The sequence below is a fragment of the Schistocerca cancellata genome, chromosome 5, assembly GCF_023864275.1.
Source record: "Schistocerca cancellata isolate TAMUIC-IGC-003103 chromosome 5, iqSchCanc2.1, whole genome shotgun sequence".
Taxonomy (NCBI): domain Eukaryota; kingdom Metazoa; phylum Arthropoda; class Insecta; order Orthoptera; family Acrididae; genus Schistocerca; species Schistocerca cancellata.
Window position 1 is genome coordinate 832,982,231 of NC_064630.1, and position 72,089 is coordinate 833,054,319.

Sequence of the window (72,089 nt, forward strand, 5' to 3'; positions counted from 1 at the left end):
AAATGCAAGTGGAGATGTTAAATAAAACCAGTGATTGTTTATTATACAGCAACCCCACGAGCCTTCAAGAAGTGTCAAGTCCACAAAATGTGATGTGGAGGTCCAACAGCAAGGCTTGGGTGACATGTCATCTTTTTTTTGATTGGATCAGTGAAGTGTTTGGTCCTTCGTGAATGAATGTTTGCCAGAGATGAATTTGCCACTCCATGTCTTGCTTGTTATGGATAGGGCTCTTTTCCAAAATCAAGAGAACTCTCACTTCTGTTTCGAACAATCTTTGGCCGGGATGCGTCGTCGAATGTGACTCTGAGGCATTTGAATGAGTACCTGTGCAGCGTGTAGTCAACGACATTGTGCCTGTGGTCAAGAGCGTGGCACTAGAAGTGGCCAACAACGGTATCGACGAGCTTGTGGCAGAGCATAGCCAAGAAATGACCACCGAAGAGCTTGTCCACTTGCAGTGTGTTTCACAGCAGGAAGGGGAGTTCTTCAGAGGAGGAGGAGGAAGAGACGGTAACAGCAAAGCAGAAATATTCTGGCACAATAAGCGAAAACCTGAAGGCATGGGAAAAGGTTGCATCGTACATTGAAAATCATCGCCCCAGTAGTGGCAGTGCTACAAATTTACTTTGACGATAATGTTGTGCCGCATTTTCGCCAAGTGTTGCAGCGTCGGCAGAAACAATGACTAATAATGTGCATTACTGTATGTGTAATTTTCTTCGACTAAATGGCAAAATAAGATAAAACTTTCAGTACTTCTGCATGAAACGCATTATTTACATAAATTTATATGGGATAAACTGTTTCGCTCTGCGACTAAGATTCTGGAACGAATTGTGCTCGCTGTGCGAGGTTCCTTTGTATTTGACGTTAGATGTAGAATACATTAATATCTGAATTCTCTGTTCATGAACAGCGCCTGTTCCTCTTTCCTATATCCACAAAAGAACCACACAGCGTGTAAGGAAGTTCTAACAAAAATGACAGTAGCCTGCTAAATTACGTGATAGCTATAGATAAAGCGATGCTGCGATATAATGTTCCTCTGTAATGTGCGTGTTTACATGTCCTTATTATCAATTTTAGGCGTACAGTTGTACAGAACGTAAATCAGTAGCTCACAACGTACAGCAATTCGTTATGGTAGGAAACATTAAATTACTGTTACTTAGTAGAGAAACTTCGTTTGTATTAGCGTTAAGTAGTAGGTTTCAGTGCTCTCAATATTATTCAGAACCACAGAAAAACACGTTTGATTAACGAAGCATTGTGAGACACTGTTGTAGTTAATGAAAATTTCAGTTTCTTTCTATTCCGAGTTCTTTCCATTTCTCTAGTCCATGCTATTGAGCCCTTCTTACATACTGTTTAGTTAGGAGAAAGCTAAAACTCAACTCGCCGTCTGCTTAAATTCCTTAGCTTGTTGTGGGCTTTAGTGATCGTGCAGCCGGCCGTGGTGGCCGTGCGCTTCTAGGCGCTTCAGTCCGGAACCGGATGACTGCTGCGGTCGCAGGTTCGTTTCCTGCCTCGGGCGTGGATGTGTGTGATGTGCTAAGGTTAGTTAGGTTTAGGTAGTTCTAGGTTCTAGGGGACTGATGACCTCAGATGTTAAGTCCCATAGTGCTCAGAGCCATTTTTTGATCCTGTACTGTAAGCCCATCGGTTCCTATAAAGTAGAATTTGTATATGTCTTTACATTCTGAACTCTTATTGTTAGCTAAAGGTTTTGTTTTGTGCCTGCATATGTCAGCGTACAATACCCAGTGTTTACGTTTATTAGTGTCATTTAGACTCGGTAGATTTAAGGTAGCAGTTTTTATAGTTTTATTAGGTCACTTTCACGTGTACGTAAACGCTTGTTTAAATTACAAATACGAGGGATAATCAGTAGGTGCAGCGTTACTGTTTAACTCCTTTATAATAGTCATTAGATAGTCCCTAGCAGTTTCCTGTAGGTCACTGTCTTATACTTTAGTATTCACTAAATAGCCCCTAGCAGGAATATAAGCACCAGATCTCGCTTTTTTATTTTCATTATTGAGTGTCCTTTCTGCCAAGTAGAGTGTAGCTGTTAACCTTGTGTGACAGTAGGTTTCCTTAAGCTTTTTTTTATAGTAAATCAGTTACTAGCGAATGCAGGAAGAATTGGCCACAGTCCAAACGCAGCTGGAGGCTTTGTTGGTCACAGTCAAGAAGCTCCAGAGTGCCACTGTGAGGTGCAGTGGGGATGGGGTGCCTGGGGCAGCCTCTGCTGTACTAGATGTGCAGGGGGGGGGGGGGGAAGTCACAGCTCTCTGTCACTGAGCCGACCTCAGGCGCGACTAAGCCGGCCGGTCCACTCTCATCTCAGCGTGGGTGGCAGACTGTGTCGAGGTCTCGAGCCTCAAGGCAAAGGCTGCGTGGTGGACGCAGGCTCCTTTAAAATCCCATGCACTTTGCTAATAGATTCAGTCTGATGCTGGGGGGGGGGGGGGGGGGGGGAAGGCTGAGCCGGATCAGAATGCACCTTCTGCCAGGATAGTGGCCGCTCCTTCAGCAAGGTCTGGACACGCACTCGGGGGTAGGGGTTTGTTAGTTATTGGGAGCTCCAATGTTGGGCGGGTCATGGAGCCCCTCAGGAACATAGCGGCTAGGGCGGTGAAGAAGTCCAACGTTCACCCGGTGTGCTTGCCGGGGGGCCTTGTTCGCGATGTGGAAGAGGTTCTTCCAGGGGCTATCGAGCGTGTGGGGTGCAGCCAGCTGCAGATCGTTGCGCATGTCGACACCAACGATGCCTGTCGTCGGGGTCCCGAGGAAATCCTTGGGTCCTTTCAACGGCTGGCTAAATTGGTGAAGGCGGCCTCCATCTTTCGAGGAGTGGAAGCCAAGCTGACGATCTGCAGCGTCGTATCCAGGGTGGAGCGGGGTCCTCTGGTTTGGAGTCGAGTGGAGAATCTAAACCAGAGGCTACGTCGACTCTGTGACGAAAATGGTTGTAGATTCCTCAACCTACGCTATGGGGTGGGAGGTTGTAGGACGCCACTCGATAGATCAGGGGTGCCCTACACACAGGAAGCAGCTACATTGGCAGCACAGTAATTGTGGCGGGCACATGGGGTTTTTTTTAGATTAGGTTCCTCCCCATGGGAAACAAACCGCTGGCCTGAAAAATTACCAGTTCATGACATTGATGTGGGTGTGCCAACTGTAAAAATTGTTAGTTCGCCTAAACAGGTCATTCCAAAGGATTTAAATATGCTTATTCTCATGTTAGTAAATTGTCGAAGTGTCTGTAGTTAATCTCCGAAATAAACAGTAGCAATGATAATATTGTATTAGGTACCGAAAGCTGGTTGAAACCAGACATAAAAAGCAGTGAAATTTTGAACTCGGATTGGGCAATGTTCAGGAAGGATAGGACTGATGCTATGGGAGGTGGTGTGTTCATTGCAGTTAAAAGCTGTCTAAACTCAGTTGAGATCGATACTGGGTCGGACTGTGAAACAGTCTGGATAAAGCTGTCAATCAGACAAGGATTGACAATTGTTTTAGGATGTTTTTATAGACCACCAGCATCCGCAACAATCGTTGCAGAACGTTTCAGGGAAAGTCTTGAGTATATAGGAAGTAAATATCCAAATTATCCATTAGTTACAGGTGGAGATTTTAATCTAGCATCCATTGACTGGGAAAATTACACGTTTATCACAGAGAACAGATGCAAAGATTCGTGTGAAGTTATTCTAGGAGCGCTCTCAACATAAAAACTTGAGCAGTTGGTTAGAAAATCAACTCGAGATGGGATCATATTAGATATCTTGGCGACAAACAGACCTGATCTTTTTGAGGAAGTTAATCTAGAAGAAGGTATTAGCGACCACAATGTCGTTGTGCCTTCTATGTCAGTGGAAGTTGGAAAAAAAACCAGCATAGAGTTTTCTTGTTTGGGAAAGCAGATAAAATTGTCATTAATGAATATCTTCATAGTCAGCTCCAACCATTCACGGTGCGACACAAAGATATTGAGCATCTTTGGTCGGAATTTAAAGGTATTGTCCACCACGTGCTAGAGAAGTATGTGCTTAGCAAAACTATAGGGGAGGGAAAGGATCCACCTTGGTACAACAAACATATTAGGAAGTTGCTCAGAAAGCAGAGAATTTTGCACAGGCGTTTTAAACGTAGTCACTGCCCCGTTGACAAACAGAAATTATGCGAAATGAAAGCTACTGTCAGAAGGACCATGAGAGATTCTTTTAATGAATTTGAAAGCAATATTTTATCTGCAGATTCTAAAAATAGCCTCAAAAACTTTTGGTCATACGTAAAATCTATGAACGCTACAAATAATTCAATACTTTCTCTTGCTGACAGTACGGGTAATGTAACTGATGTTGATAAACAGAATGCCGAAATTGTAAACCTAGCTTTTAAAAAATCTCATTTACGATAGAGGACTGCAGCACCATTCTCCCTTTCAATTATCGAACAAACGAAAGAATGGCCGACATAGTGTTTAGTGTATCTGGGATTGTAAAACAGTTAAGATCCTTAGACACCAGAAAGGCATCTGGCCCAGACGGTATACCTGTAAGATTTTATGTCGACTATGCTACAAATATAGCACCATTCTTATCCGTCATCTATCAGAGATCATTGGAACGGCGGAAAGTTCCACGGGACTGGAAGAACGCCCAGGTCATAGCAATCTATAAAAAGGGTAGAAAATCGGATCCACATAATTACCGGCCAGTTTCACTGACATCGATTTGTTGTAGGACCATGGAACATATTTTGTATTCAGACATAATGACCTTTCTAGATTCTGAGAAGCTCATCTTCAGAAACCAGCACGGACACAGCTGGCCCTCTTTCTGCATGATATACAATAGGCTCTAGATACCGGCTCCCAGGTTGATGCCATATTTCTCGACTTTCGAAAGGCGTTCGACTCAGTTCCGCACTGTAGCTTGCTACAAAAAGTGCGCGCTTACGGCCAATCCGATGCCATATGCGGTTGGATAGAAAGTTTTCTAACAGACAGGAAGCAGTATGTCGTCCTGAACGGGGTGACTTCAACAGAAACAATCTTAACTTCAGGTGTGCCCCAGGGCAGCTTAATAGGTCCTCTGCTTTTTACGATTGACGTAAACGATCTGGTTGATGGTATTGACAGCGGCCTTGCGCTTTTTGCCGATGATGCTGTAGTCTACAGGAAAGAAGTATCACACGAAAGTTGTGAATAAATCAATGAGCATTTGCAGAAAATAAATGTGTGGTGTAATGACTGGCAGTTATCTCTCAGTATTAGTAAGTGTAACCTACCGCCGCGCGGGATTAGCCGAGCGGTCTAGGGCGCTGCAGTCATGGACTGAGCGGCTGGTCCTGGTGGAGGTTCGAGCCTTCCCTCGGGCATGGGTGTGTGTGTTTGTCCTTAGGATAATTTAGGTTAAGTAGTGTGTACGCTTAGGGACTGATGACCTTAACAGTTAAGTCCCATAAGATTTCACACGCATTTGAACATTTTTGTAACCTACTGCGTATATTAAGGAGAAAATCCCCATTAATGTACGAGTACAAAATAAATGCCCAGTCTTTGGGAGCGGTAACGTCCGTAAAGTATCTGGGTGTGACTATTCGTAATGATCTCAAATGGAATGATCAGATTACACAAGTAACGGGTAAGGCAAACTCTAGATTGCGGTTTATTGCAAGAATCCTGAAGCGATGCAGTCCTTCAACAAAGGAAATACAATACGTTAGGTCGTCCAGTCTTACAGTATTGTTAGTCTGTATGGGACCCTTACCAGTTGGCTCTGATTCAAGAGATATAGAAGGTCCAAAGAAGAGCGGCAAGATTCGTGACTGGTATATTTAGCCATCGCGCGAGTGTTACAAATCTCATAGAAAGTTTGAAGTGGGATACAACTGCAGATAGACGGCGCGCTAAACAGAAGGGGCTGCTCATTAAATTCCGAAATCCGATCTTCACCGAGGATGTAGAACATATATTCAAATAACGCAATGGCTCTGAGCACTATGGGACTTAACATCTATGGTCATCAGTCCCCTAGAACTTAGAACTACTTAAACCTAACTAACCTAAGGACAGCACACAACACCCAGCCATCACGAGGCAGAGAAAATCCCTGACCCCGCCGGGAATCGAACCCGGGATCCCGGGCGTAAATAGCGCAATAATCCCGATTCAAAGATAAGGGGAATAAGAGCCCGTATTGAGGGGTTGAGACAGTCGTTTTTCCCTCGCACGATCCGCGAGTGGAACAATTGGGGGGGGGAGGGGGATATGACTTTGGGCGAATTGTGTCCTCCACCACACACCGCTTGGTGGCTAGCGGAGTATATGTGTAGATGTAGATTTCTTTTCCCGCAAATACAGGATTATATGTTTCGTAAACCTGTTGTCATTTATTCTACAGAGATTTCCAAAGAAGATTAACTTTAACTTTGGCAGCACTTTTTTTTTAATTATCTTGTGAATGTTGCAGTTCTACTATTTTCTGTATATTATGCCAGATATTACTTCTCATTTCCTAACAAACTATGGTAAGTATTCCACACATTAATTTTCTAGTCTTTCAGGTGTCTCTGTTCAACCCAGCTTTATCATTAAGCACTTATGTGCATATAAACATTCTTGAACTTCCTGGCAGCTTAAAACCGTGTGCCGGCCCGAGCCTTAAACTCGAGACCTTTGCCTTTGGCCGACAAGTGCTCTACCATCTGAGCTACCCAAGCACGACTCAGACCCCGTCCTCACAGTTTTACTTCTGTCAATATGTCACTACCTTGTCTCCTACCTTCCACACTTTCACTGAAGCTCTCCTGCGAATATTGCTGGTGATAGAGCACTTGCCCGCGAAAGGCGAAGGTCGCGAGTTCGAGTCTCCATCCGGCACACGGTTTTAATCCGCTAGGAAGTTTCATATCAGCGCACACTCCGCTGCATAGCGAAAAAATCTCATTCTGATAAACATTCTTATTTTAACATCTTGCTATAGTATCTTAGTTTTGTATTTTTAGATCTTCATTTCTAGTAGTAGTTGGTTTTGTTAAACCATACGCTCTTTCCATTGTATTAACTGTTACACGCATTGAATATTGTTCAAGTCCATTCTGCTGTATGATTTATTCATGATATTTAAATTTGTCTTCCATTTGAAATTCTGAGACGACTTCTAATCACTATTCTTTTCAGGGGACCCACCCTCGGGGATAATGCGTCATGAAAATTCAAACTCAGCACACATATGGCTTCTGTCTAGGAAAAATACTATGCGGTAAGACATCCCTAAAATGTCAATTTGTGCGATGGTGCATGATGGTGGAAAGGGAGGGGGAATAATAAGTTAATGTTGTCTGGATATACGAATGGTAATGTAAGAGACGTAACAGAAAAATTGGACTGCGGTGCTCATGAGATGGGGTGACACGCAGTCGAAAGGGAACGGTTTTACACAGACGTCTTTCAGTAGCTTCCATATAGAATGTCGCATTATAATCAATACGTAACCGTGAACTGCCAAGTAACCAGCAAGCAGTTAAATAAATTTAATGAAAAATGACGAAAGTGCTCTTCGGTAATGCAGTGTTAACAACAAGAGTAACCATAAAACTACAATTGATTCCAAAATGTCAAAAATATTGAATAATTTCAGCGTTCATACTTAAGTTGTGATGTGACTACATCATCAGCAACTGAAAGTTTTAAATCACTGCAGAACAAGCGCAAACATGTCATGTGTTCCTGTAAGAGCAGGCAACCAAAGGTTTCTCAGCAACAGGATATAAGTATAGGATTTTATGCAGTACATAGAGACCTTAATTTTACACAAAAATATGTTTCATGCACACAGAGTACGCCAACAGCAGAACGGGCTGTTTTTAGCCCGGCAGGTCCAGCACCTGACACCTGCTGGCTCCCACAGCGGCTGCACGAAAGACAAACCAGTACAGCCAACACTCTGTAAAGGGAAGCGGGGCTACGTTAACACTCGCGTGGCAACGATAGGACGGGTTACCAAGGTGGCATTCCTGCTGCATCATTTGATAAGCTGAACACTTGAGCTTTTCGAATTGGCCTAGTACAGTATGAATCCAACGAAACGTTTGTAGAAAGTCGACATCTTGACTTTGTCCTGTGTGCATACTGTTCCATTCCCCTGTGTTTCTAGCACTTCATTGAAATTCCACAAATGCACTTCGCTGGCGAATAACAGAAAAACGTACGGCAGCACAGCAATATAACGGTACGTACCGCACGTATTAACGTTTACTGTTTTAAATATATGTTAGGTTTTCTTTTTCACGATACATCATTTACGATACTGTGAATCTGCTGTTTCGGGGTGTCTTTTTGTCAGCAACCTGTGACTTTCGATTCATCAGCAGTCTAACACCGACTGTGCAAAAACGCAGAGCTTTAATGATAAATGACGCTGTTGTGTGGCAGAACAGACTAATATACGTGTTTTAAAATAATTTCATTCGGTTTTAGCCTCTCGAGTTGGGGAACTTCTCACGAGCAACGGGAGGAATATGGAGATCACGATGCTAGTCTCGCGAATAAGTGCGTAAAATATCTGCTTATATTCAAATGATTGTTGTACAGGACTAATACAGAATATAAAACATTTTCGCTATTTTATACTACAAGACGGAAACCTAACATAGATTTGCAGAATAAATACTATTTCAGACAACACACAACAACTTTGCTGAACAGACCCTATTTCAGTAAATTATCTTCCAATTTTATCTCGACAGCAGCACGTCCTCCCGGCCACGTCGTACTGCAGATAATGGCCAGGGGCAAGTGGAGTGGAGTGGACCAAAGATCACAGTCTGAAGAGGACACGTCAATGTCGACATTGGCAGCAGGCGGTATATATAGCGGCGCGCTGTATGTTCTTCATCTGATAGGGTGGATCGTGAGGCGCAGATTTCCAGATTTGCAGCCCGGCAGTAAATATAAAGTTAGAAGGCGCCATGGCCGGTTTTTCATCTTCAGGAGCGTACACGCAAGTCAGCGCCGCGTCGCCACCTCTGTTCCTACGGTACAGGCCCCGTTACCGCCAAACTTGCACAGCAGAGCAGATAACTTGCAAATTGCTCCCAGAAGTTATCTGAAGGCGATGATAGCTGCGGCAGCTTAGCCCAGCTGCAGAACTTGGTGCTGCACTAACCGACCTCACTTTAATATAAACTTTGTCAATTTACATACGCTTAACACCGAAGAATTTCGCTATAGTCAAGTTCAACGACGCACACATTCACGAAGACCAGTTATAATTTTGTGTCGCGTAAACATTGCTCTCTTATTTGCAGAGCTACTGATGTTTCGATTGGTATCACATAATCTCCCTCTCTCGTACACATGTACTCGTGTCATTACATAGTTTTTGTCCTCATGCTTTTTGAACCCTTCTTTCACGAACTTCGCGTTGTTCTCTCCAATATTTTACCCTGTGATTGCACTTACTGTCGATTTAAATGTACTGTATTCAAAAGCACTCAATTAATTTTGCGGCATTTTTAATAAAGTGTTTCGTGCTGTATCTGTGTGCAAAAATTTTTGGCAGGCGTTCGCAGCGTCAAATTCTGTTACCACTTGCGAATCTTCCGAACTTGTGAGAGTCTACGCTTTACTTCGAAAAAGCACTGAGTTACAAGCTTACAACTCAAAGAAATGTTTATTCATGGTGAAAGCCGGCCGCTGTGACCGAGCGGTTCTAGGTGCTTAGTCCGGAACCGCGCTGCTGCTACGGTCGCAGGTTCGAATCCTGCCTCGGGCATGGATGTGTGTGATGTCCTTGGGTTAGTTAGGTTTAAGTAGTTCCAAGTCGAGGGGACTGATGATTTCAGATGTTAAGTCCCATAGTGCTCAGAGCCCTTTGAACCATTTTCTTGATGAAAATTTTAAGTCCGCCGCTCGTGGTCTCGCGGCAGCGTTCTCGCTTCCCGAGCACGGGGTCCCGGGTTCGATTCCCGGCGGGGTCAGGGATTTTCACCTGCCTCGAGATGACTGGGTGTTTGTGTTGTCCTCATCATTTCATCATCATCCAGGAAAGTGGCAAATTTGGACTGCGCAAAGATTGGGTAATTGTACGGGCGCTGATAACCGCGCAGTTGAGCGCCCCACAAACCAAACATCATCATCATCATCATCGAAAATTTTAAAGGAGCATGAAACGCCCCCTAAAGCCGCTGGGCAGAACAGGTAATTAGGATTGTGGAAAAGTCCAAATAAGGTTGGGGTCAGTTTCGCCTTCTAATTGTAATTTATTGTAATTTACTAACACATTTACAACCGAAGCGGCACATAGCCGAAACTTTACCAAATGCAACTCTTGAACATCTGAAGGCCTCCAAAAAAGAAATCTTAAAAATTAACAAGATAAAAATGCAGCTAAAATAGCAAATAAAATAATTAAATAAACATATATCACAGCTAGGTGGAAAGCCTCAAGGCAAAGTAGATAGAACAATCATTTGCAAGGTGGAATATAAATGGCTGAAGGCCACAATCAAATTTCAAAATTTTAAAATATATTACCATAATCTTTTAAAGGCAGAAGGCCGCAATGTTTAAGGTTGAAAGATAAATTTAAGAATAAAGTTGCAAGGCTGAAAGACCACAATTAATTTTCCAAAGTTTTTAAGAAATACAACCATAAGCCCTAAATTTTAAATTGCTGAAAACAGATAATTAAACACCGGTGGGACAGACAATAAAGATAGCGCCAGTCAGAAGCCTCCAGGGAGGTCGGCCTGCCCCCATTCGCTTAGGTGAGACAGGTGGTGAGCCCAACTACACTTGATCCATCGGAACCCAACCAGGGGACAGCCAAGGACCGACCGACACAACGACTTGCTTGCCATCAGTCAGTATATGAGAACTCAAACACAAACACAAAACGTTACGAACGTGATAAACCACAATGATGTATGTATTAGCTGTCAAAATTACACTCCATGTTGGACAGCGACAACAGGTGAGGATAGGACGCTGCCTGAAATTACGTTAGTGGCCAGGGCGGGTAACCAGAATACTGACCGTCACAAGGCAGAAAATTCCGCTGGTGCACTCGAATTGTAGCCAACCAATATATTTAATTCCACCGGATGGCGGCTAAATTTCAGGCATAGAAACACTCGCTGTTGCTCACAGGAAAACCTCCGCAACAGCGAACCACCGAAACGAACCACCACAACATGAATAGAAGTGGCCTGGGTAGATGAAACTACTACTCAACTTTGACGTCCCGAATGGGCGAACCACGAAGCTCGTAGCGATCGGCCAGCTGCACACACGCCCCGACACTGCGCAGGTACCACCAGCGGGCCGTCTGCAGCCGGTAGCTGAGTGGTCAGCGAGACAGAATGTCAATCCTAAGAGCCCGGGTTCGATTCCCGGCTGGGTCGGAGATTTTCCCCATCGACGCTCGTCGCCGAAGTGGCGTCAGATCGAGAGACTTGCACCAGGGGAACGGTCTACCCGACGGGAGGCCCTTGGCACGCAACATTATTATTATACCAGCGGACCCAACCGATTGCACCGCGCGGAAATAACTTCCCTGGTCCGCAGCAACCGGCCGACTCCTCTCAGAAAGCCGACAACATCTAAAATAGTCGTCAGTGGAAATAATGGCAACGATACCCAACAGTAACTAAGCACACAAGAAGCAAATCAGGAGTCCACATACACACCCATACACACACACACACACACACACACACACACACACACACACATAGCCGACTCATGAACGATCGGCGAGCCAAAGCGCGTCGTCCGGTAGGAAGACCGACCGACGATCCACCGAGACCGTGGCCCGGCCCAAGTGATGCGTGGCGGCAGTGGTCGGGCGAGCCATGTCGGCGCACACCTCACTGCTGCTCCAACCGACTGCACTAGTCCAGCATTGCAGCTCCCCCACTGGCAGGTCCAGGCTGCGCTCCAGACGCGTTCCAACTGAATGGCAGACCCCAACTCGCAACCCGAAGTCGCGACCCGACTTGCCTACGACAGATTGGTATTTTAAAGCCAGTTAACAGGCAGGCTGTCAGCAGCACACTACGCTGCTCTTCAGCCATAGAATATACAAGCAGCAAAAACAGGAGAAGAGACATAAGTTACAGAACGGTGGGCAATAAAACAGGAGACACATAGAGACAAACACGGAGCCGTTCACACTCGTCGATAATCCACACTGCTAACTGATGAGACGACGCACAAACACTGAAGATGACGATGGCACTGGTGAACGATGGAGTGTGACGGTGAACACTGAGCACTAAACACGACGGCACACACGAAACACTGATGGCGGTGATCTCCGGCGCGCGAATGTTCACTATGCGTGTGCGAGTCCGGGGACCTGCCAAGAGAGGAGGAGGAGGAGGGGGAGTGGGAGAGCGAGAGGGGAGAGCAGAGATGCCACAGGCAGGGGAGAGAGGGGGGTGAGAGGAAGGGGAGGGGAAGCCCGGGGGAAGGGGGGTGGAGGGAGGGGACAGGGGAAAAGGAAAGAGAAGGGAAGGGAAGAGAAGGGAGGGAGGGTGCCAAAAGGAAACGACACGGGAGGTGGGGGGTGGGTCAGGGTCAAAGTTGATAGGAGGGGTAGATGGAGGGGAGGAGGACATCATCAGGGAGGGGGAGCTGGCGGAAGCCACCTTGGGAGAGGGTAAGGAGGGTGGACAGATGGAGACCGGGTGGGACGTGCGAATACAGGCACGGCAGCGGGCGGGGGTGGGAGAGGATCAGGGAGATGAGCGGGTGAGGAGGATCGAGTTTGCGGGAGGTGTACAGGATCCGTATCCTTTCAAGGAAAAGGAGGAGGTGGGGGAAGGGGATGAGATCATACAGGATCCGCGTGCGGGAGGGGAGACGGATGCGATAGGCAAGGCGGAGAGCATGGCGTTCAAGGATTTGGAGGGATTTGTAAAAGGTAGGGGGGGCGGAGATCCAGGCTGGATGGGCATATCAAAGGATAGGGCGGATGAGGGACTTATAGGTGTGGAGGATGGTGAAGGGGTCCAGACCCCACGTACGGCCGGAGAGGAGCTCGAGGAGACTGAGTCGGGCGCGTGCCTTGGCTTGGATTGTCTGGAAGTGGGGAGTCCAGGAGAGGCGACGGTCGAGGGTGACGCCAAGGTACTTAAGGGTGGGAGTGAGGGCGATAGGACGGCCATAGATGGTGAGATAGAAATCAAGGAGGCGGAAGGAAGGGGTGGTTTTGCCTACAATGATCGCCTGGGTTTTGGAGGGATTGACCTTGAGCAACCACTGGTTGCACCAAGCGGTGAACCGGTCAAGATGGGATTGGAGAAGGTGTTGGGAGCGCTGCAGGGTGGGATCAAGGGCAAGGAAGGCGGTGTCATCGGCAAACTGGAGAAGGTGGACGGGGGGTGACGGCGGCGGCATGTCCGTCGTATACAAAAGGTACAGAAGGGGGGAGAGGACGGAGCCTTGGGGCACACCGGCAGAGGGGAAAAAGGTGTAGGAATCTGTGTTATGGATGGTGACATAGGAAGGACGTCGGGAGAGAAAGGAGCCGATCAGACGGACGTAGTGAATGGGAAGGGCGAAGGTTTGGAGCTTAAAGAGGAGACCAGAATGCCATACGTGGTCATATGCACGTTCGAGGTCCAGGGAGAGGAAGATTGCGGAGCGACGGGAATTAAGCTGTTCAGAAAGGAGATGAGTGAGGTGAAGGAGAAGGTCGTCAGAAGAGAAGGACGGCCGAAACCACACTGGGTAACGGGAAGGAGGCGGTGCTGGCGGAGATGCTGGTGGATGCGTCGGGTGAGGATAGATTCCAGGACCTTGCTGAAGACCGAGGTAAGGCTGATGGGACGGTAGGAGGAGACGGCGGACGGCGGTTTGCCAGGTGTAAGGAACATGAGGATACGGGAGGTTTTCCACAGGTCGGGGTAGTAACCGGTGGACAGGACTACATTGTAGAGCCTGGCCAGGGTGGAGAGGAAAGAGGCAGGAGCTTCACGAAGGTGACGGTAGGTGACACGATCGTGACCAGGAGCGGTGTTGCGTTTTGTGCGGAGTGTATCAATGAGATCCCGTGTAGTGATAGGGGCATTGTGTTCCGTGTGTGCAATGTTGTCCAAGTACTGGAAACCAGGAGCGAGGGGAGGGACAGAGGTGTCAGTGCGATCGCGGATATCCGGGAAGACCTACGACAGACAACGACCGGGAAGTAATAACAGTCGAGCAAAGATACTACGAGAGTGGATATATCGATACACGCTGCTAGCGCCGCTCATGGTGAGGCAAAGCAGCAACTCAGTGACAGTAGTAATTTAAATTAACGTAGTGAGGCAGAAGTACGTTAAAAATAGGGTGTAAAATACATGATGGCGGGAACATGAGCCACGCGCGGCCCAAGTGATGTGTGGTGGCAGTGGTCGGGCGAGCCATTTCGACACAGACCTCACTGCTGCTCCAACCCGACTGCACCAGTGCCGCATTGCAATTCCTCGACTGGCATGTGCTCTCTTTAAATAGTATCTGAATTAAATTCTTAAAAAAAGTGGATGAAAAAGTGTGGACGAACGGATGTAGACATAGGTGGCGATTCCTGTCGAGTGTACTATTCGCTGATGGCTATGAAAACATATGAGTACATATGAAGCAAATCATAGAAACATACAGTAAGGCTGGACAATCAATAATTTTTGTAAAACACAATATTTTTGAACATTTCTCATGGAGTACAGCGGTTTTCTTTTATTACTTAAAATTTAACATGAACAGACACAACCGCAAGAAACTTCTTTCTATTTTTTTTTAATATGAGATTATCGGATCGGTCTGTTTTAGACCATCTTCAGACCTGACGCCATGATGGCAGATGGTGGCTGTGAATGGAGGTGGCGCTGGACTCCACAAACGCTTACAGTAGTTAGCAGTTAGCATTTGTGAAGTCCAGCGCCACCTCCATTCACAGCCACCATCTGCCATCATGGTGTCACGTCTGAAGATGGTCTAAAACAGACCGAAACCGATCATCTCATATAAACAAAAAGAAGTTTCTTGCATGTGTGACTGTCCATGTCCAGTTTTAAACTATAAATGGAAATTCTATCGAGACACGTTCAAAATTACAAATACTTGGGAGTTGCTGTCTCAGATCAGGGGTCCAGAAAACAAGAAATAACTCAGAAGACAACACAAGCTCAACAAACGATCAATAAACTGAATTCTATCTTTTGGTCGGATGAAATGAAGAACAAAAGGTTACATGAGTCAATAATACAAAGCATTTGTTTATACGGAAGCGAAATCCTGGGAAATGACAAAAGAAGACAGAAGAAGACTTAAAGCCGTGCAAGGGAATTCTTTTTGGGGAGACGTTGTACAGTTCGTAGGTGAGGCAAGATCCGAAACAAAGAAATGAGGAAAACTCCCCGCACATACCACCGGCGTTTAAAGTTTTATGGGTATGTGACGAGATTAGGGGTGAACGATGGCAATCTCAGTATGTGAGTAAAGGAGGAGACTCCTGTGCAGAAAGAAAAAAAAAAGGAAATGGAAGAGGCTACTTAAAGAAGAAATTTGAAAGAATGTTTATACGAGGATCCCAAGACTTGGGTACCAGATTGCGTGAAACAGACTAAAGAGCTGTAAACTATTCGTAAAATAAAAAATAAATACTGAAACAAGGTACAGGCACAGTTGACGGGATTCATTGGAAGAAACGAAACGATAGCGTCTGACGAAACGTCAGCAGAGTTCTTCGCTGTGAATCTCACAGTCCTTCAAATTACATCTGACGTGATATCTGCTGTTAGACGTAGTATGCTATTTTCGAGCCGAATTTTCTTGTCGTCAGTGACAGGCGACACTTCGTGGTGGCCACGAGCAGTGTGTGACTGGTGATAACATTGCGGCTCCCGCTATCTCCAGCTGAGGTCATTATAAAAGCAGGCGACGCACATGAGCCGTCGCACACACCGTGTCTCAGATGCACCGAGTTGTCCTCTGACGCCCTCGGTACGTATTTTCCAAGTGTCGTTATTATACGTTTCTCAATAGGGATAACATATGTAAAATAATTACGGTACTCGCTGTAAGTACTCAACAGTGCCCGTGCAGTACTTTAATATGGACGCCCTGTGGCTGGAAGATTAACACGATCAAGCGTTCGACCCCACCTCACCGATTCACGTCGCTAACATGTAACAACTGTCACTTCATTTCTTTGCTGCAGTAACTACATTCTGCCAAATTTCAGTGCGCGCATAGTATTCGCAAACGTTTTCGTTTCTCACCATTTCCATTGTTCTACGTCCACATTTGTCGTACTCGAAGCGTTTCAGTTCGTTGATCCTCTACCTTGCAATCACCTTACACCGTGCAGAGATATTCGGGCATCGACCGCTGTTTGCCCTTCGTTCTGTGCTTCGTTACTTTCGCGTCAAACGGCCCACAAACGTAACCGTAATTGTGCGTTCAAGTGTTTGAAGCTAAAAGTGTTCCAAACTGCCGAATCGTCGTTAGACCGTACCACGAGGGGTGCACAGTTGATCAGTAGATAGCGCTGTTCACATATGACAGTAGTAATTGTTCTTTCAGAAATTGTCTTTTTTTATTATGAAAACAACGATACCTCAGAAATTCGCCGAGCAGTCTGTTTTTCAGTGAGGGTTTAACGAAACGGCGTCGTTAAACAGGATTATTTATTTATTTAGCGTATGGCTCATAACATCACAGTAAAAATTACAGAAACAACACGATTAAAAAAAATCACATATGTATAAACAGAGCAATAAATAACAGTTTGTATATAAGGACACCGCCAATTGTAAAGTTACACTCACAGAAGACCAGTCACAAGCAGACGTCCAGCTTAGATAGTAAATAGTCGATTGCCTCTTGGGTCGCCATTAGGAAATCTTGTGGGTCACCCTCGTATGCCCTTAGTGGGCATTCCTGCACGATGTGTTTGACCGTCTGTCTCTCAGCGCCACAGTCGCAAGCGGCCGAAGGAAGTTTACCCCATCTGTGTAAGGAGTCGGCACATCTCCCACAGTTGGTTCTGATGCGATTAAGAGTTGACCAAACTTTGCGAGGGCAATCAAATCCTTTTGGTTTACTAAAGATGCATGGCATACTGTGGCAGTTTACTACTGTTCTGCTCTCCCATTCCTCTTTCCATCGGTCATTTATTTTGAAGTTGGTTTGGTGCAGAGCCTGTGCGGTCTTTAGTGGAGGATTCCTAGACCGGAGTCGGTTTCCTTGGATGTCGTGAGTATCTTCATGGATTTGTAATTGAGGGTTGCTCATGATTTTTTGAAATTCTCTAACCAGAGCGTGTTCACGGCGCAGGTTAGGAGGGGCTATGTTACTGAGAACGGGCAGCCACACTGTAGGAGTTGGCCTGATTGTGCCTGATATAATACGCATTGTTGCATTAAGTTGGCTATCTACCATGTGTGTGTGTTTGCTGTTGAGCCACACTGGGGCACAGTATTCTGCCACTGGATACACCAAGCCAAGTGCGGATGTTCTTAAGGTAGATGCTGTGGAGCCCCAAGTGGTGCCACAGAGCTTCTGCAATATGTTGTTGCGTGTTTTAAGTTTCGCTGCAGTTTTCGTCAGGTGTTCTTTGAATGTTAGTGTCCTATCTAGGGTAACCCCAAGGTACTTTGGGTGTTTGTTGTGATTTAGTAATTTCCCATCTAGATAGACTTGTAGTTCTCTGTTGGCCATTTTGTTGTTCAAATGGAAGGCAGATACTTCCGTCTTTGTAGCACTAGGTTGTAGCCTCCATTTTTTAAAGTACTCGCTGAGAATCCCTAGGTCACTCGTAAGGATATCTTCGGCAGTTTCTATATTTCTGTGGGCTGTTGCTAGAGCCCAGTCATCAGCATAACCAAATTTGCGCGATCTGGTTGCAGGCATGTCAGCGATGTAAAGGCTGAAAAGAAGGGGTGCAAGGACAGAGCCTTGTGGGAGTCCATTATTGAGTTTCATCTGTTTACTTCTCTCATTCCCCATTATTACTTGGAAGGTTCTATTTGACAACATATCATCAATGAGGTTGGTTATCTTCTTGCAGGGGACGGCACAGATTAATTTGTACATGAGCCCCTGTTTCCAAACTGTATCATAGGCTGCTGTTAGGTCTACGAATGCTGCAGCTACTTTATTTTTCTTCTGGAACCCCGCCTCTATATATGTTGTCAGTGATAGGACTTGATCTGTACAGCAGCGGTATGGACGGAATCCTGCTTGTTCGATAGGGATTTTTTTGAGTATAGTCTGGCCTATTCTGTTGAGGAGCAGTCTTTCTAGTAATTTATATACCATACTGAGAAGGGCAATGGGGCGGTAACTCTCTGGTCTATCGCCTGGTTTACCAGGTTTCAGGACTGCGATGATCTTTGCTCGTTTAAGTGAGGGAGGAATGTTACCCACTTGGAGAATGTCCGTAAAGAACTTAGCCAGCCATTGTTTTGTGTAGGCTCCAACATGTATGAGGAACTCAGGGTGGATACCATCGAAACCCGGAGCTTTGCCTGATTTAACCTTCTTCAGGGCATTGGTAACCTCCTCGATGCGAATATCTGATGAATATTCTGAGTCTATTGCACGGGTCCTTTTTAATGTTTTTAAGTCTTTCTTCACTTTTGTTGTGTGCTTTCTATTTCGTGGGGCTCTAGACGCAGAAACTATGCGGGATGCAACCTTGTTGGGAGATATTTCGTCCTTTCTACGTTCAGGTGGGTTTGCGCCTCCAAGTTTACGTAGTAGGGACCAGGCTTGTCGGCTTGACTTTGAGAAGTCTAGATTTTCAACAGTATTCTCCCATTTTTGCCGTCTAATAAAGTCGATGTTATGTAATAGTTCATCCGCTATTTCCCGGTCCCCATTCTTGAGGAACTCCGCGTACAGGTCATCGCATATCCCTGTCCAGCCGGGAATGTATTTTTTGCGGTACCCTCTTGGGATCGCTGTTTTCGCAGAGCTAATGACCGCTCCCACGAACCTCTCATAGCTCTTGCTGGTTGGAGGGATCCAGCTCAAGGTATAATCAAGTTGTACAGAGAATTTTGTCCAGTCAGCTTTTGTAAAATTCCACCTTGGTCGAGGGTAAGACCTTATTATCGGAAATTTGATGTGAAGAGTTGCGTTTCACGATTTTATTACAGTTTTCGTAATGCGTCTCACATAATAACAACTGGCAGAATAGCTACGTTCGACTTTGGTAAACAATTTTCAAATACTATTTACCGTTCGTAAACAGAGTTTAATCCGACTTAATATCGGCTGTCTGACGGAAGATACTGTTTCCTGGTCTGACCGTTTTGTTACGAGCGCAAGTGCTTTGCACAACACGATTCAAATGATTCAAGAGGGTGTGACGCACCGAGGAAGAGAGGCGTCCTTGACTTATGGAAGAGTTTATTCGATTTGTCGTGAAGCTATGACAAATACGTTCCCTCTGAGCTCCCACAATTTCACCAAATTTTAAAAGCAATCATGTGCCAACTGGTGCACGAAAACAATTCGACCATGGAAATGTAAAATCCGTACTCAGCATCGTTACAGCAGACAAAACTTCTATATAATCATACAAGACGGAATCTAAGGAGCAGTCAACTAAGTGGGTGCTCAGAGATGAAAGTGCTTCGTTACCAATGCTCTTTCAACAAAGTAATCCCTCGTTATTTTTGATAAGATCGACATGTTACAAACATTGCCTCAGCATTTCTAAGAAACATTAATAATGAACGCTATACAACAATTTGATTGCTACGTTGATGATATAAGGAAAACATACCGAAAACTTCTCATAATTTTCAGTCATGACAGTCCCACCGCAGAACACGTAAAACAATTGATTATTTTTCAGAGAAAAACACGGAATTAATGTTTCAGTGCCCGTAAATATACTATTTTATCGACTACCGAATTCTTTTTGTTCCCTTGTTTTCACAACCTTAGAGAGCTGTTGAATACTGAAATCATGATTTCGGGGCATCAGCATAACAGTGCGAAAAATATTTCAAAATGATTGGAACGCATGAAAAACTGAATAAATCTTAAAGCCGAATATTTTGAGAAACAATAAAAGGCTTTCCAACTAAACTAGCACGATAGCAGAAATTTACACCCGATGTTTGTGAATAAAATGCGTTGAGTGGTGAAAATGGCATATGAGATAATGAATACAAAATAACGCAAATAAGTTTGTCGACGTGTGCTGGTAAAACGCGATTTGACATCAAGTATCTATCACGTTTCTGGGAGCTGCGACGTTCCTGGAGGTGACTGAGAGGGCTGTTCCTTATGAAAGCAGCAACTAGAAACGTACGGCTGGGTTACTTCATCACGAAATTGCTGCCGTCGAGACGTGACAATTATTTTATAGTCTCCTCACAATACTGACTGTAAACGGCTTGACGTATTCCTACGCACGTCTTTCTCTTCGAGAATGTCCATTGTTTGACAGTCCTAGTTAACAACATTTCAATGAAAGACTCACGTGAAGAGACATCTAAGCCCACGACTTCTCTCGGGGATCGATGTGTATAAACCCTGAACATTACATAGAGAATTTCCATGTGGTGTCACCTCCAGACACCAGACTTACTAGGTGGTAGCTTTAAATCGGCCACGGTTCATTAGTGCATGTCGGACCCGCGTGTCGCCACTGTCAGTAATCGCAGACCGAGCGCCACCACAAGGCAGGTCTTGAGAGACTTACTAGCACTCGCCCAGTTGTACGGACGACTTTGCTAGCGACTACACTGACGAAGCCTTTCTCTCATTTGCCGAGAGACAGTTAGAATAGCCTTCAGCTAAGTCCATGGATACGACCCAGCAAGGCGCCATTAACCATTTCTAGAGAGAGTCTCACTTGTATCATCAAGAATGCTGTATACAAATGATGGATTAAAGTTAAGTATTCCAGCAGCTACGTACTTTTCTTTATAGCATTCATTACGTATCCTGTTTCAGACATAACGCCAGCCGGCGTGTGTAAACGCGTGCCTTTCGGTTACCCGCACTGTGGACTGCCTGTCTTGTCAGTCCACAACATTCCACACTGTTCTTGCAGAGATACTGTTCCAATTCCGAGACACATGGTGGTGTCGGGTAGAGAGCTCTTCATTATGTTAAAATTCACGTTGTTTGATGAAACTGAAATGTAGCGACTCTGAGAAGAGGAAGGACCTCATTTTATCTTCGTGTCAATTGGAACAACCTGTACAGCCCAGTAGGCAGCATACTCATCAACCTTCGACGTTGGGACGCCCGGTCGAGATCAATTCTCGTTCTCCTGAATGCGTAACACACTTTGGCAATCATATTTAATTTTAATGTGTAAACCACAGAATGATCCCATTAGACAAATCGGTAGAAAAATATGTGCATAATATAAAGAACAGTGTAACGCCGAGAAAAGCTACCTATCGACATTTGTTGCACATTTAAAGGATGAAAAGCACGTAGTAGACAAAATTGGAAGCAATGTTACTTCGCAAAGCAGAGAAATGTATATATATAATGAAAGAGATACGACATTATTCTAAAGATCAAAATTTCATTTTGAATGGCACTTGAACTGGAAAAACAAAAAAAAAAATACAGAAAATTTAAGTGGTATTTTTCTGCGGCCCATGTGGCTCCTTCTTTAAATATAAAATGTTACAAAATGTTGCACCTTCAGGAAGCTATTTTAAGAAGTTTTTCTGGTATATTTGGTTCAGTAATCGTAAGTATTTCGCCTTCTTGAAGTAACAATCTTTTTATTATACTTTGAAATAAGCAAGGAGAGACGTGTGTGATTTGAGAAGGCTGCTTTGCCACTCCGGCATTTTCCTTAAGACAGACTGATGAAACACATGTTCTGTCCCCGAAAATGCGAAGAATATATTTTGGTATGTATCGTGACGTCACGTCAATTTATTATACCACCGCGGACAAATCCTTGCCATTTTATTTTATACACTAGCTGACGAACCCTCACTGTCCCATTTTGTCAATTTTCTATTAGAAACGAAACAAAAAATTGAACTGTGTTTGTTGTGAGAAATCGAAAAAATTTCATTTCCATCTGTTTGTGAAAACATCTTTGAAATTTCCTTTCCAGTGGGCCCGCAATCTGCGTGAGATCGAAGGACTACATTTTTTTTAAGCACAAGTTTTTTCTGCACTGTTTACTTATTTACTCGTAGTGATACAAGTTACACAACGAGCTCGTTTCAGAGATCTGCCGTCATCAAGTGTACCTGTGAAGATTGTCTGTGATAGTCTGTGGCTATGTGTGGCACATTATGCTTACGTCTTAGCTGGCATGAAGTGGCCCATATGGCAACGTGGAGCGTAAATGTCGGTGGTCTTTTGGTAGGATACAACCAAGCTTCCTATATGGTTAGTTTTTATTTTTCGTGGTCTTGTAAAATTATTTCCTGGTACCTTTCCTGACAGCGATGAGATATGTACGTTTACAATAAAATGTATACATCGCGGAAGTTAGTGATTACAATTAATTTTTCAGAGGTAGTATTTTTGTGGGTCTTACGTAAATGATAAGTATTCTATTGTTCTGCGCTTATTGCGATAATTTACCATTTTCCTTTACTAATGTCAATTAAATTATATTCTTCCATGTTTAAAATCTCCTTGTTCGTCGAATATGTAGAAAAAGTACTAAATTTCTTTCTGGATAAAAATATCACACACATACAGCACAACCACACCAACAAATGCAACGCCCAAGGTAAGAATACAATTGAAAATCGCAATGCAGTCTTACAGAAAGAGATACGAAGTCATACATTGTCATGAATCCCGGAACATCATGTTTACATGCACAACGAAAAATGCATGAGGAACAAATTCTAAGTCGTCTAATAACTAACCGTATAGGTTGCCCACCATATCTCTTAACCCAAAAACTCAGTAAACTGATAGATGCACCCCACACATACAACAAAAATATGCACTAAAAATTCGAGAGTATTATTGCAGAACATAAAAGGCATACAGATTCGCCAAGGAGGAAAATTCATTTCATTTGACATAACCAGTATATATAAAAATATGCCAGTATCAGAAACAAAAGACGTCATAATGAGAACCCTTCTCAACAACAGAAAAATATATGTCATTGGAACTTATGAAATGATAAATCTATTATTACTAAATTTATCTCAGATCTATTTTGAATTTGAAAATAAAATTAATAAACAATGAGATGGAGTACATAGCTATGGGAAATTGTATCTTAGCCGGCCGGCCGTGCGGTTCTAGGCGCTACAGTCTGGAACCGAGCGACCGCTACAGTGGCTGGTTCGAATCCTGCCTCGGGCATGGATGTGTGTGATGTACTTAGGTTAGGTTTAATTAGTTCTAAGTTCTAGGCAACTGATGACCTCAGAAGCTAAGTCGCACGGTGCTCAGAGCCCTTTGAACCATTTGAACCAATTGTATCTCATACGCCATAGCAGACATTTATTATTTATTTATTTATGCATTTATTTTACCTGGCACGATTAGGGCCTTCAGGCCCTCTCTTACACCTAACCAGGCATACTCAGATTCAACAAATTTCAGTTTCTACAGAACATTAAAGACATATAACATGTTATACAGTATTAATGTTACAGAAAAAAATATAAAATTAGAGATTACAAAAGTACTACAATGACAATTATATCAATCAAAAAATAATTATAATAATCAAGAATAATAATAATAGTAATGACTATGTATAGGAAAGTGAACATATTTTTCCTTTTATGAATGTCAGTCCTATTGCTAGTTGGGAATTTTCTCGTTATATTCTTGCAGCTTGTGAGTTATTCTCATCAAGCAGAGACATAAGACGATAGAATGGGGTGAAAGAGATATAGAAAAGGTAGATAAGTTAGAGGAGGAGAAATAGAATGGTAAAATTCGAAGCTATGATGGAGAGGAGAAAGAAAAAGATGAGAGGGGCACGACAATGGTGGCTATACCGTCCCTAATATGTAAGTCTTGAGTTCCCTCTTGAATGTTAAGTGGTTCTGGATAAGACGCAGATCACAGGGGAGCGCGTTCCATAGTCGTATGGCTGAGATGGAGAATGACACAGAGAAAGATTTTGTGTTATGTAAAGGTACAGCCAAGATGCTAGATGTATCCGATCTGGTATTGCGGTTGTGGAATGATGATAGGTGTTTAATGTGAGAAGATAAGTATTGGGGGCACCAGTGGCTAAGAAATCGTTGAAGTAAGCACATCGTGTGGAGATCGCGTGCCTTATGTGGGCGTATCCAACCGAGCTGGGAGTATGAAGGACTGATATGATCATACAACCGTATATTGCATACGTATCTAACGCAAGCATTCATCACTAGCTCGAGGCATCTCGAATTTTCACTATTTGTGCCGTGTTGAACTACATCACAGTAGTAAAGATTAGGCAAGACTAGTGTTTGAACTAATTTTTGTTTAACATGGGTTGGAAATATTTTTCTAAATTTTTGAATTGCATGTAGAGAGGAGAGCGATTTCCGGCAAGCTGTGACTGTTTGTTCTTCCCAGTTTAGGTGTTCATCCAAGATTATTCCAAGGTCTTTTACTGTTTTTTGGTATGGTAGTTGGGCACCATTGAGGAGTATTTGAGGGACTGTTTCGCGAAAGTACCGACTGATTAACTTTGGATGAGATATAAGTATGACCTGGGATTTCTTGGGGTTTAGTTTCAGACCTAGGTTCTGTGCCCATCGAGAAACAGAGCAAAGATCTGCGTTCATACTCGCTACTGCGTCAGCAATGTTCTTGGGGCTTGCACTTATGTACAGTTGGATGTCGTCGGCATATAGATGGTAGTTGCAGGAGTGAATCACTGAAGAAATATCATTAATGTACAGTGAGAAGAGTAATGGACCAAGGACGGAGCCTTGGGGAACTCCAGAGCGCACGTTTTTCCATGATGACTTTTCCGACCCACAAATGACTTGTTGACTTCTGTTTTTGAGGTAGCTGTCGAACCAGTGTATAGCGCTGTTTGAGAAATTCAGCTGTTTCATTTTAATTAGTAATATATCAAAGTCAACTGTATCAAAAGCCTTGCTAAAAGTCAAGCAGTGTTAGGATGGTAGCTTCACGTCTGTCAATAGCATGTTTAATGTCATCAGTTACTTTGATTAATGCAGTTGCTGTACTATCGTGCTTTCGAAAGCCTGACTGATATTTGTTGTGGATGTTATGAGTTTTGAGGTAATCCGTCAGCTGTTCATGGACGATGTATTCTAGGGCTTTAGATATTGCAGGTAGTATGCTGATCGGCCTGTAGTCACCTGGCGACTTAGGGTTGTCAGTCTTGGGTATAGGTTGAATTAAACTTTGCTTCCACTCAGTAGGATATGTACTACTGACAAGAGACAGGTTGAAGATGTCCGTGATAACTGGAGTAATAGTGTCTACGACGTTCTTAATCATGCCAATGCTCACTCCATCATTTCCTACTGCCTCGGAAGAGATTCTCATAATTGCCTTGTGTACTGTGCCAGTAGTTACATGTTTTAGGAAAAACTTGTCTCTCGAGAGATTGATATCTTGGGGCTGGTAATTTGTCGCTGCGTGGCAGTTTATAGCTGTTGAGAAGAAATCATTGAATTCTTCTGCAGACGCTTGATAAACAGCGTCAGATCTTCGCTTCCCTATACCGAAACTGCGCAGCTTTTTCCACAGTGCAGCAGGTTTTGTTATACCGCATACGACAGAGCGGGCATGTCTGATTTTGGCATTCCTTACGCTTTGCTTGGTTCTATTTCGGAGTTTCCTATAAGCTTCGTACGCCTCGGGAGTTGGGTTACGCTTGAAGGCCCTATGTGCAGCATCACGTTTATTCATTAACTGGCGTAATGCAGTGGTGAGCCACGGAGCGGGAGCTCTCTTTACCTTGACAGTGCGTTGAGGAGCATGTTTATCATACAGTGTAATAATTTTGCGACATAATTCCCGAATTTTTCCGTCTAAAGTCGGTTCATTGCTTATATCATGCCAAGGGATGTCTGAGCAATCCTTTTGAAGAGCGTCATGGTTAACATTTTTTAGGTTTCTGTAGGTTACCAGGTGAGATTTTTCTTTGGTAGTATGCACTGAGTAATTTAAGAATATCACGTCGTGAGCAGAGAGTCCTGGAGCGGATGTCTGATTGGCGCGAATTATTTTATCTGGTCGCTTTGTTGCTATTATATCTATGAGTGTATGGCTGTGTGGCGTGTGATGAGTTGGGTCCAGCGATGTTAAACTCATATCATTCGAGTGGAACAGTCTCCTTAGTTTTTCTGCAGAGGGAGATTTTAACTGTAAGTCGATGTTTGTGTCGCCCATAATGATTATGTGTTCATACAGTGTCACGAGCGAGGACAGGGCAGACTGAAAGGAGGACATAGCACCGACGTTTGGAGGTTTATAGATTACTCCAATTAGCAGTTTCTGATTTGATGTGTTTATTTCGAAAAACAAGAACTCTGCTTCTCCTTCGCCCTTTGCATCCGATGTGCATAGTACAGTAGGCAGCCACACCACCTCCGCGTCGTGTTTCACGATCTGCCCTTAGGAGAGAGTAACCATTGATTCGGATAGCGTCGGAAGAAATATTTGGTTTCAACCAAGTTTCAGAGACGAGGATAACATGGAACAGCGATTGGCAGAACAGGTCACAGAACTCGTCGAAGTGAGCCGTTAGCGACTGCGCGTTCGCGTGGGCCACAAAGAGCCCGTCGCCGGAACCGGTCCGTCCCATTGTGGCCGCCTGTAGGACCGAGCGCGCTCCGTCTACCTGCTGGCCAGAAGAGGGACAAAAGCTGGATTTCGCGGGGGAAGACATATTTACAGGTGTGTCCAGGGTCGTGACTGACTCAAGCGTCTGTGAGCTAAAGGTGAAAGACAAGCTGGAGGTATCGGAGAAAGGAGCAAAAAGAAAGATGGAAAGTGGCAGTAGTGGTTACGAAAAAGATAATAGTAGTAGTAGTGGTAGTGACGAGGATGAAAATGACAGATATAGAAAGGCGGTATTAAGGAGATTCCTGTTAATGGACAATGTTAATTCCCATTTGACTGATAATATGAATATGCATGAGCACTTATGACAGACAAATAAAGAAGCAATATTTATGTGAAACAATTGACTGATTTTAAAGAGAGTACTTATGGTGCTTATAGAAATAACAAAGCAATATTTACTTAAAAAATGAAAAAAAAGAATAAAAATTAACTTATATTAGACAGAGTACAATATGAGACTTTGTGTCTCGCGAGATTTCGCTCAGACTTTCAGTTCGGACATGTTCGTCACCGTTTTCCTCCCTCCTTCCGTCTTGACTACGATCCTGCCATCCTGGGTCCATACATTTTGAAGGCCGAACTGTGTGATCGCAGTGTTCAAAACTTTTAGTCTTTCGCGCGTCAGATCTTCCCTCAGGGTAACACCACTCTTGACGAGTTTTCTTTTCTGGGCAAACACTTCAGCTCTTTTCCGGTATGACACAAATTTAATTATTATGGGCCTGGGTTTCATGGCACCTGGTATCCTGCGCCCAACACGGTGGCTTCTGTCAATATCGGCCACGTCGATCTGCACGCCAAGTTTCTCACGCACGAGGCTAATGGCCAGGTCGTCGGTGTTTTCACGATCGTTCTCAGCTACCCCGAACAAGCGCAAGCTGTTCCTTCGCTGATACTGCTCAATTTCATCGGTGGCCGCAGACAGTTTAGCTTCTAGGTCGGCGGCTTTTTTCTCTTGTGCGGCCAGGGACTTTTTAAGAGACTGGATTTCGGTGCTGTTGCGCCCGACAGACTCTTGCAGTTTTTCCATGACCGCGGCCGTCACAGAGTCCGTGATGGACTGCACGATTACGTCTAGCGTGTCTTTACTCTGCAGCGCCGCACTCACCTGGGACCGGACGAGCTCCCCGATGTCGGGAAGCGAGGCCTCACCTGCCGCCGGAGACCGGGCGCCCGCGCTGCCTGCGCCCCTGTAGCCTCGCCTGCTGCCGCTTACTCGTGCTCTTCCCATTTTTCACTCACTTATCACTTATCACTTGTGGTAATCAACGGAGAACAACACACCACGGCAAGTAACACTTGTTTAGTCGTATGCACACGTTGTGGACTGCCGCCATCTGCAAGAAGAAAAATTTTTCAGTTCAAACAAGCCAATTCCAAACAACATTATTTGTTACCACAAATATGCGGATAACACACAACTACTAGTATGAGGAGATGACCAAGACATATAAATGATCCGTCAGCAAGTAAACAATTTGTACACTAAGATAATGGAAATAAAACAGAACAAATTGATAAACTTCTTACACCTAAAAATAAGCAACAACAGCAACCGCCAGTTCGAAATATATAGTAAAGCTACCATGACTGACACTATCATAAATAAAAATTCTTGTCACACAAATTCGCCTAAATACGCAAATTTCAAATCAGTGATTAATAGCTTACCTCTCGATAATAATGTGATACAGTATGAAATAAAAAGGCTACAATACATAACGCAACAAAATAGCTTCCACCCCAAAACAGTGTTAAATCTTTATGAACAACACATAAAACTAAGACTAACAGCATGCGTAAAAAGTATCATTAAAAAGAGACGAAAAATCGCAAGTAAACCTACCTTTGTTACATCACCATAAATAGGTCAAGTGTCGGTAATTGCTTAAGAAAACAAAAATGAAATTAGCATTTCTTACGAATAACAGATTGAAGACAAAATACGATCAACGTAAAATAATATCTCCACTTTTTCAAAGTCAGGCGTCCACAAACTTTCTTGTGATGACTGAAATAAATTTTATATCGAACAAATAGGCAGGAATTCCGGAATCAGGTTTAGATAACTCACACAAAATTGTGAGAGCAGCCAATCCAGATTTTACATGTATTTAAAATGCCAACAACATAATGCGGAAAATATTGAAAATGCTAAAAAATTTTACACAAAGAAACTAAAAGACACACTACAAACATTTTGGAGGAAATGGAAATATACACTCGCTCAGAAAAATACCCAGAAAACATTCTCAACGCACAACTACATTTTAAACATACAAAACACCTCGAAATTTTATTGACATAATTAAAGAAAAAGGGTAAATTATCGCGATAAACGCAAAACAATAGAATACTTGTGACTTCTGAAATTTTCCCGGCGTATTTCTTCTTCTAATAATTTCCGGGTATGCAGCCGGATCCCGTCGACATTCTGCCACGATATTTCGGCCCAGAGACGTCCGGCCATCATCAGGTGAGTACACAACTACTGAAGAGCCCAGGTGCAGTCGCGGTATTTATGCCGAATCTCGCGCATGTGAAATGTACTGGCATCCTACAGCGCATGCGTCAGGTGTTGACATGCGCAGCATAGCCGAGTTGTACGTGCTGCCCTCGGTGGTGGAAATAAAGGTTCATCTAGTCATTGAGTATCGAATGACACTGTCGATTCCGCTGTGATTGTATAATTTTAATAACAGGATTCCAATTTTTATCCAGCTGAAAGCCGTTGTCACGATTTATAAGATTATTGGCAAGACGTATTTCCACTGATTCCTTGATTACGGAATCCCAAAAACCGGAAACTGGGGATAAAATTTTTGTTACATTGTATTCCATTGAATGTCCCAAAGAAATACAGTGCTCTGCTACTGCCGATTTTGACGGTTGCCGCAGACGGGTGTATCTTTCATGTTCTATACATCGTTCATGGACAGTTCTTGTCGTCTGGCCAATATATGCAGCGCCACATTCACAGGGAATTTTGTAGACGCCTGCCTTCTTCAGTTGTAAATCGTCTTTAACGGATCCAACCAGGGCCCAGTTCTTAGCTGGTGGACGAAAGATAACCTTGATTTTATTTTTCTTCAGTAATCGGCCTATTTTCGACGACACATTCCCGGCGTATGGAAGGAACGCAGTTGATTTAAAGTCATCATCTGCGTCCTCAGTGCGTTGCTTCTTGTTATGATAGTTGCGCATGGCCTTCCGTATTTGGCGAGAAGTGTAGCCATTCTCTTTGAAAACCTTCTCCAAGTGTTCTAATTCTGATATCGTGGCAGAATGTCGACGGGATCCGGCTGCATACCCGGAAATTATTAGAAGAAGAAATACGCCGGGAAAATTTCAGAAGTCACATCAAATACCTTTACGGGGAGGAGATGGTTCAGGATATCCACGTATTGGATAAATTACGTGAGAAAAGAGCCAGGTTGCTGTGTTCACTAAATTTTTTACTGAAATGTAGAGACAATAACTTGATTCCAACTTTCGCCAGAGTTGTTCATTTTATTAATAGTGTGGCTGCCAACAATATAAAACGCAAGGCGAGTCTGGCATTATTAAGAGAACGAATCCGTTTTACGCGACGTGAGTTAGACGCTGTCGCCAGGAATTTATATTATTTACATCTGAAGATTTCAGCAAGATGTTCTTCCCTTAGTTGGGACTGGATTGACGGCGTATCCTGGGCCAAGGCAGACTGGGCTCACAGGGACAGTACGAACAGACAAAGTGCGAAGTTTAGCCAACTCGTAACACGAAAACCGCAAGAAGCTATCTCTGGACGATCCGTGGTGAACCTCACGGAGAAATCTTTTGACGATGCGACGATGTCAGTGCTTGCGAAAGGTTTAAACTTCGCTCCTACACCTGCCTCACTGCCTTTAACGGATTTCATCAGTTCCATTGAGGAAGCCATTAGACGTCTCCCTGTGGATTCTGCAGACGAAATTCGACGTGAATCTTGCCGAACGTTGTTGAAATGTGCGCCACAACGGAGTAACATCTCGCCAGCTGAAAGAGCTGCTCTCCGCAGCCTGAGAGAAGATACTAGCACAGTCGTACTGCCTGCGGATAAGGGTAACGCCACAGTTCTTCTGACAAGAGAAGCCTACAACGAGAAGATATATTGTCAGCTAAATGATTCTATGTACCGTAGAATTGAAAAGGACCCAACAAGCCGAATATCAAGGAAAACTACTACCCTTTTGAACGACTGTTCTCTACCTGAAGAAGTTATCAAGAGATTGAGACCACACAATGCAGTACCACCAAGACTCTACGGTCTTCCGAAGATACACAAGGATGGTGCCCCACTACGATTAATAGTGAGTAATATTGGTGCTGCGACCTATTCTACAGCAAAATATCTGGCCTCGTTACTAAAGCCGTATGTGGGTAAGTGTTGCCACCATATACGTAATTCCGAGGATTTTGTCAGTCGCTTGAAGGATGTTAAGCTTAGCAGCTCGGATTTATTAGTCAGCTTTGATGTGGTCTCACTTTTTACCAAAGTGCCTTTAATGGAATCATTACATCTTATTGGTAACTTATTCAGTGCAGAAATGACGGCCTTGTTTGAACATATACTCTCCTCAACGTACTTTTTATTCAATGACGAATTCTTTGAACAAACAGACGGCGTCGCCATGGGGAGCCCTTTGTCGCCTGTGGTAGCTAATCTCTTTATGGAGGACTTTGAGGAGAAAGCACTTGAGTCTGCTGTTTTAAAGCCTACGGTCTTCTGGCGGTACGTAGATGATACTTTTGCTGTATGGCCTCATGGCAGACAGGAACTGGAGAAATTCCTTCATCACTTAAACTCATTACATGAGAACATCAAATTTACGATGGAGATTGAAAAAGAGGGCACTTTACCATTTCTAGACGTGCTAGTACGCCGTAAAAATGATGGGTCATTAGGACATTCTGTGTACAGGAAAGCGACTCACACAGATCTGTATCTCCAGGCGTCAAGCTGCCATCACCCAGCACAAACAGCCGGTGTTCTCAGTACCTTAATACATCGAGCGCATATAATATCGGATGATGAAAATCTCCACGCAGAATTAGAACACTTGGAGAAGGTTTTCAAAGAGAATGGCTACACTTCTCGCCAAATACGGAAGGCCATGCGCAACTATCATAACAAGAAGCAACGCACTGAGGACGCAGATGATGACCTTAAATCAACTGCGTTCCTTCCATACGCCGGGAATGTGTCGTCGAAAATAGGCCGATTACTGAAGAAAAATAAAATCAAGGTTATCTTTCGTCCACCAGCTAAGAACCGGGCCCTGGTTGGATCCGTTAAAGACGATTTACAACTGAAGAAGGCAGGCGTCTACAAAATTCCCTGTGAATGTGGCGCTGCATATATTGGCCAGACGACAAGAACTGTCCATGAACGATGTATAGAACATGAAAGATACACCCGTCTGCGGCAACCGTCAAAATCGGCAGTAGCAGAGCACTGTATTTCTTTGGGACATTCAATGGAATACAATGTAACAAAAATTTTATCCCCGGTTTCCGGTTTTTGGGATTCCGTAATCAAGGAATCAGTGGAAATACGTCTTGCCAATAATCTTATAAATCGTGACAACGGCTTTCAGCTGGATAAAAATTGGAATCCTGTTATTAAAATTATACAATCACAGCGGAATTGACAGTGTCATTCGATACTCTATGACTAGATGAACCTTTATTTCCACCACCGAGGGCAGCACGTACAACTCGGGCGCGAGATTCGGCATAAATACCGCGACTGCACCTGGGCTCTTCAGTAGTTGTGTACTCACCTGATGATGGCCGGACGTCTCTGGGCCGAAATATCGTGGCAGAATGTCGACGGGATCCGGCTGCATACCCGGAAATTATTAGAAATAGAATACTTATTTGCGTAAAAACCTCAAAAATGCTATGTCCGAAAAATTAATCCCTGACATTCCGACGAACAAAAACTACGTTGTAAACATGCAGAGCCGACAAATAATTTGAATTCCCCTTAATAAGGCCTTCAGCCGTCAGTGTAGCTTGTGTTACAGTTAATTTTTTAAAGGATCGTTAAAAAATTATTTTGGTATTTTTAATGTGTAACTGTCTTCCTCATTTCTAATTCAGGCCTTCAGCCGTTAATTGTTCTGAAGTATTGCTCATGGCCTTCATCCCATTAATAATTTGAATTCTTTCTTAATAAGGCCTTCAGCTGTCAGTGTAGCTTGGTTACAGTCAATTTTTTTAATGATTGTTTTAAAAATTATTTTGGTATTTTCAATGTGTAGCTCTCTTCCTCACTTGTAATTCAGGATTTCAGCCACTAATTGTTCTGAAGCACTGCTCGTGGCCATCAGAAGACAAAAAATTTGAATTCTTTCTTAATAAGGCCTTCAGCCATCAGTGTAACTTGTGTTACAGTCAATTTAAAAAAAAATTAATTATTTCCTTAAATAAACTGTTTGTGTTTAATGTGCAGCCAATGGTAACTGATTAGGCCCTGTTCACACATTTTCCTACTTTCCCTAACTCCCGCCTTACTTTCATCAGTCTCTGATGTGGTCCGCCATGATTTCCTCTCCCATGATAACCTGTACATCTCAGAATAGCACTTGCAAACTACATACTCAATTATTTGTTGGGTGTATTCCAATCTCTGTCTTCCTATACAGTTTTTGCCCTCTACATCTCCCTCTAGTACCATGGAAGTCATTACCTCATGTCTTAACAGATGTCCTATCAGTATTGTGGAAGGCCAGTTTCGAGCCACTCTGCATTGTTGGCAGATGTATCCAAGATGGAGGCGATGACACCATCCAAGATTGCGGCGTGTAGACTTGGCAACAGCCCATGACATCATCCAGCATGGCAGCTGTGACGTCACCCAACCCCAAGGCCAGTTATGAGCCACTCTGCATTGTTGCTAGATGTAACCAAGATGGGGTTCAAATGGCTCTGAGCACTATGGGACTTAACATCTATGGTCATCAGTCCCCTAGAACTTAGAACTACTTAAACCTAACTAACCTAAGGACATCACACAACACCCAGTCATTACGAGGCAGAGAAAATCCCTGACCCCACCGGGAATCGAACCCGGGAACCCAGGCGTGGGAAGCGAGAACACTACCGCACGACCACGAGCTGCGGACCCAAGATGGGGGGAAAGTGCCACGCCCCATGCAACACCCTCCTGGTGGGAAGTTCAAATTCCAGCAGGAAAATCCAACCTCTACTACACTAAGAAAATGGCGAGAAAGAAAGGTCACTTGTGTTACCTCCACTAACCTATGTCATCTGACCGACACCTCATCCTAGGAACTGGTGCCAAGTTTTGAATTTTGGCAGGAAGATAGGTCTATTGGGCTACCTCTGCTAAGCTAAGAAAATCCAACCTCTTACACTAAGAAAATGGCAGGAAAGAAAGGTCACTTGGGATACCCCCACTAACCTAAGTCATCCGAACACCACCTCCTCCTAGAGGAAGGAGTGTACTTATTTTGGAACAATTTATTTAGGGATGGAGTATATTTATTACACTGATACAAAGCAAATGCTCTGACATGCTTGGGGTTATGCCACACAGCCTAGAGACATGCAAACCACTAAAAGACTCTGCAAACATGCTTACTAATTGTCAACTATTGAAATCATGCACCAATCTTTATTTAAACAATTTGAGGAGCTACCGCCATCCCATGTTTCCACCGCAATATCTAGAGTCCAACTGACCTAGTACACAGTTCTGCCACCAGAAACACTGTCATCCATTCCATCACATAACCCAAGATGGTGGGAGAAATGGCAGGAAACAGTGAGATTGCCACCAGGTACAGACCTAGTAGACAATACTGTCACCAGAGTGTGATGTCATCCGTTCTGTGACATAAGCCAAGATGGCTGTCTGGAGGGGAAAATGACTCAGCTTGCATTGGGCTGCTGGAGAGAGGAAGGAGTGTATTTTGCTTATTTTGGAGCAATGCGTTTAGGGATGGAGTATATTTACCACACTGATACAAAACACTCACGCTGATGTGCTTGGGGTTACAATACACAGTCTGCAGGCCTGCAAACTACTCGTAAATAATGCAACAGACACGCATGCTAATTGTAGACTGTTGAAGTAATGCATTCCACAGCCCACACACATGCAAACTACTACACCAAAATAATTTCACTACTGACCTGCAAACTGCTCCTAAATAATCCATCACACTGATGTGTAGACCGTAAACTGTCCAAATAGTGCATAGCACAGCCTACAGACTTGCTCGCAAAATAATGGAACAGACACGCAAACAACATACGCAGGCACCACCCACCGCCTCCCCCTTTCCACTGGACCACTGCGGAGGCTATTGGTAACCCCCAGGAAGTGATGTGGCTGTCAACTGCCAAACCAGGCACAAGTGCACGATCAGATCCCTCAAGCATGAGGTGGCGGTGAACCCTCCCCCTACCAGCGGTCCGGCGAAGAGCTAATTGCGGAGTGACATTGCAGAAATCCGTTCTAGAATAGCACAAGGGCCTGCCGTAGTGGCCGTGCGGTTCTAGGCGTTACAGTCTGGAATCGCAAGAACGCTACAGTCGCAGGTTCGAGAATTGACGTGTGTGATGTCCTTAGGTTAGTTAGGTTTAAGTAGTACTAAGTTCTGGCGGACTGATGAACTCATATGTTAAGTCCCATAGTGCTCAAAGCCTTTTGAACCAATAGCACAAGCTGCTTCCTCCATAGCGATTCTAATGGATCATGTGTGACGTGTCCAGTCATGCCTGCATACCAAACGTGGCTCACGCCTCACGGTGGAATCCTTTTCCTGCTGTCAGTATACCTCTCAGAAACGTTAAACATTCACACAGCTAAAGGCCTGTGCACACTTGCGAAAACACCCTTAATCATAAGAACATTCTCCTTGTTTGCAAATAGATCACTGGCGTTTCAGAACAATTATGCAAACAGAATTCGAAGCACTGCCATACATAAGAGAAAAAAAAGTCATGAATTTTCGGTATCCTATAGCTACAGGTCTGGAGACATGCTAATGCCACAGTGGCGGATGAATGACAGCATCCCCACCAGAGATGGATGGTGTGCTTCAATTTGTCTTTGAACACTTGTTGTCTCAGAACTTTCCGTACATACCTTGTCTCGACCTTGTTCGAATCACTTTGTAGACGCTCCATACATTCCAGCACGAAGACTGTCTTGTCAATGAATTGGCTCTTATCGAATTTACCTGTCAAATTACTGATGCCATCGGTGAGGAAGCACTGTCAGCCATTTTTCTTCTATCTGCACACAAGGCTTTCAGCGGCAAAAAGCTATTTTACACAGACCACCATGTTGCACCAATAATTAAACCCTGCAACATGCCGTACATAGTGTCAAAAATGGAAAGACACTTACTCAGTTACAACGCTCACCCACTGAGGACAAGAGCTTGAATATTAGAACACAAAACCGATCTCTGACCCAGCAATATATCACCGCATACTGTGTCGATATAGGAAATATATAATTCATATCCTCCACCATACAAAGTCAACCCTTTTACATCATTCATACATATACCGGCAAGACAGAGAGCACAGTATGTAAACTCGCGGCACCAATTATATACCGCTAGATCGGACGGGCATCCACCCCCAATGTATGACCGGAGCACCTTCAGTGGATCGAAGTCACACTCAGAACTGTTCTACAAATTCGGACTCGCTTCCTCTCATGGCAAACGATTTACTGTTTCTGGTCTGGACCTGATAGCTTGCTTGCTTTTCTATAACTGACTCTGGGATTACAAGAACACATGTATTTCCCCCTGGTTCGCCATAATATTTTACAATTTTCGCGGACTTCTCTTTATCAAGTACACAGCAGTAGCCTACCGATCACTCACGCAACATAATTCCGAACATATAGACTGGAAATTATTTCTCCACAAACCCGAAACCTCAGCAGTTATCCCGTCTGCGGAGACCTTTATGTGAGAACTCGATACAAATGGAGGAAACTGATATTTCCACTCTCGAATATCGATGTCGGTGATGTAACAGATCCCAAATCATCCCTACAATTTACAAGGCCAACTAAGTTGTTTCTCATGTCTAGAGAACCGACAAACGTGTCTTCCACATGCTAGATGCACCCAACACAATCTATGTTCTCTCAACTAAATAAAGATTCGAAATGTGAAGAAGCAATCAACTGAACAATTCATATGGGAATGAATAATGGCCCAGAGCAAACACATGTCCATATTGAATCCAGTCAAGTTTCTACATGATCACGAAAGCTATCCAACACATACTAAGTATTAGTTCGCTATTCAGTCGTCTAGAGGACAATCCGGTTAAGATGTATATATTCCTGCACCAACAGGTCTCTCCATTTGGAGGGCATCTACCATTAATGGGAAACATGAATCATCCCCACAAAGGTCACCAGCACTGCACGTCAAACTTGCACACGTAGAATCATCACCCTAAGAAACCGGTCAAATATATATTTTTTATCCATGTACTTACAACTAAACGTTACCATTGAGGTCCCAGCTGAACGATGGTTCAAATGGCTCTGAGCACTATGCGACTTAACTTCTGAGGTCATCAGTCGCCTAGAACTTAGAACTAATTGAACCTAACTAACCTAAGGACATCACACACATCCATGCCCGAGGCAGGATTCGAACCTGCGACCGTAGCAGTAGCTCGGTTCCAGACTGCAGCGCCTAGAACCGCACGGCCACTCCGGCCGGCCCAGCTGAATGATATTCGACAACGAGCAAAGTATCCGAAAAACACCCTGTTGACGGCTGCGGCTCTGGAAATAGGAATATATGTACCGTTCTTATGCCTTGACATACTCTTCCCTTTGCTATCACAGTCCTCGACATCAAATCCCTAATATAATACTTGACCAATAGATGATTCCACACGATGCAAAATAATACTGACCGAAAATCAATGATGGGTGGGCATGTCCCATAGGTATTTTCTTGCGAGTGCTACCACTGTCTCTTAGAAAGAGAGACGTAATCAGTCAATCAGTCAGATGTTGAAAAACCCGATCGCAGCAACTGCTGTATGTTACTGTCTCAAGCGGTCCTGGTTCTATAGGTGCACACAAGTATCCATGTTAAAAGCTACACTGGCTTTATGAATCTAGGTACGACATTACCTCTGAATGAGGTGGTTTTTCCAGACAAATACCGAGATGGTGATCGTAGGAATGTGTATTATCAGACCATCACTTAGCCCAAGATGCACCCTCGTGATAAAATTACCGCATTTTGAAAGTGATTCGGCTAATGAACGTAGTAAATAAGCAGTATTTGTGAGTCCCTCACACCGTCCCAGCTATATAATTCTATAGTATTTCTAAAGCATTTTGTCTCGATGCAGCGTCAGAGGGTCGTTGATATATCCACTGGGCTATAGGCAATGGTTGATTGACAAGGATCACAAACAGTAGTAGATGGTGTGATCATTGAGGTTGCAAGAAATGTACACAAGCTTTTCACATATCTAAAGCCACGCTATCCACTAGAAATGCTGTCTGGGATTTGGAATCGAGTCTTTCCATTCAAGCAATGGGTCCTTTAATTATTAAAACCACTACTCAATCATATTTCTGGCATCCCCATATCTCCGAACCATTCACGTTTCTCGAATCTATCTGCTACAGTAAAATTACCGCATCATTTTAGGTAGCCCCTATGCATCCTGCAAATGCCTCCTCAGACTCCATGCTACCATCCCTGCACCTTTGCACACGTGATCGTTCCAGTGTAAGTCGGAACTGAGTAGGGGTCAGAGGAAACTATTTCTACCATCTCCTGCAATCCGTGCTGAAACAGGCGAAGCTGAGTTACTGCAATAGAACTGTGTTTTGACAGAAACGAGGCCTGCTCCTGCAACATGAAGTAGTATAAAAGACATTACAGGAACTGGGGTAAGGAGGTCGATATTGCTAATGCATTGTGGTGCTTCTCCAAACTACATACAAATACTAAAGATCCATCTCCATTCACGTCTATCTCTCCAACATGCTATCTTTATTATTCTGTACCATCCATCAGAGAAAAATTACGACCTATAAAAGCTCAACTAACTTCATCCGATAGATAACTAATAAGATATTTACTTCATCTCCCTCTTCCTGTAAATCGATAAAATATACCGAATGCATGCAGGCATCGAGCACAAGTCACGATCCTATTAAATATGTAGGTATTGATCAACTGCACAAACCAGTTTAAAGTTCCATCACCTGTACTGTAGGAGAATGACCGTATACCCTGCAGACTACAGTGTAAGCCACATGACCCCCCCCCCCCCTCCCTGTGACCATGTCTCGTTGTTTGAAACATTATTTTTTTCTGCTCTAATACTCTTTGCACACTGCCAAACATTTTGTTTTTCTGCCGCGACTTTGAGGTCTTTTTCAGGTTCTAAACTTACATTAAGATGCTCTGATCTACTGCTTCTTGGAGACAACATTGACATCTCCCCAAAGTTGCATTATCCGTGATGTTGAACTGTGACGTGATTGACATCAATCAAGACAGCTTCTGTGACGACAGCTGACGACACGATTGACATCATTAATTAAGACGTTCTGATCTGTAGCCTCTCACAGGCAACAAGGACATCACCCCAAAGTACAGTTATCCAAGACGTCGCACTGTGACGCGATTGACGTCGTTCACTGCCGTGGTATTAGCTGATCACGCGAGTACCGCTACCCGAGATGGCTGGAAAGTGCCACACACCCATTGCCAAGGCCCCCATGGCGGGAAGTTTGAATTTTGGATTGAAGATAGGTCGATTGGGCTACCTCCAGACGTCGCACTGTGTAAACCATATTATTACCACTGTTACCATAACACTGGGTAATTTTAAATAACTGTCATTTACAACATACGGAAATTGGAAGAGATTTTCGGCGTTGGCGTGGGTTTACGAACGACATTTAAACTCATCTACGACATTGACCGAATAGCTGATGGCTCTGTGTTCCGTTTTGACTGATTCTTCATATTACAGTCATGTACGCAATCACTGTTTCGCTGCTAGCAGCCCCCAGAAGGTGCCACCCATCCAAAAACTCATTCCTCAACTCAAACAAGCCTTGTCAGTCAATCATTATGTGGTAACTAACAGTACACCAGTGTATAGATGGGATGGAAAAGACACCGCCGATGTACTGTAACAATAAGCAACACAGTTGATAGCACGGAAAATTTTAGCAATTTTACAGTAACTTCAACACCGGCCAAGGATGTGACAGCATGTTTCCTCAATTTCAGTATCATAGCTAGGCCGCCCCTTCTCTACTTTGCGAGTATCACTGCGAATGTAGATAGATTACTGCTCAGTACGTCCATTCAGTGTAAATTGTGGGACACACAAATCATCAAAGTCTACCAGACAGCGCTCCACATATTTCTAACACCTCGAGCACAGTGCTTAATTTACGATCTATCTCTCTGCGTATGATAGTCACAGAGCATTCTCGCTGTCTTAGGGTAAAATTAGGGAAGATATACTTATCAACAGGGACAGTTGAAAATGTGTGCCCCGACCGGGACTCGAGCCCGCGATCTCTTGCTTACATGGCAGACGCTCTATTAATCTGAGCCCTCGAGGGTACGGATGGATAGAGCGCCTGCCATGTAAGCAGGAGATCCCAGGCTCGAGTCCCGGTCGGGGCACACGTTTTCAACTGTCCCCACTGATGTATATCAACGCCTGTCGGCAGCTTAGGGCCTTGATTTAATCATCATTTCATTCTAAGAGAGCTGCATGGTCACCGATGGTATCTGTTCTATCAGACATGTCCAAAAGAACAGATACCATCTTCATATTATTAAGGCTAACCGGCCATTGACCTTCTTCTTCTGTGCAGATGCACACGCATTGCCCGAACTCTTACGGGACTCGGTAATATTGTCTGCCGTGAGTAATGAGGGGGGCACTACGAATGTAGTGTGTGGACATTAAGTTGGGAATGTGGGTCTCACGGAGCGCGTGCAAGGGATAAATCCCTGCAGTCGCACAGATGGACAGAGCGTCTGCCATGTAAGCAGGAGATCCCGGTTTCGAGTCCCGGTCGGGGCACACATTTTCAACTGTCCCCTTGATGTATCAACGACTGTCGACAGCTTAGGGTCTTGATTTAATAATCATTACAGTTCCAACAGTTGTGACTGGCGGTCAACAGATCGAATAAAGGTGTTCACCCAGATTCTACCTTCTATTTTTTATTTTTCTTACACATCAAAGCATTAAAATTACATACTTCCCTTACCAAATTTCATGTTCAATTACCTGGTTTTAAAAAAGCTGCAGGAAACACATTAATAACTGGCGCATGCGCACCTTCACGCAGCGCGTATGTGCGGAAGCTGGCGCTGCGGGCAGCTGAGCTGCGGTCCCCCCTCAGACCACCCAGCTGGACACGGTGGCTGAGCGGCCACTTCAAGAACCACCTTTAGACATCAAGCGATGGTTAATTAAAAGTAAAAGGCCAAGTAAAAGAAATAAAGGACTTCTGAAGTCCTCCCTCGCCTCCTCCTCATGTGTGACCCTCCTGTGCATTTTGTTCCCACTTTCCTTTTTCTATTCCTTGGCAGCCTTTTAATGATGATCTTAGTTCAAAAACAGTTTATATTTGTCTTTTTATATTATTTTGTTGTTTGCTTCCAGTTATATTGTACATGTGACGAGGGAAATTGCGGTTGACTTCTCTTTCCAGAAGTACAAGAATTTTCCTTAGCTTGCGCGTTTTCATTGGCAGCAATGTCCAAAGACGTGTGATGTTGTTGTGGTCTTCAGCAATGAGACTGGTTTCATGCAGCTCTCCATGCTACTCTATCCTGTGCAAGCTTCTTCATCTCCCAGTACCTACTGCAACCTACATTCTTTTGAATCTGCTTGGTGTATTCATCTCGTGGTCTCCCTCTATGATTTTTACCCTCCACGCTGCCCTCCAATACTAAATTGGTGATCCATTGATGCCTCAGAACATGTCCTACCAACCGATCCCTTCTTCTAGTCAAGTTGTGCCACAAACTTCTCCCCAGTTCTATGTAGTACCTCCTCTTTAGTTATGTGATCTACCCATCTAATCTTCAGCATTCTTCTGTAGCACCACATTTCGAAAGCTTCTATTCTCTTCTTGTCCAAACTACTTATCGTACATGTTTCACTTCCATACATAGCTACACTCCATACAAACACTTTCAGAAATGACTTCCTGACACTTAAATCTATATTCGATGTTAACAAATTTATCTTCTTCAGAAACTCTTTCCTTGCCATTGCCAGTCTACATTTTATATCCTCTCTACTTCGACCATCATCAGTTAATTTGCTCCCCAAATAGCAAAACTCCTTTACTACTTTAAGTGTCTCATTTCTTAATCTAATTCCCTCAGCAACCCGACTTAATTCGACTGCATTCCATTATCCTCGGTTTGCTTCTGTTGATGTTCATCTTACATCCTCCTTTCAAGACACTGTCCATTTCGTTCAACTGCTCTTCCTTTGCTGTCTCTGGCAGAATTACAATGTCATTGGCGAACCTTAAAGTTTTTATTTCTTCTCCATGTATTTTAATAGCTACTCCGAATTTTTCTTTTGTTCATTATACAGATTGAATAACATCGGGTAGAGGCTACAACCCTGTCTCACTCCCTTCCCAACCACTGCTTCCCTTTCATGTCCCTCGACTCTTATAACTGCCATTTGGTTTCTGTACAAATTGTAAATAGCCTTTCGCTCCCTGTATTTTACCCCTGACACCTTCAGAATTTGAATGAGAGTATTCCAGTCAACTTTGTCAAAGACGTGTAGCCCCTTATTATGTTGTAGACATTATTTTCCGAAATACCAAATGATCCCAAGTGCCTCTAAAGTATCCAGCTTGTAATTCAATCTTAAGAATTCACATGTATATTAAGGTTTTAGTCTCACCACTACAGCAGATAAACACACACAAACATACTTTTCTTTTATTTTGTCTCGTGCAGTGTTAAGCATTGTCACTGAAATTAACTGAAATTGGATGCAATCTCTCAATTCTGACTAAACATGTGGGACGTTTCCCTTGGTTATAAAGAGAATGACAGAAGTGGTAATACCCTCAGATGTAGTAGCAGTTCAGAACCCCATTGGGGTTTTTCAAGTTTGCTTGGTATTTATCTAAAAATAACAGAGGTTAAGTCAAACGTCGGCTTCGAAACACACTGCTGCACCACTTGATCTAGACAGTAACATAAGGAAAAAAAATGCAGTATCGTGTTTCAGTATTGGGTTCGAAGAAATAAACTTACTCTAAATGATTTCCGTTAAACTATATGCTCATATCAATTTACTAATTATTATGTCTATTGCAGGTATTTTCAATTCATCCTCTTGTATTGTTTCTTCACTTTACTTCAATTGACGGCTTTTTCTGTCCTACCTACCTGTGTTTTTATATATTTTGGAACACATTTTACCTTTGCCATGAATGTTATATCTATTTCAGAGGGAGCTCTAGGACCAATTCTTTTTTTCTATTTCCTCTGAATTAGTCCTTTGAGTATTTGCTTCTTTCGGACTTCCTTAAAGTACTGCGATCTGCAACTGCTTCACATTACATTTCGTTCCTAGAATTTTGGGATGTGTGAACTCCAAATTGCATATCCTTCATTTTTTTTAAAAAAAACATGGTGGTAATATTTTGAGAATTACTTTGAGATAATGTGCATGTAGCAGAGCTGCAAATTTCGTTGACCATTCTTACTTTTAACACCAAATTATTTAATGGTTTTGTCGTTCGTGTCTTAGTCCTTAAAATCAAATACCTTTTTTGAAATCAGTAAATAATGCTACTTTACGTCTTCCGGTTAACGCTCTTTGAGTGCAATATTTTCCCTTCCGGAAATCGCTCTAGTATTGAGCTACTTGCTCGCCCAAAATTTCTTAAACTCTACCTATGAGAAATTTTTTGCCATATTTGTCTGACACCGTTATTTTGTAGGTTCGTACGTATGTTGACTTGGAACTACAGAAATTGATGGCCTTATTTGTACGTGTAACTAATGAGTGCATCGAGTAAATGACTTAAAATATCATTGTTAACGTCTTCTCTCTTCTAACATGTAGTAGAACGCTATTGAACCGCCACTGTCTGTTTGCTTACGCACACTGCCCCACTGCAACCGTAATGTTAGTTCTTCACTGCTTGTAGCAAGCAAAACATTTAAAATATGAATCAGAGTTACTAACTGTTCGTTCGTAAGCACTCTGCAGCTCTACTGGTGAACACTCCTTTCTCTGCGACGTTCTGCTTGAGTTTAGCAACGGGTACTGTCCCTCAAAATATTGATAGCAAATCAGTGAAAACAGTTGGATCAGAGAAAGGTAGCTGACGTACAAATAGACACAACTTGTTGAAACCTGTAGCACCACTTACGTATAAGATTTAAAGTTCAAGATAACATAAAAATGTATTTCGAAACATCTGCCATATGCTATGGTATTGTACGGTTTTAGTCCTGATCTCATTAAGTATGTGTAAATCTGAGCAATTGCAAATGAACATATCTGGAAAAATGTCAACGTAAATTGTCATCTCAATTAATGTTTTCATAACCCACTTTAGTAGCGCAATAATAGATTTTAACCGCGAGAAAGGTTTTGACTGATAAAAAAATAAAATGCATTAAATATCCAATCATTCATTTGGCTAACTGAGTCGATTTCCACTGTTCTTTGTGTTTTGTAAATGAGCATGCGAAAATCTACTAAGGATTATATTTAACGAGACGGAAAACGTTGGTTGTCTTATCTCCCATGGACACTATCTCTTTTGCAATGAATCTCTAGTGTTGTCGAGTTGCAGATGTTTGGCGATTCGTGCGATTGGACAAGATGGCAGATGCAAATTAATTTGAAAACATACCAAATAAATTCCTATCGGCGCTCCGAGGCACTGGCTAGCCATGGAGCTCACACTGTTAAACTTAAGAACTATTTTAGGTAAGGATGTGGGACTGGATTGTGCCAGACTGAAATATGCACACTGTTTTAGCAGACAGCAATGGACGACCACACTGAAATATACACTCCTGGAAATGGAAAAAAGAACACATTGACACCGGTGTGTCAGACCCACCATACTTGCTCCGGACACTGCGAGAGGGCTGTACAAGCAATGATCACACGCACGGCACAGCGGACACACCAGGAACCGCGGTGTTGGTCGACGAATGGCGCTAGCTGCGCAGCATTTGTGCACCGCCGCCGTCAGTGTCAGCCAGTTTGCCGTGGCATACGGAGCTCCATCGCAGTCTTTAACACTGGTAGCATGCCGCGACAGCGTGGACGTGAACCGTATGTGCAGTTGACGGACTTTGAGCGAGGGCGTATAGTGGGCATGCGGGAGGCCGGGTGGACGTACCGCCGAATTGCTCAACACGTGGGGCGTGAGGTCTCCACAGTACATCGATGTTGTCGCCAGTGGTCGGCGGAAGGTGCACGTGCCCGTCGACCTGGGACCGGACCGCAGCGACGCACGGATGCACGCCAAGACCGTAGGATCCTACGCAGTGCCGTAGGGGACCGCACCGCCACTTCCCAGCAAATTAGGGACACTGTTGCTCCTGGGGTATCGGCGAGGACCATTCGCAACCGTCTCCATGAAGCTGGGCTACGGTCCCGCACACCGTTAGGCCGTCTTCCGCTCACGCCCCAACATCGTGCAGCCCGCCTCCAGTGGTGTCGCGACAGGCGTGAATGGAGGGACGAATGGAGACGTGTCGTCTTCAGCGATGAGAGTCGCTTCTGCCTTGGTGCCAATGATGGTCGTATGCGTGTTTGGCGCCGTGCAGGTGAGCGCCACAATCAGGACTGCATACGACCGAGGCACACAGGGCCAACACCCGGCATCATGGTGTGGGGAGCGATCTCCTACACTGACCGTACACCACTGGTGATCGTCGAGGGGACACTGAATAGTGCACGGTACATCCAAACCGTCATCGAACCCATCGTTCTACCATTCCTAGACCGGCAAGGGAACTTGCTGTTCCAACAGGACAATGCACGTCCGCATGTATCCCGTGCCACCCAACGTGCTCTAGAAGGTGTAAGTCAACTACCCTGGCCAGCAAGAACTCCGGATCTGTCCCCCATTGAGCATGTTTGGGACTGGATGAAGCGTCGTCTCACGCGGTCTGCACGTCCAGCACGAACGCTGGTCCAACTGAGGCGCCAGGTGGAAATGGCATGGCAAGCCGTTCCACAGGACTACATCCAGCATCTCTACGATCGTCTCCATGGGAGAATAGCAGCCTGCATTGCTGCGAAAGGTGGATGTACACTGTACTAGTGCCGACATTGTGCATGCTCTGTTGCCTGTGTCTATGTGCCTGTGGTTCTGTCAGTGTGATCATGTGATGTATCTGACCCCAGGAATGTGTCAATAAAGTTTCCCCTTCCTGGGACAATGAATTCACGGTGTTCTTATTTCAATTTCCAGGAGTGTATTTAGCAGCTGTTTTACCATTTATTAGTTTTTATGTTCCAAGACAAAAGTGGACTTTAGCCCTTACTCATAATCTTGGCAAAAATCTTCAGAGTTCGGCCTCTTAGTACACGAAATAGTTGATAACAGTCCCTCTTCATAACACTGCCATTGGTACTGGCGTAGTTGAGTTTCTTCTCCATAAAAAAAGGGTGGATAATAATTCTGCACACTGCCACAGTGATACCACAATACAGCTCTTTCTGATGAAACTGTTTTTCGTTCTCGGCTTCTCGACGCATTGTTATTCTTGACCTCCCGTTGTCTTTTGTGCTGGTGTCTTGTTAAACCTTCTGTCTTCAAAAATCTTGTTTCTTGCAATCTTATTTGTTCTAAATATATCTTGCGATGCATCTTCTGCATTGAATTCAGGTCTCTTCTGCAAATTTAGTGTTTTACTGCGACAATGATGATGCAACACTTTTATGGAAACTTGTATATCACGCTTATCTCAGTACAATGTTTCTCTTTTCTTCTTAAACTCGTCCAACTTCCACAGCAAAAAAACTGCTGTTGAGCAGTTAAAGTCTGCTGACTTCGACCGGAAATAAAACCTCTTTTCCTCCGGTGAAATAATTAGTTTGCGAATAATTAACGTCACGTCTGTACCCGTCGGTGATTATGTGAGCGAGTCCCAGCACAAGACTAATTGTACTTCAAACTTCTTGTTCTCATCTTCACATTACTCTGTCCATTAATTACTATAAAAAACACCTTCTTCATACAAAATACAACACATTTTTCTACCAAAAATCCGACACGCCCCTTCCATCTATTTTTACACTTCCAAGCCCCGACTTAGTCCCATTCATTTTTTCTTCTGCTTCTACAAAATTTTAGAAAGATAATATTTCGTACCAGACCAATGCGCTTTTACATAAATGACATACCACTAAATTTACGCGAAATAATACAACAGAATCATATGATACGTTACGTTTGAGTCACATTAAAACGTGAAATAAATACATGGGACAATGAGTTGCAAATGTTTACTATCTCGTAACAGATGTAATCTATGCTAATCAGTGACAGAAAAAAAGAAAAATATCCTTTATAGAACAGCTTAGAAGAGAAGATACTCGTTAGTTGTTATTAAAGAGAAGCATTTAGAAATGAGGTAGCTACCTATAATAGCGTAATAAATGAATTAACGTATTCGGCAAGTACAGATAAAGAAATACGATATTATTGTTGTTCATCGTCGTTTAAGATTTCTACAATTTGTGCTGATATTTTAGCTGACCTCCATCAGATACGTGGTTGTGAGGGCTACTGCCCAATTTTATGCCCATTAAGAAGAAGGTAATTTCGGCAGTTCGTAGTACACTGTGCTGAAATCACTGCTGTACTATGTGCAAAGTATGGCTGCTCCTTGTGGCTTGCTACGTTGTCCAAAACAAGTATTCAGTTTAATATTTAAACTCGAAGTTCTGCCTTCGTGAAAAGCAGAATTTGTCTCGTAGTCTTCCTACACCAGACTCACCGTCCACCGTTGGTGTCGGCAGCCAGAGAACGCGGCATGGAGACTGCGAGCACGGCGCACTGGACGGGGGCGGCGGCGACGCCTGACACCTGCGCCGTGGGCGGCGCCGGGGGAGCGCTGTTCGCGCAGCTGTTGGCAACCCTGCTGCACGCGCAGTGCATGCTGGGGGACCGCAGCGCCTACCCGCCGGACACGGCGCGCCCGCTGCCCGAGTACGACTTCGTGGTGGTCGGCGCCGGGTCGGCCGGGGCGACGGTGGCCGCTCGCCTCTCGGAGAACCCCGACTGGTCGGTGCTGCTGCTCGAGGCCGGCGGCGACCCCCCGCCCACCTCCGACGTGCCGCGGCTCTTCCCCACGCTGCAGAAGACAGAGGTACGGCCCCAAACCGCAGAATGGCATTCGGAGGCCGCCACGTTACTTTCGCCTCCGGATAACTGTACGGATACCCAGTACTAAGGGCACTGCACTGGTGTGGAATAGTAGGGGCGCTGCACAGGGATGGAATTGTAGGGCACTGCACAAGTATGGAATTGTAGGGTCACTGAACTGGTATGCAGTAGCAGGGACATCTCCTATCCTGAACTGATGTACTGGGCACAAATTTATCCATTGTTTGGTCAACCATCCTTTTAAATTTGAACCACAGTTCTTCTATATGCTCATTTAACAAACTGAAAGTGTCTATGACGCAAATGGATCTGATTTATTATTGAATATGTAAACATTTTGAACTGTTGTAGTTGCCCTTTCTACTTTTTAATCGCTGTTGTTTCAACTGCCTCATGGTCATTGACACCAGTTTCATTGTGGACTTCCTCAAAGCGTTCAAGTCTCTTTGTTGCCGTTAAATCTAATATATTGTCGTCATGAGTGACCTTCTGAAGTATCTCATGTATATCGTCGTCAGAGAATGCGATTAGTACTATTTCGTGCAAGTTCTCGTCAGTCCCCCAAACATAAAAAAGCGGCAGTTTTCCAAATCAATTGTTGGATGATTAAAATTTCCTCCAATGGGGACAGTGTGATATGGGATCATTCCTATTAACGAAGGAAACAGATTTTCTCTAAAAGTTTCCTGCTACACCACGTGCCTCTGTTGCTCTACAAAAGATACTACTACAAATTTACTGTCGCGCTTGCTTCTAAGGCTTCACGAAACCGTCTCGCATGTAGCTTCAGTTTTTATTTCTGGGATTTGACTTTCTTCACTAGAGCGACAAATACACCACCTCCATTTCAGAAGAGCTTCTTCTTTCAATATACACCTTGAGTTTCCCGTAATTCTCACTGCTGTCAGTTTCGGCCTTTAGCCATTTTTCTGTACTTAGTATTATGAACTACGCTCATTTTCCGGACGCTTTGAAAAACTGGAACATGGTTGCGAATTGTTTCGCAACTGATGACTAACATTTTAATCGTTTTATCTGTAGGGACATTTCTGGGGGTTTTACGCTTCCATATCGACATATACTGCCACTATCAGTTTCTGGTTTGTATGGAAAGCGCCTCAAGTAAATAAACCTTGTGTATGTTGCACATACAGTCAGACACCTGCGATGTGTGGCCATTTAGAGGGTCCCAACGTTTCTCGAGGCTGTGCTGCAACGCAAGAAAGGCACTGCCTAGCCTGGCACAGAACTTTCAAAGTCTGATTCGAAGCTTCCAGTCGATTCATAACGATGACGCCATAACCAGCTCTGGTTACGGCTTTTCATACTGTGTGCTTTCTTGTAAATCTCTGACCAGGGTTGGTGTTCTTAACCTCTTCTCACAGTCGGTGGAATTATTCGAGTATAACCTCATAGCCCAGATGACAGACATAGATTGTTCGAACATGTAATAAAATATTCAGCTGATTGTACACTTACGCCTCAAGAACTGATGAAAAAATTTCTCGAACATACTGAATGAGTCTCCTAAGCAAATGCACTTAACGCGAAGGGAACCTTTTCATCCTTTAGCTTTACTGCTATTCGCCATACGTTTGAATTACTGACAATTAACATGATTCTATACTTTTGCATTTACTTTCTCTTGACGCAGGACGTTGAAGGCACTCCTGCAGGTAAAATGTCTCACACTGGCTCAGACAGAATGTTACAACACCTCAGATCTTGTGTACGGCCACTCCTATGAGTACCACTGATCGCCACTCACAGGCAGGAGGATGTGTCGTGATAGTTACCACTCTTATTCTACATCTACATCGACATGGTTACTCTGCAATTCACACTTAATTGTCTGGCAGAGGGTTCACCGAACCTTCATGCTACTTCTCTACCATTCCCTCCTCGAATGGCGCGTGGGAAAAAGGAAGTCTTTCCGTTTTAGCTCTGATTCCTCTTATTTTATTATGATGATCATTTCTCCTTACGTAGGTGGGTGCCAACAAAATATTTTCGCATTCGGAAGAGAAAGTTGGTGATTAAAATTTCGTAAATAGATCTCGCCGCAAAGAAAACCGCCTTTGTTTCAGTGACTGCCACCCCAGCTCGCGTATCATATCAGTGACACTCTCACCGCTATTGCGCGATAACACGAAACGAGCTGCCCTTCTTTGGACTTTTTCGATGTCCTCCGTCAATCCTACCTGGTAAGGATCCCACACAGCGGAGCAATATTCCAGCAGAGGACGTACAAGTGTAATGTAGGCTGTCTCTTTAGTGGGTTTGTGGCATATTGTGTTTCTTGAGGAGACCATAGTACCTGAGGTTTCTTTCTTTGCGGTGGGTGAGTTGTGGTACATCGCTCAGCGCATCCATTCGCAGCAGCTTCCAATCGGCTCCGTTCCACCTCGAGTATTATCGCTTATAGTACATGCATTACAAACTTCCCTTAAGCACGGAAGCTAGAAAACTACTGAAAGTCGCTTGTTTTACAGCGACAGAGAAACTTGGGATAAAATTTTCTAATTCATTGAAGCTACTGAGAAGTTTGTGTCTCGAACTTTTGTTATGTCAAAGTTAAGCTCACAAAAGACTCGCGTAACAAACAAGTGAACAGTGGAATTTTGCGGCAGACAAGATGCACCGCTGTTCAAAGAGGAAACTAGCTGGAACGCATTATCATTCTCACATTATTCGCAAACTCAATAAAATGCTACAGCAATTGAGATCGTATGAGCTATTTTCACTTCTTTGGAACGAACCGGTCAACAAGCGCAAAAGGTTGAATTGCAGTAATCATGCAAGTACCCGCTGCAATTATGGGAAAACAATTTTCTGAGCACTATTTTCGGGCCAAAGCTTAAGACCTCACAACCGTCACTCACATACGTCGACTTACTACGAAGTACGTTATGCATGAAAACTGAAAGCTCCCGAAAAGTCCAAAAAATTGTGTGAAAGACGATACTACTAAAGAAGTTAGGAGAGAGTACAGTCATAGTAGCCGGCCGGGGTGGGCGAGAGGTTCTAGGTCCTACAGTCTGGAGCCGCGCGACCGCTACAGTCGCAGGTTCGAATCCTGTCTAGAGCATGGATGTGTGTGATGTCCTTAGGTTAGTTAGGTTTAAGTAGTTCTAAGTTTAGGGGAGTGATGACCTCAGATGTTAAGTCCCATAGTGCTCAGAGCCACTTCAACCATTTGAGCTTTTAAGCAATATTCTGTTATACATAGAATGTAGACACCCGTTACCCTATCTAGTTTGTGCACTTGCGCTGGAATGCTCATCATTTGTATATCCGCACATGTGTTACATTTTAAGAGAACTTGTCTGTCGCATGCTGCCTACTGTGTTGCAATTTTAATGCGTAGTAGTATGCTTACATAAATTCTTTGCGTATAGAGCAACGAACCGCAGTTCTTGAGAGAGTAGAATCGCGTTTCGGAGGTGCAGGTCAAGATCACTGCCCCACTGCCATCCCGCCTTACACCATTTCAGGCATAAGCCAGCCAGTGACAAGACGGTACCTCCGACAAAACGTGGTCGTTTAATTTTTTTTTTTTTTTTTTTTTTTTTGCGATGATATCCAACAAAATCAGGGTTACACCTCCAATCTGTACTCTCACGGATGGTGTTGATAACTCTCCTTGTGGTTCTTCATTCACACCCCTCGTGAAGACTTTAATTTACCTTCTTTCCATCCTCGCAGAAGCATTAAATGCTTTCAAGATAATGGGCAGTAACGAGAAGCAGAAGTATCTCAAGTCACATTTGCATAAAATTTCTGTACTACTAATGAGAATTACTCGAGTTAGGCAAAAATTACAGTAACAGCAAAAACATATTACCAAGCGTAATACGTTGTACGAAACCCGTTAGCATTCGAAACAGCTTCCAGTAGTCTCCCTATACCGGTAGGAGGGGGAACGAAGCGCTAAAATGCAGATTCAAAATTATTTTACACATATTATCAAAAAATAATTTATTACACGAAGATTAGGTTTCAACATTAAATCTCAAAGCTTACTTTTCCTTCACAGCTAAACGTCACATATCTTTACTTGTTCAAATGTGTGTGAAATCTTATGGGACTTAACTGCTAAGGTCATCAGTCCCTAAGCTTACGCACTACTTAACCTAAATTATCCTAAGGACAAACACACACACCCATGCCCGAGGGAGGACTCGAATCTCCGCCAAGACCAGCCGCACAGTCCATGACTGCAGCGCCTGAGCCCGCTCGGCTAATCCCGCGTTTCTTTACTTCATATTGCAATTTATAATGACACCATGCTACAAAAATAACAGCTTAACAGTTTGATGGCAACGCACATGTTACAAGTTCTACACACCGACTGTAACGCAGTAAAAGAAGGTTTTAAACCTAACATCAGTTTTGTAGAGTTTGGCTAACAACTGTACAAAGTAGAGCCTGAGCTAGAAAATGTACCTGCCCTTTCCCGACTTTTGACGTAAATCAATTCCAGAAGACTAAGAGGTAATGTATCTCATTAGTATCAAGAAAACAGTAGTGAGAGCTTAGAATTAAATAGCAACACAAGTAAAAATTACCACTGGCAAGCTTACAACAGGACAAGTTAAGACTCTGACTAGTTTACAAGACGATAAATTAAAACCCAGATTACTTAAATGAAGAGACTGGCTCTAAGTAATAACACACGGATACAAGCCCCATTGCCAAATGGCTGCTTCCTGGCGTTTAAAAAGGACATCAGTCACCAAGAATGGCTCTACAATGCGTTAAGAAGGAACCAAATTTGGATGGAAATAGCTAAAACATAGATTTGTTACCACAAGGATACTAAAATGTAGACTTTCAGGGCCGGAAATGTCAAGTCCATTATAATTATCTGGGCTTTTATGCCGTGGTCGCTTGATGAATTCTGTGTCAATTCCCAACTTTTCGTCCCCGTCTGCGGAGGACATCTCCCAAGGGGGTCTGTAGCTCGATGGAAGGTTCAACACACCCACTGGCTCGCTACCGCTCGCAGATGGGGACGAAACGTTGGGAATTGACACAGAATTCATCAACCGACCACGGCATAACAGCCCCGGTAATTATAATGCACTTACCACAAGGAACCAACATAACTGAAACGTAATCGATGTCACTTGCACACTTGTTACGTGCAATTGATGTTGATTTGAATGTTAACGAAACACGACCAACTTCAGCACTGTTCAAACGTTGATATAACAAAAATAACTCAGCTTCCAGATGTTACCACGATCCGGGAACAGTAGAAAAATCTCACCTCTTTCTGGAGGACGCGGTATAAGAAAACTACCGCCAAATAGCTTAGCTCTCTAGACAAGCTAGAATTGAAACAGTGGTGACAGGATACCGGATAACTGACAAGACTCCCACAATAGTCTGCCATATTGTCACCAGTTCATTGCCAGGTCTAGAAGAGTGCACTCCACAGTTACAAAATAGCAGACAGTGTCCCACCCAGACACACGTACCTCCGGCAACTGCAGGCCGGGCCGCGCTGGGCCGCTACACAGGCGACACTCGTCTCCCGAGACTCGCTCGCCGCCGCCCACCCAGACACACGTACCTCCGGCAAGTGCAGGCCGGGCCGCGCTGGGCCGCTACACAGGCGACACTCGTCTCCCGCCCAGACACACGTACCTCCGGCAACTGCAGGCCGGGCCGCGCTGGGCCGCTACACAGGCGACACTCGTCTCCCGCCCAGACACACGTACCTCCGGCAACTGCAGGCCGGGCCGCGCTGGGCCGCTACACAGGCGACACTCGTCTCCCGCCCAGACACACGTACCTCCGGCAACTGCAGGCCGGGCCGCGCTGGGCCGCTACACAGGCGACACTCGTCTCCCGCCCAGACACACGTACCTCCGGCAACTGCAGGCCGGGCCGCGCTGGGCCGCTACACAGGCGACACTCGTCTCCCGCCCAGACACACGTACCTCCGGCAACTGCAGGCCGGGCCGCGCTGGGCCGCTACACAGGCGACACTCGTCTCCCGCCCAGACACACGTACCTCCGGCAACTGCAGGCCGGGCCGCGCTGGGCCGCTACACAGGCGACACTCGTCTCCCGCCCAGACACACGTACCTCCGGCAACTGCAGGCCGGGCCGCGCTGGGCCGCTACACAGGCGACACTCGTCTCCCGCCCAGACACACGTACCTCCGGCAACTGCAGGCCGGGCCGCGCTGGGCCGCTACACAGGCGACACTCGTCTCCCGCCCAGACACACGTACCTCCGGCAACTGCAGGCCGGGCCGCGCTGGGCCGCTACACAGGCGACACTCGTCTCCCGCCCAGACACACGTACCTCCGGCAACTGCAGGCCGGGCCGCGCTGGGCCGCTACACAGGCGACACTCGTCTCCCGCCCAGACACACGTACCTCCGGCAACTGCAGGCCGGGCCGCGCTGGGCCGCTACACAGGCGACACTCGTCTCCCGCCCAGACACACGTACCTCCGGCAACTGCAGGCCGGGCCGCGCTGGGCCGCTACACAGGCGACACTCGTCTCCCGCCCAGACACACGTACCTCCGGCAACTGCAGGCCGGGCCGCGCTGGGCCGCTACACAGGCGACACTCGTCTCCCGAGACTCGCTCGCCGCCGCCCACGGCAGCGCACGCCAGCTCGTACAGCCTCGCGCTCGCCGCACAAGGAACCTTGGGAGGGGAAAATTTCGAGAGAACAATCCAAGTATCCCAGAAGTCAGAAGCCATAGTAAAACCTGCACAAAAGACTTTAATAAAAGCAAACCGGACGGTTCGCTCACAATGGGTTTTCTGTATTGTTTTCAAAGGAAATACTAGCGAGCTGAGATAGCGATGATGGAGGTTCATCAGAGATCACGCGTCCTCGTCTCCAAAGAAGACCGCAAACGCTAGATGATACGCGATGTTGTGACGCAGTTGGGCAAGGCAGATGCAACAGTTCTCGCCTGAGCTCCAAAAAAAGTCCTGCACGATGCGTGGGGTGTAAACAGGGAGCTGTTGTCCTGGAACACAGCATCACTGTTGGGGAGCAAAGATTGTCCCATGGACGGACATAATCAGCCAAAATATTCAGATATTCCTTTGCAATAATGAGATCTTGCGAAGTAACCGTGGGGCCTATGGAACATCACCATATGAGTGCCCATGTCATCATCGAAACTCCGCCATGTTTCACTCTTGGGACGTTGACTAACCCAGAAGTTGGAAAGAAAGTGAAACAAGAATTATTCGACGAAATAACTTTCTTCCATTGCTCCATAGTCCCCCTTTTATGGCTTCGGAATCACGTTTTCGTGTGGCGGGCATTTGCGTCACTGATGAGTGGTTTTGGAATTCCAGCTGCGCCTGCAGTTCCCTGCTTATGGAACTGCCTTCGTGTCGTTTTGCCGCTGACAGCGTTGACCAGAACGGCATTCAGTTCCACAATGACGTTCGCAACTGTCGTCCTGTACTCCTCAATGACCGTCTCTCGCAATCACTCGACAAGCAATTTCGCCTGCGTTGTGACTTAGCGGATTACGTTTTCCCGCTTTCCTTATATGCGGTTCGATACGATACTTCTTGAGACATCAAACAGGTTAGGAAAGCGCACAACACAAGAGCAGCAACAAATTTCCTGTGTTTGAATTCACTTAGCTCCGACATAATGCACTCGAGCTACACGAAACACCCTTCTGACCACGACTAGCTCCTGCAACTAGGTGTCTACATATCTACGGATTGAACACTACAAAATGGCACAAGTCTACCCACTCTAACACGTGGACACACTGTTTGTAGCCTTCGTGGTGCTCCGTATCGTTACAGCATAAGTAATTTAATTGTCACGGTTTGACAATACGGAAGCTGCTTTGTGTACCGGCGACACAAGTTCCTGCGTCATTTATTTGACATTTACGCTACAATTTTAGAGATGACTTTTTAGTTGGTTCTTTCTCTCTTACGCAGACCTTTCTTTAGGAGTTTGATGGCCCTTGTGAGGCGGGCTGCTCTGTCGCAGGCGGACTGGCAGTTCGAGACGGAGCCGGACCCGCGCGCGTGCCGCGCCCACCGCGGCGGCCGGTGCGCGTGGCCGCGCGGCAAGGCGCTGGGCGGCTCCAGCGTGCTCAACTGGATGGTCCACGTGCGCGGGCCCGTCCAGGACTACGACGCGTGGGCGGCGCTCGGCAACGACGGCTGGTCCTACCGCGACGTGCTGCCCTTCTTCAGGAAGTCGCAGGACGTGGAGGCGGAGGAGCTGCGGCGCCGCCCCCATGCGGCCGCCGTCCACGGCACGGGCGGCGGCCTGCGCGTCAGCAAGTTCGGCCCCGACGACCCGTTCGTGCGGACGCTGAGCGACGCCGCCAGGGAGGCGGGCCAGAAAGTCGTCGACGACTTCAACTCGGACGGCTACCTCGGCTTCACCAACAACTTCGGTACGGTGAGGAACGGGACCAGGTGGAACGTGGCTAAGGCGTTCCTGGTACCGGCGAAGAGCCGACAGAATCTCCACGTCTTGAAGCACGCACACGTCACCAAAGTCCTCGTGGATCCCGCGACGAAGAAGGCGTACGGAGTCCAGTACCTCAAAGACGGGAACGTGCGCGAGGTGAAGGTCGCGAAGGAAGTGGTAGTGTCTGCGGGAGCCGTCAACACCCCACAAGTTCTGATGCTGTCCGGTATCGGGCCGAAGGAACACTTGGAGGAACTGGGAATACCGGTGGTGAAGGACCTCAGAGTCGGATACAACCTTCAAGATCACACCATTTACACCGGACTCGCGTACCTAATAGAGAATTCCGAGCGAGATTTGGAGCGTAAGAAGAATCAGGTGCTGCAGGGCGCTTTCGAGTACTTGACGAACAGGACGGGTATCCTGTCCGACACCGGCCTGACCAGCTACCAGGGTTTCGTGAGGACGGACAGTGCCCCGGACGACGACGAGACCTACTCGGACATCCAGTACCACTACGCGAGGTTCGAGCCGACCTTCAAGGAGTGGATGGAGGCGTTCCTGGAGGCGGGCAGCTACGGCGACGAGTACCGCACGGCGCTGCGGCTGCTGGCCGAGCGGCACGACGTGGTGCTGGTGCTGCCCACGCTGCTGGGGCCCACCAGCCGCGGCCGCGTCTCGCTGCGCAGCCGCGACCCCGCCGACCCGGTCGTGATCGAGGCGGGCTACTACAGCGACCCCAGGGACTTCGACAACATGCTGGCCGGCATCCGGCTGGCGCACCGCCTCGGTACCACGGAGGCGATGCGCCGCGCCGGCGTGCTCGTCCGGGACGTGCCCGTGGCGGCGTGCGCCGGGCTGCCGCCCCTCACCGACCAGTACTGGCGCTGCGCCATCCCGCACCTCACCACCACGCTGTACCACCCGGCCGGCACCGCCAAGATGGGGCCCGCCGCAGACCCCGACGCCGTGGTGGACCCGCGGCTGCGCGTGCACGGCGTGCGAGGCCTGCGAGTGGCCGACGCCTCCGTCATGCCGCTCGTCGTCAGGGGCAACACCAACGTGCCGTCCGTCATGATCGGCGAGAAGTGCGCTCACATGGTGGCCGAGGACTGGCGCCAGCAATGACGGCCGCTGTCGCCCTAGTCTCGCGAATTTCTAACTGCACGCAGTGTTCACGTTGTGACGTACCGCTCCTCCAGCTACCCCCCACGTTCGAAAGCCTCCAGCACCACCCACCGACACAGCTATCTGCAAACGACTGGGCCAGTAGTCGAATGTAAAATCCTAACCCTGTAGGACGAAAGTCGTATTATAAGCACACAGCGTCAAGCACCTCCAACTGTTCGTATCTAAAACACACACTGCCATTTAATAGTGACATCGATGCCAGAAAATCGACAGAAGCGAAACAAAATTTATAGCCAATTCGGCTTTTTAACCTGAACACATAAACAGTTGTCCTCTCACCAGAATACAGCGACAACACGTAATTTGCTAACAATATAGTAAAAAGGAAAACGTTACTCGAAAGAAAACCCCAATAGGAATTATACGGAAATACCTTTTGTTTCATCTCTCGTAAGGATCACTAAGATGTCACGCAAATGGGTTTGGTGTTGAACAATTGACTGCTACAGTTCTCTTATCTAAAAGGAGACCTGCCGAAATATTCAGTTACCAACTTCATATTATTACTCACCATGCGAATAAAGCTTATGTTCCTCTTACTAACATTCTATGAAACTCATAACCTCTTCTTGCAGTTGGTTTCCTCCTTTCCAGCGACAGAATTCCTCTTTCTCTAGAAAACCTACTGCAAACCCCCTTCAACTTTCGCTGTAAGAGCTACTCCTCTGAGGCGTCCACCGCCACAGTGACAGCTCTTGCTACTCCGTCAGTCCCCTCCACACCCGCCACCACTCAGTTATCGTACGCAGTACTCCACCCCACCCACCGCACTCAGTTCCGATCAGTAGCTCAACACCCACTGTGCAGTCGCTTGGTACACTTTCAAATTCCTTAACGCTTTCCGATCGGCGGCCTCCTAAACAACAACGCCAAAGAGGTCTTATGCCCACATATTCCCGTCCTACTTCGCTGTCGAGTAAGATCCCTTTAATTTCTCGCTTTCGTCGTAGTCCAGAAGCCAACGAGACTGCTCACCAAAGAAACAGCAGCATTTTTCAGCTGACGACCCAGAGGCTTTAGGTGCGCCATAACAACCCCAATGACCCCTGGACCACTGTGGGGTCATAGTTATTCCCAATACAGAATTTGTTTCTTTAGTTCCTGTCTATGATCACAAAAATTGTCGTCGTACTATTGGTTTCATCCCATACCGATGATCTTCAGATGTGTTTAAAATATACGCTACTTTACCAGACGCCATAAATGTTTCACAGTCACCTTAACTCGTCAGTTAACTTTAGTGAGGCCAGAGTCCCCAATGGCACAGCAATCGACCGAGCGCGAGCAGCTGTGCGAGATTCTCGCTTCCCCACACCGCTGAACAGTGGACTCTCAGGTCACTCTCTCCCACTGACGACCACCGCATCTCCCAGGGAGACGCTACTTTCCTTGCAGCAGAGATGTGGCCGGTGTCAGTTGCAAAAGTGTGCTCAGCATTTACCCAGCGCCCTTTAACCGTATCAAGCTATTTGCTGACGTCAAGCTATTTACTACCATCACAGAAAGTAGTATCTCCACCTGAAAAATTTAATTAAACCTCCTTAATGCTATCGCTATCCATTGTTCTACGAATTTCTCACGTTACTGTTTATTATTACACAAATACACTAACGCCGCCATATGTTCTCAACATCACGAAGAGACATGGGCTTTCTCCTTACAGTGGACGTGACTGCTCGTTCTCACACAACGATGTTGGTGTAGGTACCAGCAGGTTCACGATCCCAGCAACTGAGTGCTCTAGCGGAATGTTGTAATGTTGCTGTGATCTTTCCCAGTGTGACTAAGCCTGTTTGGAGTCGTATTATTTTGAAAGTCGTCAGACTTGCATTCCTGGACGGATTCGCAGACATACCTAAGGCATCTGGGGTTACTTCTTCGGCAGCTACCTTCCGCAAGTGTGTAGACAGATAACACAATTACAAACATATTAATAGTAAACTGTATGTCAAACATATATAATGATGATTTTTTACGTGAATTGAAATTTTACTGGTGTGTGTGTAAGCTTTAATATGCACTAAGTTTATATTTTTCAAAATAAAACTGTCAAAATATAGTTTTATATGATTTTCTTCGCAAAACATTCACTGAGACATAATACTTCCAGCTGGGTAACCCACTATGAGCACTGGAGCATTCTACAAGAGACGCAAGAATCTGACTGTGAGCTCTCAGCATAGAGAAAGGAATAACACTGCGTTGTATGGACATAGGATGGGATGTTTCTGGCAGGGTATTTCATGGGCAGTATGTCAAGAGTGGAGAAAGCGATCCATCTTATTAATGGGAACGTTCTGTGAAAATAGTGCAGTCTGACTGTGTTCTTTGTAGAGCACACGCTTGTTATCAGCGGATCGAAAGCATTATACCTTTCCTCACAGAACAGCGACAAATGGACGCGGAGCAGCCATTTTTGACAACTTTATTAAAAAAAAGTTACATTATCCACACGAATTATAAAAATGGATACACGTATGTATATACGTACCTATCTTCTACCTCTCCTCCTAAAGCATTCGGACAATTTCAACCAAACTTAGTGCACGTATCATTTACTCTGTAGAGAGAACCGCTGTGAGGGTAAGAACCACCCAACCATCAGAGGGCTTCGGGGGGCGGGGGGGGGGGGGGGGGTGATAAGAAGCAGTGCAGCCCACGACGCGAGGACATCCGCATTTTAGGCGTCCATATTTGAGAATGAGAACTTACAACAAACTCTACACATGATTTTGAACTGTTACGAAGCTTCTCGCTGAGGATGCTCACAAACTGACGAAAGGCTTTCTACATTTTCGCTGTTCGTACTGTAAAACTGCCACATGAAGCGCGCCGTTTAAACTTACTACTCCTTCACTACTAATTGTATTCGAGACACATTCTACAGTCAGTATGCGCATGTATCACTGAATGCATCAAGAAACTTCCATCACTGTACAACACTTAGTTCGGAAGGTATGTCGTTATAAACACTAAGATACATGAAAAACTACTCAATCATCCAAGACAATTACAATCATAACTTGGTTGCTGTTAATTCTGTTAGCGACGCTTTCCATTCTCCACATCTGCCGCTGAATGTACATACAAAAATATGTAATTTTACGACTTATAGTTCAGGAGCTATGACTTCAAATATTAAGGTGCGTGAAAATTGCCCCATCAGGCACGAATTTTTAATTTATTACTTTTTGCTGCTAATTATATTAGGAACACATTTCGCAGGCGGTATCCACAAATGGCACTGAATGTACCTACAAAGATATATCCTTGTCCTATATCAGGAGGTAAGACGTCATAAACTGTCGCATCATGTGCTAGTTATTACTTCTTTACAAGTAACTCTATTCACAGCGCAATTTGCAGAGAGTAGGGACATGTACCTCCGAATTTCCTTGTAAAATTGTATCATTGTGCAGCAGATAGTTCAGGGGATACAGCGTCATAAACATTGAGCTGGGGGGAAATGAAACTGTTGGGCAAAATTTCGTAGACATACAGGTGAGATACGTTACAAAAACGCGTGAAATTTATTAAATATGTGTGAAATATACTCGTATTGGGCATGTGCAGACGTGGATGAAGTCATGGGAGAAATATCATCCTACACCCCTGAACGATTTCAATCAAATATGGAACACATATTAGTTACAATATGTAAAGAAATACTGTAGGTGTAAGAACCACTAGCCTACTACTGGAGTGAGGGTGATAACGTGGAGAGAGAAGGGAGGATGAGGAGATGTACGGCAGCAATGGGAACGAGGAGGTAGGCTCAGATATGAGGAACAGTAGAACTACAGGTGTAGGGGAGGGGGGAAATAGACAGAGAGAAGGGAGAGGAGCAGGAAAGAGGACGAGGTGCACAGAGACAGGGGGAGGAGGAGATAAGCAGAGAGTTGATGGAGGAGAAAGAGGGGTAGAAGGAAATGGACAGAGAAAGGGGGAGGAGGAAGTGGAATTAGGGGGAGGACAGCGTGGGGAGGAGCAGATTGACAGGGAGAGGTGGGAGGAAGAGATGGATAGAGTGTGTTCAAATGTGTGTCAATTCGTAAGGCACCAAACTGCTGACGTCATTGGTCTCTAGGCTTTCGCAGTACTTAAACTAACTTATGCTAAGAACAACACATACACCCACGCCCGAGGAGGACTCGAACCTCCGCCGGGAGGGGCCGCGCAATCCGTGACACGGCACCTCAAACCACACGGCCACTCCGGACCGAATATGGAGGTGGAGGAGGTGGACAGAGAGATGGGGTGATGGAGATCGACAGAGAGACGGCGAAGGAGGAGATGGACTGACAGAAGATTGGGATAAATACATACCCAGGCAAAGTTGGGTACTCAGCTGCTATTCATTTGCCGTCTAGTGTTAATGCTAAATCTGTATCTACATCTGCCTATGTTTTACACAAGCCACCTTAAGGTGTGTAGCGCAGGGTAATTCTAGTACTAGTATGTTATAATTCTTTCACAATCGTGCGTGGGAAAAATGATTCTGGTTTGGGCTTGTAACACCCCCCGCCGATGCAGAGTCCTTAAACTCCAGGCAGCCGAGCCGGTCATAAACTGTTCATCATACAGTTTTCAGACCGTAGCAGTGGCTCTACCTCAGTCTCGACTGGAGAAAGGAGTCACATCGTTTCTAGTCGTAGGCAGGGGTCAACACACTGAACCGTCAAATGAATGAATTGGCCCAGATACTAAATTGCTGGTGAGAGTTGAATTCGTGTGAGAGACCCAACAGTCTACAGGGATGGTTGTTAAGCACGCTGTGTGGAGAGTGTGGTCTCACTGCAACGTTCGTCCAATGGAAACGATGGAGCCCACATGCGACCGGCATTACTCTCTTCTGCTCGAAGTAACGAGAGGCAAACTTTCCTCTCACTATACGCAGCAAGTGCGGAGAGTCAGAACCGTCTTGCTGCAGACGTTGCCGAACCAGGGAGGGGCTCTGGCCGTCTCAAGTTTCACGGCTTCTGAACATCTACACACCGGTGTGCTCCCGACATAAAAAATTATGGCTAGTAGCAACTGTTCGGAGAGGAAGCTGCCAAGGATTGCCTGCTGTGACTTGGAGAACTGACGATTTGTTATGTCTACAGAGGTTTCACATCCTGCCTTGGCTTCAACCGTCGAAAGACAGTCGTTTTTGTACTACTGTGTAAGACCCCACCCGTCACTTAGCTGGTTTTGGCGTGTGTTCACCCCAACTAATTGACTAACAGATCAACAGAGAGTGCAAAACTGCCGCAATATCGGATAACGCAAAAAAGTAATATGGCCCTGTGACTCCTGACTGAACTGCGGTGGCAGTGTTGACATTAATTTATTCAGAATTGATCACTTTTAATTAAAAGGGGTGCACATTCATGTTATATTCAGCTATTGAACACCAGATGCAAATGTTGAACATAAAATTAATTAAGAAAGTGACTTGGGATTTCAACTACTCGATTGAAAACAGATGCAGTCGATTAGCACAAATTTATTTTAACTCCCGACCTTCAATCATCACATTGCAAGACTCTCCTATCAGGCAGTGGTAATAAATTGCGTTTGTGTGGAGTAAAGCGCGATAACTCAAAAGTAGTTCCTATCGACTGACCCAGGCGTAATGCGAAGTGCGAGAAGAATTCTACAATACACGGCCCATGAAACCCTCGTGGAAACTTTGCCGACGTGATCCAACAAATTAATCAGTGGCTGGAGCGGGCGCAATGTCACCGAATACAGCGTGGCGGGGTGCTGTCGTTGTGTGGACGTCGGCCGACCTCGTGGTGCTGCAAGGCTGCGCTCGTCTATTCACTCCTAGCTATCTTGCTCAGTACATAGCTAAACCAAAACTTTCTATCTCCAAGCTCAATCGTTCCATTTGCTAAGTCCTAAACTGCAGAGATGCTCACTCTTTCTCAGGCAAGCTGAGTAAAGAACGCCACGTCCGCACTCTAGGCAAGCTGGGAACGGAAGACCTCTACGGAGACTTCTCACAGTCCGCTCTTCGCCTCGGTTTCCCCTCCAGCAAAATCACTTACGCCAATTGCAGCGCAAGTCGCGTTAATTATGCGTCACTTCCAAGCGCTGACCAATGCCTGCTCTGGGAAGTGAACAAATTCCCACAAAATTTCCCTTCCTCTCAACTTCTGCTATTTACCTCCTCCCAGGCCACCCATTAAGGTTAGCGTCTGCACAAACACCTATTTTTCCGGAATTCTGACTCCCTGGAGAGTACTTCAAATTCCTTGGTCCTACGTTCCCATCGGAGGCTGGCGTATTTCTTTCAGTAGCTCTTCACCTGATTTACTTCACACACTGTCGACCGTGAATTCAGTGTGAAGTTGCTGTAGTCACGAACACGCATATTTTGACCTCTGTTGACTGCTCCACCGTATCTTTGCGCGGCTTTCTCGCATTTTTCGCTGAAAATGGGATGACGGCCATTTATCAACAGGTGAACAAGTTCTCCATCTGCTTCCCGGTACACCAGCATGGGGTCAAGCAGCGACTCACTGTCACCCATCTTAAGGCAGCTGGAGGCTGCGCCCCATTACCGCTTTCTCAGAGCTTGAGCCGCCCTGAGCTGCCTATTGTCGCTTCCCTTCACCGCTCCCCACCCGGCCGGCCACGGTCACTCTGTATACTTCCCTGGGATAAACTAGCCTCCAGTAAATCGACGTATTTCCACAAAGTTTTCCATGTCGTGTGAATTACTTTAAAACTATGACCCAACATTAATTATTCCAATACGTCCATACTATACCCTCTACAAGATGCACTGTGCCTTGTCAGTCATTTTTGTTCAGACCTACCGTTCGCTCAACGTGAGTTAGGTGATCTTTAATGACTTCATGTAAGGGGCATAGTTCTTGCCATCTTACAACTGCACTTCCTTGAGGAAGAAAATCAGCCATTTAAAAATTTGTCTCAATGTGAGTGTAGCCGCCATATTGAGCAAATCATAAATCCTCTCAAACCGAATTCGGGAATACTGTCCACCAGTAAGTCAGGAATATGTTACAGTCTCTTCTACCTCTGGACTTTTACATAGGAGTAAAACTCCATTTAATGTCTTGGGACACAAGAAATAAAATTAGTAAAAAATCAGTTCATCAATGAGTCATTCATTAGGAATGGATGCAGTATCTGCAATGAAATGTATTAATTGTTGATTATATAGGGTTTCTTTCTTCATGACATAAACAGCAGCTAAGTAGTAAAATATGAGATGCACGCCATTTTTTTAAAATAAATACATGTAAAGTAATTTTGAATTGGCTCTTACAATGATGAGTTTGGCTAGACTGGCAATAGTAGGTAGTTTACAGATGTGAAGCGAGCCCTACGCAGCTGCCGCAAGTCAAAACCTGGTGAGCAGAATTCAGCAAGGAGCTGTTAGACGCCTTACGGTCCCACTGTGTCGGTAAGACCCCCACTTGGCAATCCTTCAGCATTGCGGCAGGGCGACGGCGGCAGGGCGACGACGGCTGGACGCGGTGCTGTGGGGCACGGGGCAGGTGCAAATGTCCACTGCGATCGGAGCGGCTTCGGAATTCCGCTGCTGCCGGCAGCTGCGCCCATAGCGTGACACAAGTCGTGTGGCAGCACTGGTCCAGTCAGACGGTGCACAAAAAGGGCTCCGAGTGCAAAGTTTTGCTCTAAGTGTTTCCAGTGGTTCATTTGTTGGGGTGATGAACACGAATCTCAAGTTGTCCAACAAAATGTTTCCCGCAAATTTGATAAATCGTCAAAAAACTACTAAAAGCAAGCTATTATCCAATAAAATTGTACTATAAAGAGGAGAATATTACCCACGATTTATGTCGGCAACATTTTTTGGAGGTCGTCTGGTTTCCACACAAAAGACTGTTAAAATATTGGGGAAATCAGTAATTTTTGGAAAGTGGCAAAATACATAAATAAATAAATTGCCCTTTTCTCTTCAAATAAATTATTTCACCTGATTTTCCTTACCTTGCAAAACGTTTACCCGGCAAACCACAGAAGAACCCATCTTTACGTCCTTCGTGACCTCGAATTCCCCCTTTATTAAATCACAGGGGGCGGTCTTCGTGCCGAACGGTCCTCGGTTCCCTCGTTCCTCTACGATCACTGCCGTTTTTTCTCTCTGTGCAAAGACGTGATGTTACTTTCGTTCGCCGGCCGGGGTGGCCGAGCGGTTCTAGGCGCTACAGTCTGGAACCGCGCGACCGCTACGGTCGCAGGTTCGAATCCTGGCTCGGGCATGGATGTGTTTGATGTCCTTAGGTTAGTTAGGTTTAAGTAGTTCTAAGTCCTAGGGGACTGATGACCTCAGAAATTAAGTTCCACAGTGCTCAGACCCATTTGAAGCCATTTGCTTTCCTTCCTCAGTGTTTTCGTTAGAGATACACAGCAACAATGTGGTCGCAATGTCCTGTGACAAGTGATTTATTTGTGAACAAGATTGGAGCGATTGGAGTGAGCTTGTAGTGAAAGTGGTGAAGGAAGAAGGAAAAGAAACGTTACGTTCTATTTTTATTCTAAACTGTAAATGAAATGCTAAGTTTTACGTTTTCTCCTTATATTCTGTCACAGGTTGCTTGTGACTCCACCCGTTTTTAATATTTTAAAGCAAATGGAACGCGTCTTGATTTCTCTTACCTTACTTTCGCGGTGGTTACGCGAAGTGTCCATTGGTGGCAGTGGAATCGTATTGCACTCAGCTTAAAATCAGTGTTCTCTAAATTTTGCCAGTAGTGTTTCGTGAAAAGAATGTCTTCCTCAGGGATCTTCACTTGAGTTGACGAAGTATCTCCGTAATACTTGCGTGCTGATTGAACCTACCGGTAACAGATCTAGCAAAACGCCTGTGAACTGCTTCGACGTCTTTCTTTAATCCGAAATGTTGGGGATCCTAAGCAGTCGAGGAGTTGTCCGACCACACAGACCAGGTGGGTCAAGTCTTCCAAACCGCATGTCACGCGCACCACGTAATAGGCCACGCCACACGGTAACAGGTACATTATTGTCCCGGAAGTGCTGTACCAATTCTTATATCATGTGTTTGTGGCTCGTTTCTGAATATGTCTGCTTCTGTTTGCTTGCCGGACCTCCGGTCCTAGTATCTTGTTCGCCGTTCTCTGAGTCGCCGCCAGCTCTTGACATCACGTAACGTCTAAGGCTTCAGATCGCGTATGTGCTATATTGGTCTGTTATTCTTCAATTACTTTTGAAAGAGGTTAAAAGTTTTTCCCTATACAGCCACCGAACAGCTCCCAAGCTGCTCACTAAGCACTGGCTTCTCATGACGTATTACAGCCCCCACAACGAGCTCCCCTTTCCTTTTCTCTCACAGCATTGTTCTGTTTCGCAATCATTGCCTAAGAACCTTACCTCAATAATTCTGTCACGCTATCTCTTATTTCCTTACGCCTCCCTAGTCGCTTCTTTTGCCACACTCAAAGTTCCGTGTTTACTAAAACTGATTCTCAATATTATTGATAGGACTGTGATTTAGCTAAGGAGATGACAAGTCAGTAGGTATTCGTGCATCTGAAAAAAGATCGACTGGCGAAACATGCAACTGCCACCGTCATACGTAAGCAAACGATCTTGCCGACGAAACGAGGAAATTCTGGTCCAATATAAAATCACTAAGCATTTCGAAGGCTTCTATCCTATCACTCGTCAACTGGTCTGGTATGGAAATAGAAGACAGCAAAGTGAAACCTGAAGTTTAAAATTTCGCTTTTAAGGAATCTTTGACACAAGAGGATCGTACAAACATAGTTGTCGGGTCGTTTGACCATCTGAGTGTCACATGTATGGAGGGCATAGAAACAGCCGTTCTTGGCGTAGAAGAGCAGTAGGAACTGCGTTTTACAAAAAGTATTCTAAGGCATTTGCCCCTTAGTTTTCATTTGTCGCGAATCTCCCGCCCAGAGTAGAGTCCCATGCGAATTGGTAAGCCACAGATGACTCCTATACATAGGATAGGGAGTGAAAGCACGGAACCGCAAAATTAGATACCAACATCGATTTACTGGAGAATTCCTGAACATATTCTGAGTTCGAATACAGTAAATTTCCTTCAGACAGAGAAGCTTCTGTCCACACAGAACGAACCTGGAAAGTATCGCTCGTGCCAGATTCAGTCAGCTCCTCTCAGTGCCATGTCCACTGTGCCACGGACGGAGAGCAACAGGCAGACCCCAGATTCCTGGATTTCTGAGAAGCGTGTATGACGGTGCCCCACTGCGCACTCTTAATGAAGGTGTGAGCACACGGATTACGTTCCCAGGCATATGAGTGGCTCGAAGGATTATTGGGCAATAGAACCCAGTATGTTGTGTTCGACGCTGAGCGTTCAATCAGAATTTCACCAGGGGTACCCCAGGGAAGTACGGCAGAACCGTTTTTGTTCTCTATGTACATAAATGATGTGACGGACACGGTGATGGTGATGCTGTGGTGCAGGGGAAGGGGAAAGGTGTCGTCGATAAGTGACTGTACTATGATACAGCATGACAGACAGAATTTCCAGTTGGTGTGATAAATGCATCGGAGCTCTTAAAAGCCGATATCGAAAGGACTACTGTAATGCACCATCCGCCGCTGGAGCAAATGTGGCTCGAAGAGAAATCCCGAAAGGGGTGGGAAGATGGGTCGGCGCTGAAGCTATGTACACTGCTGTCCGTGCCCAGGGACGTCCTCACCAGATTTATTTTAAACAGAATTTAAGGTTCACTTGAAAATCGACTGCACAAAGAATAGGCCGGTTTTCGCACACATATTGAAAAGTAATAAAGAATTCCAGTCAGCCATGTTGACTTTGAAACCGCCTTCGATTCTGTGAAACATCAAGTGCTGTGGCAGATGCTGCAGAAGTTTGGTATATCACAGAAGATTCTAAGCATCATCGAAGATCTGTATGACGGCAACAAGTGTTGCGTGATCTACAAGGGAATTGTTACTCAGCTAACTGAGGTAACAGCTGTAGTCCAGCAGCGTTGTATTTTAACACGAACTCTCTTCTTTCTTGTCCTCAACTCAGTTACGAGAAGAGTCACAGCAGGCAGGAGAAGAGGAATCCAGTGAGGGATCTATGAACGTCCCAAGGACTCGGATTTCGAAGAAGCCAAATGCTGCCTCCTTACAGCACTATCGTACATGAAGAAACAGAAACATCACATCAAAAACTAAAATTCGTATTCTTGAAACAAGTATGAAGGCTGTACTTCTGCACAGCAATGAAAATTGGAAAATAGACAAGATAACACCACAGTTACAGAGCTTCTTAAATAGATGTCTCCGGCACAGCATGTCTCCGCCACATAACGAATATCTGGTGACCAGAAAAAATATTGTATGAGGATCTCTGGGGGAAAACGAACCAGATACCTGTAGAAGATCAGATACATGAGAGAAACTGGAGTTGGATGGGGTACGCATTGAGAAAGCCAGACGGAGCATTCGAGAAGGAGGCATCGGAATGGAAGACCCAAGGAACAAGAAAAAGAGCTAGGACAAGAAGCACATCGAACAGGACAGTGGAAGGGGAAGCAAAAGAGAGATCAGGACCTCTGCAGAACGTTAGGAAATGACCCAAAATAGAGATGGACGACGAGTTCTCGTAGAGTCCCTATGCACCCATATGGGGAAAGGAAGTAAGACAGGCCAAGTATTAATGAATGGTAGACTACTCTAAATATAGAAAAATATAGCTAAACAGGGATAAGTGGGAAAAACAGTCAGACACTGCCCTAATTCAGTATCAGCAGTGTGCTGCTGGATACAGCCGTGTCGATTAAATACGTAAGCGTGACTCCGCGAAGCGAAGGAGAATGGTTGACTTCAGTTTAGTGGGAAATTTTAGGAAACTGTAGCTGGTGTGCAAAGAAGAACGTATACAGAGCATAGTGCGACTATTCTTGACAACTTCTCGAGTGCTTAGGATCCCCACCATTTCGGAATAAAGGAAGACGTCGAAGCAGTTCACAGGCGTTCTGCTAGATCTGTTACCAGTAGGTTCAATCAGCACGCAAGTATTATGGAGATGCTTCGTCAACTCAAGTGAAGATCCCTGGAGTGAAGACGATATTCTTTTCACGAAACACTATTGTCAAAATTTAGAGAACAGTGATTTTAAGCTGAGCGCAATACGATTCTACTGCCACCAGTGTACACTTAGCGTAACGACCGCGAAGGTCAGGTAAGAGAAATCAGCGCCCGTACGGGGGCATACACACAGTCGCTTTCCCCTCGCTCTCTTTGCGAGTGAAACGGCGAAGGGCATAACTAGCAGTGGCACAAGGTACCCTCCACCGCGTGCCATACTATGGCTTGAGGATTATAGATGCAGATATAGAAGTAATGTAACACTTCAGATTTTACTGTTCTTTCAAGACACTTTACCAGCTTCAATTAGATAATAGCTAGCAATTGCATTTATGTTTCTTATTGTTGACACATTTCTTTTTCTTTCATTCTAGTGTGTGGCGTACTCAGATTCTTTCACACTAAGTATAAATTCAAATTGCTGACCTGCTCTCTTGCTCAACCAAGCAGACATTATTATTTATTTATTTATTTATTGCCAAATTATAGACCTGTTGCCTGATGTTTTAAAACAGGTCGTACATCTTACAATTTTCGTTTCTCATCTTTTTGCAGTTTTCTTTTCTCTTGTTTTATCTACAACACTTACAAATAATAATACTTTTCAGAATAACAATAACGTAAGGGTCAAATACACTCTTGGAAATTGAAATAAGAACACCGTGAATTCATTGTCCCAGGAAGGGGAAACTTTATTGACACATTCCTGGGGTCAGATACATCACATGATTACACTGACAGAACCACAGGCACATAGACACAGGCAACAGAGCATGCACAATGTCGGCACTAGTACAGTGTATATCCACCTTTCGCAGCAATGCAGGCTGCTATTCTCCCATGGAGACGATCGTAAAGATCCTGGATGTAGTCCTGTGGAACGGCTTGCCATGCCATTTCCACCTGGCGCCTCAGTTGGACCAGCGTTCGTGCTGGACGTGCAGACCGCGTGAGACGACGCTTCATCCAGTCCCAAACATGCTCAATGGGGGACAGATCCGGAGATCTTGCTGACCAGGGTAGTTGACTTACACCTTCTAGAGCACGTTGGGTGGCACGGGATACATGCGGACGTGCATTGTCCTGTTGGAACAGCAAGTTCCCTTGCCGGTCTAGGAATGGTAGAACGATGGGTTCGATGACGGTTTGGATGTACCGTGCACTATTCAGTGTCCCCTCGACGATCACCAGTGGTGTACGGCCAGTGTAGGAGATCGCTCCCCACACCATGATGCCGGGTGTTGGCCCTGTGTGCCTCGGTCGTATGCAGTCCTGATTGTGGCGCTCACCTGCACGGCGCCAAACACGCATACGACCATCATTGGCACCAAGGCAAAAGCGACTCTCATCGCTGAAGACGACACGTCTCCATTCGTCCCTCCATTCACGCCTGTCGCGACACCACTGGAGGCGGGCTGCACGATGTAGGGGCGTGAGCGGAAGACGGCCTAACGGTGTGCGGGACCGTAGCCCAGCTTCATGGAGACGGTTGCGAATGGTCCTCGCCGATACCGCAGGAGCAACAGTGTCCCTAATTTGCTGGGAAGTGGCGGTGCGGTCCCCTACGGCACTGCGTAGGATCCTACGGTCTTGGCGTGCATCCGTGCGTCGCTGCGGTCCGGTCCCAGGTCGACGGGCACGTGCACCTTCCGCCGACCACTGGCGACAACATCGATGTACTGTGGAGACCTCACGCCCCACGTGTTGAGCAATTCGGCGGTACGTCCACCCGGCCTCCCGCATGCCCACTATACGCCCTCGCTCAAAGTCCGTCAACTGCACATACGGTTCGCGTCCACGCTGTCGCGGCATGCTACCAGTGTTAAAGACTGCGATGGAGCTCCGTATGCCACGGCAAACTGGCTGACACTGACGGCGGCGGTGCACAAATGCTGCGCAGCTAGCGCCATTCGACGGCCAACACCGCGGTTCCTGGTGTGTCCGCTGTGCCGTGCGTGTGATCATTGCTTGTACAGCCCTCTCGCAGTGTCCGGAGCAAGTATGGTGGGTCTGACACACCGGTGTCAATGTGTTCTTTTTTCCATTTCCAGGAGTGTATAAATAAAATTTTGCTGTTTTTTTTAACAAGAATATAAAAAGATGATAAGGCA

General features: G+C 45.2%; 1 protein-coding gene across 3 annotated transcripts; it reads left to right on the plus strand.

Annotated features, from left to right (window-relative positions):
• Positions 1–15,874: 15,874 nt before the first annotated feature.
• On the plus strand, positions 15,875–59,941 carry LOC126187726 (glucose dehydrogenase [FAD, quinone]-like). 3 transcript variants are annotated; one of them, XM_049928969.1, is made up of 4 exons: positions 15,981–16,012; positions 27,909–28,104; positions 47,898–48,243; positions 56,260–59,941. In XM_049928969.1, the coding sequence occupies exons 3-4, from the start codon at positions 47,908–47,910 to the stop codon at positions 57,817–57,819; spliced, it is 1,896 nt and encodes a 631-aa protein (XP_049784926.1). In that variant the 5' UTR covers positions 15,981–16,012; positions 27,909–28,104; positions 47,898–47,907; the 3' UTR covers positions 57,820–59,941. The 3 variants fall into 3 exon arrangements, with proteins under 3 accessions (XP_049784927.1, XP_049784926.1, XP_049784928.1); XM_049928970.1 differs by lacking the exon at positions 27,909–28,104 and having other exon boundaries at positions 15,875–16,012; positions 47,894–48,243; XM_049928971.1 differs by lacking the exon at positions 27,909–28,104 and having other exon boundaries at positions 15,985–16,012; positions 47,852–48,243.
• The last annotated feature ends 12,148 nt before the right edge of the window (positions 59,942–72,089 follow it).

What these genes read in the sequence shown, in the direction of transcription:
- LOC126187726 (XM_049928970.1), top strand. Translation starts at nt 47,908, where the DNA reads ATGGAGACTGCGAGCACGGCGCACTGGACGGGGGCGGCGGCGACGCCT. An exon ending in CCACGCTGCAGAAGACAGAG is followed by an intron (nt 48,244 to 56,259) that starts GTACGGCCCCAA and finishes GCTCTGTCGCAG; the next exon opens with GCGGACTGGCAGTTCGAGAC.